General features: G+C 39.2%; 3 protein-coding genes across 9 annotated transcripts in view; all 3 read right to left on the reverse strand.

Moving 5' to 3' along the window:
- Positions 1 to 27,679: 27,679 nt before the first annotated feature.
- Positions 27,680 to 55,090, reverse strand: stk33 (serine/threonine kinase 33). Of its 2 annotated transcripts, none has more exons than XM_057329649.1 (13): positions 54,977 to 55,090; positions 44,581 to 44,697; positions 36,302 to 36,415; positions 36,087 to 36,191; positions 35,857 to 35,995; positions 34,083 to 34,168; positions 31,057 to 31,144; positions 30,704 to 30,779; positions 30,430 to 30,542; positions 30,259 to 30,344; positions 29,883 to 30,119; positions 29,445 to 29,528; positions 27,680 to 29,179 (listed from the first exon to the last, which is right to left on the reverse strand). In XM_057329649.1, the coding sequence occupies exons 2-13, from the start codon at positions 44,695 to 44,697 to the stop codon at positions 29,084 to 29,086; spliced, it is 1,341 nt and encodes a 446-aa protein (XP_057185632.1). In that variant the 5' UTR covers positions 54,977 to 55,090; the 3' UTR covers positions 27,680 to 29,083. The 2 variants fall into 2 exon arrangements, with proteins under 2 accessions (XP_057185632.1, XP_057185623.1); XM_057329640.1 differs by having other exon boundaries at positions 27,680 to 29,189.
- A 1,963-nt stretch (positions 55,091 to 57,053) lies between these two features.
- Positions 57,054 to 62,162, reverse strand: rerglb (RERG/RAS-like b). The gene is made up of 5 exons (XM_057329675.1): positions 61,993 to 62,162; positions 60,933 to 60,989; positions 60,217 to 60,290; positions 59,519 to 59,667; positions 57,054 to 58,680 (listed from the first exon to the last, which is right to left on the reverse strand). The coding sequence occupies exons 1-5, from the start codon at positions 62,042 to 62,044 to the stop codon at positions 58,401 to 58,403; spliced, it is 612 nt and encodes a 203-aa protein (XP_057185658.1). The 5' UTR covers positions 62,045 to 62,162; the 3' UTR covers positions 57,054 to 58,400.
- Positions 62,163 to 66,456: 4,294 nt separating this feature from the next.
- Positions 66,457 to 72,089, reverse strand: part of trim66 (tripartite motif containing 66) — a 20,141-nt gene continuing 14,508 nt past the window's right edge. For 2 of the 6 annotated variants that reach the window (XM_057329511.1, XM_057329502.1), the window contains 6 exons: positions 72,063 to 72,089; positions 70,589 to 71,292; positions 70,383 to 70,503; positions 70,111 to 70,185; positions 69,148 to 69,300; positions 66,466 to 68,598 (listed from right to left, as the gene is read on the reverse strand). The exon at positions 72,063 to 72,089 is cut by the window's right edge and continues 148 nt beyond it. In XM_057329511.1, the coding sequence (XP_057185494.1) occupies positions 68,359 to 68,598; positions 69,148 to 69,300; positions 70,111 to 70,185; positions 70,383 to 70,503; positions 70,589 to 71,292; positions 72,063 to 72,089 (1,320 nt within the window). In that variant the 3' untranslated portion in view covers positions 66,466 to 68,358. Of the gene's footprint in view, positions 68,599 to 69,147; positions 69,301 to 70,110; positions 70,186 to 70,382; positions 70,504 to 70,588; positions 71,293 to 72,062 lie in introns of all 6 variants that reach the window. The other 4 variants (XM_057329530.1, XM_057329521.1, XM_057329548.1 and 1 more) reach the window with 4 other exon arrangements.

Raw genomic sequence — 72,089 nt, forward strand, 5'->3', positions numbered from 1 at the left:
GGTCCAGAATCACTTCGAGTTTCAGTTAATCTTACATAATTGAATCTTAAAAGAAACATTTTAAATCAGTTAAAACATTTAAAACATTTCTGTTGGTTATATTTGTTGAAACGTTTGTGTGTTGGAACAGGAAGTTCTTCTGGACCAGTGTTAAACCAGCATTGTTTACATCATCCGAAGTGGTCACCATTTAAGTATATATGGCAGGAACTATTTCTTCTAAGAAAAAACTAATTCAATAAATAATGATCCATTTGCTTATTAAAGACATTTTTTGCATTTAGCAGAGATTTTCAATATATATGTGTGTGTTCCCTATAAATCGAACCCACAACATTTGCGCTGTTAACGCAGTGCACATTACATTTTAATAATAACTTTTAAGCACTTTAGACCACATTCTAAACAATCATTGCTGAATCCATCAGCATTCAAACAAAAAATGGTTCCATTATTATTTTAATGAGGTCATCATTGAAAACAATGCAATACAGACCCCTTGTCGCCTTTACGATACTAAGGGCGTTTAAAATATTACAGCAAAACAGAGCAGAAATGAGAGCGAATCTAGACACCGTTCATCTGACCCCAAGACAGAACTTGAAAATGACTGCAGTTTGCCAGCTGGCATTAACAGTCAGACCTGCCTGCATAGGGACATGACATCATTAGAGAAGAGGTCAGTGAGAGAAGAGAAGCAGTCCAACATAAAAAGTGAGGGAATTACTCTCACAAAAGACTCCTCTCGGGAAAATGAATAGAAACCTGACAATGAGAGGAGAGATCTGCTAGTCAAACAGCCTCGTTTGTGCTTCGACTGACATTAAGCCCACAGGCAAGACCAGTCCTCTCCCGTACCAGCCCACCGGTTCTGCTTAGAAACACGCTGGCACCCCTCTATTTTCCATTAGCCTTTTATTTCACGGAGAATTTACCTGCTGCATGCCGTAATTGGTATGTGGGGCCTTCCTAAAGCGACGGGTGCGTATTGGAAGGTGATCTTTTACACAGGTGAAGGATGCATAAATTACCCTTTAAGCTACACGTTATTAGTCTGTAATTCTCCTCGCCACAAACATTGTGTGAAACGCTTGGTTTCGCTCCAGTTAAAAAATGCAACTAATAACGTTAGTTGCGAAGCGCCTCTGTCTTACCCCAGTCCGTTATTAAGGAAAGACGGAACGATATTAAAGAGTTGCTGTTGGTGTGTGTCAAACGTCTTCCCTTTCCCAGGCAGTTAAATGGAAAACGTTTTACGGGTTTTGTAGTAGTCCTAATTTGTGGTTTTCCTTAACCTTATTACACTACACGTTGAACGTATTTACAGGACGAGAGAGAGCGCGCACATGTTATTAACCCACAATGCTGCAATTCTCTGTAGTAACAGTCACAGTCTGTGTAGCTTTGATGTTTCATTAGCCATGTTTTATAAGGAGTCGTTTACATAGAAACTAGTCATTTGTTTTCCAGTGTTTGCTGTATCTAGGAAACCACATACAGTATATCTATTTAGTTTCATAACATAAGATATTTGCACTCACGTAGGCATAAAAAATATAATTTTATATTACAATAATGAGGGCAGCTTAATTATCTCTCTCTCTCCGCTTACTCTTTCATAACTTTGTGGGGCCCAGTTACTGCAAATTAGTCATCCATTGTGTGTTTGGAATTCCACACACATACAGCAAGTATTGAATGACAAATTGCAATAAGTCTTTGTCTCCGATGGAGAGCAGACTGGGGACTGTAATGATATTCATTTTCAAACAGGAGAACATTCTAATGGGCAATTAAGACGATCAAGCCTGCCAAGCTACATGTTAAGAATGGAGACCCGGTGCCAGCCATTACATGTCCACCCCCTTTCCACTCCTTCCCGACTGGATCTTTGTCTACCAACATGTGTGTGCACAAGAAGCCAGGAGTAGAGGGGGTGTCAGGGGGGAGATCCGAAAGCACAATATAATTGAACTTTCCACATTACTTCTCACTAATATGTGCTGCCACTTGGTCTCATTAGTGGAATGATGTGCTCTCCAGTTCAGGAATGAACTCTTTGCCCGAGTAATTAAAGCTCCTAAAGTTTCCAGTCCTTTGTTTAAAGAATTTGTCCTTGTGCACTCCATGCCCCATCAGCTGCCTAATTAGCAGGGCCTTTGTGTGATTAAAAATTCTCACAGAGATTCCATTGGATATTTTCCTCTGTTAATGAGTGTTTGTGGACAGCTGGGAACAGGCGCAGGCTCCCTCCTCGACGGACCTCCTGTGCACCGGGCCAGACCTCTGTCAGTACCCAGGAGTGAAAGCTGTCATTTCCGTAATGGGGATGGAAATTGGTCAAAACCAGCGCTGGCCTCCCGTAGGATTGGAAATGCCTTGAAATATAAATGAAGATGAATATTCATATTTCTCCGGCTCTCTTCTTTTCTCCCTGATTCAATGAAAAAGTGCTGAGTATTAATATACATGTCAGTCAGAGGAGGAAGCCCCTCGGAACTTGGCGCCGATGCCTGCCCTCTAATGCGTCCCTGGCTTCATTTGCTATTATTCTCAGGTTCTTTCTTTCCCCAAAGTTGGGGTCACCTTCTCCGCTGAGAATCGCTCACTGGACGCCTTCCCTTTTGTAACATTTCTCCCCACTAAGTGAGAGAGAGTAATGAGAAAGAAGCTGGGAGAGAGGCATTTAATGAAGCCCACTCGGAAGTATGGTAAGTAGGGGTCAAACTTGACAGAAAGGAGAGAAAGGCGTTGCGCGCGCATTCAAGAACTCGAACCCGCGTCGAGAAAAAAGAGGTTGGAGAAGAGGCCCTGAGAAGAGACGGTTGGCTCGGATCACTAGACAGTTCACAAAGCCGCAATTGTGTAGGCCTTAACAACTTTCAATAGTAAATGTCTCTTTCACAGCCAAATCCCATTTACGATGAACTAAAATTCATAATAAGCCACGTGTTGTGTTTTTTTTACATGTTCAGAACCCTATCAAGGTATAATAAAGGATGCTCTTCCAGGTACGGGTTATGTGAGCTCACAGCTTGCGCGGGGCTTGAGGCAACGCAAAACGAATCAATGATGTGATAAGTGCTTGACATGGATTTGGAGAAAGTGTTGAAGCAGGTGATTCCGCGGAAGTTTAATTACAGTTCAGGGGCAATAGATAGATTTCTGGAAACATCATTATAAACAGAGAGCTTGTAGAGCGGGCCACCCACCTGATTATCCCTCTATTTAAAGCGCCGCATTTCCAGAGAGCATAAGATGACAGAACATCTCACAGACCCATCTACACCTGAAAGGATATGTTTTGCTTTGAAATTTAATTGAACACAGGCACAGGAAATGATGCCTTGCCTTGACTTTTGATTTTCAAAAGAAATGCGATGTGTCTTCTGTCTTGTGATAGCAGCCCTGTAGTGAAGGTTAAAGCGATTAGAGTTGATTATCAAATAATGAATGAGACACCGATGTAGTCTTAATTGCATGCTCCAATGACTGCCTTGTTTGACACACATCATATGTTCGTTTGGAAATATAATTTGGCTCTTTATTCTTCTGCCTTCTGCCATTTTGTCTCAGTGATTTTGTGTCCATACACTGAAATTCAATGGGGGCCAATGTTTGTTCTTCAAAATATGTTCTGTTTTGTTCTTCAGAAGAAAGAAAGTTATGCATTTTTGGAATGACATGACTTTAATTTTTGGGTGAGCAATCCCTTCACTCCTAAAAATAAAGGTTCTTCAGATGTCATAGAAGAACCATCTTTGGTTCTACAAAGAACCATTCAGTCATTCAGTCACCATCTCTTTCTTAGAAAGAAAATCTCTTTCTTACTCTTTTATATTCTGAAGAACCTTTTTTCGCCACGAAGAATCTTTTGTGAAACAGAAAGGATGTTAAAGGTTCTTTATGGAACCATTTAGACGAAAAAAGGTTCCTCTATGGCATTGTGAAGCACCTTTATTTTTAAGAGTGTTTAAGCCAAAAGGCATAACTTTGGGATAACTTTGACTGATATAGTTGGACTATTTTGGGTGGTGTTTTCATGCCAAGTGTTATTATGGCCCCATTTACACTGCAAAGGTTTGGGAGTGACAACCTTAGAAGCACAAAAATTCATGTTGGAGACTATGGGAGTCAACAGAAAAACATGTATTATCATTGAAAGTGAAAACCATAGCAACTATTTATTCTTACAGCTGCAAGCATTATACTCAACAGTTTAAGCAAATTGGAGTTAGATTTTTGTTATTTCAAGTAGTATTGACTAATCTCTGGCAGTTTTTACTAACCTATAGTTTACAGAGAAACAATATTTGGTTTATTTGCTGCTGCTTTGAAACAGACTCACTTTCTAGGTCCATAATGTATGGAACAATCCACAGCAATGGAAGGAACTTCGGTGGGGGGACAAATGTGATCTCAAACCGTATCTAGCTGCAGTGTGCATGTGGCCTGTATGTAATAAGTAGCAGTGCTAAATGTTGTTTCATTAGGTGTGAAAAAGCCCGATAACTCAATAGCCACCAGCCAAACCTCATCTTGGCACTGGCTGCCTGCTAATCTGTTTCTCATTTCATCTGCTGGGTGGTTTCACCAATGGAGAGCCTCAATAAACTGAAAAGACATTCATCGCTAGCAGCCCTGCAAGCCTAGCTAAGAATGTCTAAGAAGCTCTTAAACACGAATGTTGATGTGCTATTAGGTGTATAAAGACCTTACATAATGAAACGTTATGTTTTTATTACCTTAGAATAAGCTATTTCTATCTACATACACTGCGGGTCCCCTGGCATGGAATTTGCCATTTTGTTTCTACAGAGCCCTAAATGGACAAACTGCTCTACAGAGCGCATTTCATAAATACGAAGAAGCGAAAACGTGACGACATCTTAGTTCTGTGTCAGCCACCATAGTGCTTCAAAATGGAGGGGTGGAGTGAGCTGTTGGTTGCATTTCGCAACCTCACCACTAGATACCGTACACTAAATTCCATACACTGGACCTTTAATAAAAACATATCTGCATGGCACTGACCGGTTTCTGAGCAATAAAATACTGCCCAGTCAAACACAATGCGCCAGACATTTGTTCCACTAAAACACTAATGATCACTCATTAAATTCATTATAACAGTCAACACATTCTTCTTATAGCACATGCGTTATTTAATGTGTAAAACAAATCATGCTGTGAATGTGGCAGGACACCAAAGATAGTGAAGGCCCTTGAGGTAAGAAACAAGTCATGTCGAGGAGACACTACCTCTTTTTTTCCCCCGATAGACTTAACAGTGAGTGTCTCCTTGTCTTTTTTCATTCTGAATAGATTATCGCAGGGCCTAATTTGCTTGGTGAGAGCCATGGAAGAGTGAACCAAGCCCTCCCCTCTCATTTCTTCAGGGATGACTTCTGAAGCTCTTAATAAGGCGACAAGTACGCCTTCCCGTATTGAAATACATCAAAACCACTAATCCTTGTAGATTGGATCCACCCACTGATTCAGATTGTCATTATGTATTTCATAAACGTTCCAGTCTGAGGTTTTTATGCTCCCAGATAAAAAGAAAGTCGAGAAACCTCAAGAAGTGGCGGGTGGAGGAGGAAGGTGTAAATGTTCTTTTCATTAGCATCTCGCACTTTCTCCCGAGTTAAACCCGGAATGGCTGACTACCGAAACATTTTCGATGGCTGTTTTCTGATTAAAGATGAAAGGCCCATTTGCAGCGGCGATAATGGGGTGTAGAGCCATGTCATTTGACGTGGCTTGTATTTCTCTGTTCTCCATCATTTAATTGGGCTTAAGGAGCGTGAGAACACTGCAGACTTTGTGACCATTACAACTAATTGACCAGAAGAACATTACTTGTAGTGGCGCACCACTGTGAAAACAAGAGAGGTGGAGAGAGCCTTCGCTTTCTGCTATTTGTGGCCATTGACCAGTTTTATGCTTCTGCTTTACATTTAATGCCACGGCATGAGAAACCAATTATTCCTCTTCCTACAAACATGTAGCAGTGCAGTCTAAGCGGAACCGACTGGAGTCCTTTGCACTGGGCTCATTTCTCTTTACTTAATTCATGCACAGCCGATAAGTTGATTACTGATATGAGTATGATTAATTTCAATAAGCGAACTAATTAAAATGAAATTTTATCTAAATGCCTTTGCTTTGATAGCTATAGAGTTGAAACTAAAAGTTGGCAGTTTGGATTTTTTATTTAATTTTCTTCCACTCTTAACACGATTTCCTCATTGTCCTCCATTAAACAGAATGGGCTTTTCCTATTCATTTAGCCTTTAAGCAACCAAGAGAAGTTCACGAAGCAATATCACTCCAGCATTTCTTTACCGAAATTAAATGTATAATTAAATGTAATTGAAGACATAATTGTTTCTGGCAGCGAATAATAGAACTAAATTGTGCCTTTAAGGAGAATCAATATAAATGCTGACATCCCTCTTGCGTTCGAAAAGAAGTTTGTCAATTCGGGAGAATAACGCAGGTAAAAGCGTTCGGCACTCTGAAAGAAAAAAGAAGGCAGCTGTTGAAATGGACTCCTCAATTTTTCATGAACAAGGTCACTTATCAATGACCGGAAAGTCACCTAGTTCTCTTCATCAATTTAATAAGGATTCAAAGTAGAAAAATAGTATGGTCATTTCTTTGTAATACACCCCTGGGCTTTTTATTATGACTTCATTTCCCAATGTAATATTGGAATGTCTCTATAATTGTAAAAGTGTAATAGACTTTAATAGAATTTCATTTTGAACCCTGAATGGTCTATGCCATCTCTGCTCAATTTGAGAAGAATAATGATTTTTAATGTCCACACATGGCTTCCTGTGACCTTATTCAATCTCAGGCCTGATCAGGAAATATATCGATTCAATTACAGCCTGATGACAAGCCAACTGAGGAGAGGAGGGGAAAAAGGTCAGCATATATTTGAAAATGTAAATCTTAACAATGTCTTTTGGGTTTGCTGAAAAAAAGCCATTATCAAATGCCATTTGGGTCCAACAGCATCAAGTCTAGCTCTACCTCTTGCTCTCTTTCTCTCTGAGCAATGGGAATCATTACAACATGTACAACACTGAGGTCTGAGTTCTCCATTGTCTGGAGCGGTTATATGCAAAGTCATTTTGCAGGAAGGGCCTGTTTATTGGGTTATGTCTGTACCGCTACTTGTCATGCACTGAAAACATGTTTTCCTGTTTGATGGCCTTGTTGCAGCGTTTTCTCTTCACAAGTCCAATGCTGCGGCTCTGCGTGTAGTTATTGGCGGAATTTTATAATGCGACGAAGTGCTCCAATTCCACTCAGAGCAAATTACATGCACATCACAACGGCTGCTAATTCTTAGTTTGGTCATTAAAAACTCATTAAAATTAAAGTGTTCATTTGCATAACTCTGTGTGTTGCTTCATAAATTATTAATTGAAAATAAATAAATGAATGCAGTTTGAAAGAATAAGTGGTGGAACACATGCACCTGCAGAGCTGTTTTGATTTTGTTTTTGTTGACATTGAGGGAACGCACAACAATTCAAGGCAAGGCAAGTTTATTTGTATAGCACATTTCATATACAAGGGTACGGAGCCCTTTTAGGGACATGGTGGTGGAGAAATGAGAGGGAAGAGAAAAATATTTTTTAAAGCTTTTGCGTTATCTCGCAAAATTTTTGCGTTCTTTTGAGAAACATTGCGTCCCCTCGCAAAACGTTTGCGTTCTCCCGCAAACATATTTGCGTTATCTTGCAAAACTTTTGCGTTCCCCCTAGAAACATTGCGTTCCCTCGCAAAACTTTTGCGTTCTCTCGCATACATATTTGCGTTATCTTGCAAAACATTTTGCGAGTTCGGTCAAACACTCCATGTTTAATGTCCCGCTGGCAGAATTTAAGACTAGCTCCGTACATAAACATTGGTCTAGTCGCAGATTCCCGGACCAATAACTCGTGAGCTAAACATTTTTATAACACAAATGACACCTCATTCTAAGTAACATAAACAATGAACTTTAACTTAATTTCCCACAAATCGAGCCTTGATCTCAGATGGGAGCCAGCTGAGACAAGACCGAAGGGATCGTCTTTAAAGTGCAAAACCCGAAGATCATTAGGCTACTAAAAATAGTCATTAACTTCAGTGCTACATACTGTAGTATAACTAAAACCAGTTTAAATTCAGTAGGAGAGCATTAATGTGTAAACTGAATTTGGTGAGACTACTGTGTGTAACATTTAAGTTATTAATGACTATTTTTGTAGTAACGTTTTTCGGATTTACAGCCACTTTGCAGACGTCCCTTCGGACTTGTCCGTGTCGCCTGCTCATATACAGAGATCAATTTATATTCTCATTTTGAGGAAGACTAGGTTGTAGATCCTTTTCTAAGGAATTAGGTGTTAGTTGTGTTATAATAAAGTTTAGCTCACGAGTTATTGGTCCGGGATTCTACTATGAACCGCTCCATTGTTAATGTACAGAGCAGGACAACAGGACGTTTGAATGTTTTGTGAGAGAACGCAAAAGTTTTGCGAGGGAACGCAAAACTTGCGAGATAACGCAAAAGCTTTAAAAAATATTTTTCTCTTCCCTTTCATATTTTTTCCACCCCATGTCTCTAAAAGGGTTCCGTACAAGGGCAATTCAAAGTGCTTTACATAAAATGATTGACAAAGAGAAATAAGACGTCAAATGATTTAAGATCACAAATACAACTTTAGATTATAAGAAACAATAAAACAGCAATAAAATTGATTAAAAATGTGAGTGTATATATAAAATGAATAAGAACAAAAAAAAGCATATCTGGAATGTATTTAGGTCCTAGACCATTGAGTGACTTATAGACAATTAATAATACTTTGAAGTTGATTCTAACAGTAACTGGTAACCAGTGTAAGGACCTGAGGATTGGAGTGATATGCTCAGATTTTTTGGTTCTGGACAGAATCCTGGCAGCAGCGTTCCGTATGAGCTGCAGCTGTCTGATGGTCTTTTTGGGAAGACCTGTAAGGAGTCCATTACAGTAATCCACCCTGCTGGTGATGAAAGCATGAACTAGTTTCTCTAAATCTTTCTCTAAAAAGTTTCTGAGATGGTAGTACGCTGATTTGCTTATTGCTTTGACATGACTGCTGAAATTAAGGTCAGACTCTAAAATGACACCAAGGTTATTTACCTTACTTAGTGTCTTTAGACCTCTTAAGTCAAGGTATGTGTTTACCTTGTTAGTTTCATCCTTGTTACCAAATACAATGACTTCAGTTTTGTTTTTATTTAACCGAAGGAAGTTTTGACACATCCAGCTGTTAATTTCATCAATGCACTGGCAAAGAGAGTCAATAGGCCTGTAGTCATTGGGTGAGAGGGCTAGGTAGATCTGAGTGTCATCTGCATAGCTGTGGTAGGCAATTTGGTACTTTTGGTAACAGAATCAGAATCAGAATCAGAAGAGCTTTATTGCCAAGTGTGCTTTCACACACAAGGAATTTTCTTTGGTGTTGGAAGCTTCTAGTACAGACATTCAACACAATGACAATACAATATAATACGATTTACAGTCTAAAAGATTCTAAATTGTGCATATATAAAATAAAGACTTTTACAGAAAATGGGGGATAATAACATATAAGAGACATTGTACAGGGTAGTATATAGTAGAATAAACATATTAACAGATTGTATGTACACTTGTGCAAATGGATAATTTAGTAAGTAGTGGTAGTGTTATACATGTATACATAAGATGTATGAAGGGGGAAGTTGGTGAGAATCTAATGTTGTTCAAGGTTGCTTTTATCATAATTGTCTACCAGATCTTAGTAACTGATATCAACACACAAAGCAAACTGTAAATGTAATTTTTTAAAGCAATTTATTACTTTCCCACCAGAAAGAAACATCACAGATGAGATCTCTTTAATCTCAATTATCAGTGAGATTACATGGAGGGCAAATGGAAACTTTGGCTCAAGTCTCCTGAGAAAAAGACCCATGTCGTTTTCAAACAGTCAATATAATTGATCATTTCAATATGAACTCAAAACATTTCTCTGGAAATAAAGATTATTTTACCTCTACAATCTAATATATTTTAACAATCTTTTTATTTCTCCAAAGTAATTTAGGAGAAACATCTGACACTGAAGTTGATACTTAAATAAACTCCATCAAATCTCCTGACCTATGAAAGAGCAACATCTGCGCAGTAAAATGTTCCTCTAGGTTTTTATATGCAAGATCACAAAACAAAGTTTTGACCTGCTCATAAAATGAACTTTTTTTAAAAATGATGCTCATTACGGTACAACAAAATAGCATTATCACAATAGTTCAACCCCTGAGGATCTGCTAACCTAAAAGACCTGAAGAGTTATGATTACAGCTTGTCCTCTTGTACTCCCAAAATTGGATTACTGTACTTTAGAAACTAGGATAGGGCAATCAGCAATGCGTTCAATAGTTGATTAAAGTATGTACATTCATGCGGCACGCGCCGTGCCTTTATGGCTGTCTGATATTTTTAGCTGCTATATTCTCTCTTTTTTCATTTGCAAGCATTGCTAATTGCAGCCCTTTTTCAAATCACTTCATTAATTAAATGAGATTGGAAAAGGTTTTGTGCTAATGGATTATGCAGGGGCCTGATGGCTCAGCCCTGTTTACCCGAGGTCACATTTCATTTGCTGCCTATGTCAAGCGACTGGCGACGGGACCCTTTGAGGCAGGCCAATCAATGTCTCCGTGCCCAAGCCCTCAAATGAATTCATTAAAGTTATGCGGATGCATCCAGCCTGGGAAGAGGGAGGGAGAAAAAAAGGTCTCCTGATACCTCTGATAGAAATTAGCCATGAATTAGGAGCAAGACTGTCTCGGTCTGGAAGCAGGCCAAAGCGGAATTAATAGGCCATCAGCGCCTCTTGTGTGTTAAATCCCATTTGTTCATAGTGTTTTATGAAAGTGTTTTTTCTTCCGCTGTCCCTTGCCTTGACTTGGACCCCTAACCGCCACGACCTTTCAAACATACAGTAGATGCAGGCAGGCAACGGAGGTCTGGAGATGTTTAGAACTCTACCACGTGACCACACATTGCGTCCAGCCCAAGAGGAGATGGCTCAGGCTGTGTTTTCATGATCCTAATCTCCTGTACTTATCTTAACTGAAGATGTCTCTTCTCCGATCGCAGATGCGGCCCCATACTGCGACATCATTATTTCCGCCGTGCGTGGAGAGGCACGATAGATGTGACATGAAATAATTAGTAGACATATACTTTATATATAAAGTAATGGCTTTTGGCATCTGTGATTCAGAGGAGCTGTCTGGCTTCTTTTCTGGTGCCCACTCATTTTTAAGCTCCACATAATTGATTGGAAAGTTGCCCTTAATAAAGCGCCCAAGTCGTACTGTGAGGCTGTGTAACGTTCTATCTCTCTGTTCGCCTTGGCTGAGGGTAGTTTTGTTCCTTAAAGACCAATTAGCAGCCTTTGTTTAGTGCAGCGTAATCGTTTAAACTAATGGATCAAGCTGTTTTCTCTACACTCAAGTTCAGCGCTGATGAAAGTCTATAGGAGTGAAAAGAACGAGCTCAAATGTTCTAATCTCCTCCCCATCTGAGTTTGCCTGATTGTGTATGCAGTCATGTCACTGACCAAAAGCAAAGATAACCTCTAAATGAAGAGTGCCCACCAAAATCAAGCTGCCAAGCAAACAAACAATGTGAACTGGCAAGATGGAAGCCATATTTGAGAAAGGTCAGTCCGTCCTGGAGTGTTGATAACTCACTAGTGTGCCTTTATAACCCAAGTTCCCTCAGTAAACAACAACTCCAAATGTTCTGTGGACGGTGAACCTGATTTAGTTGAGATTCACATGTTCCTGGGTCCTGGAACATCATTCCTGACAGCTAATCAGATTTTATGGTTGCTGCGCACTGTAAAAAAAACTTGTTTTTGAAGTATTTTTGAAATTCTGTAAAAATGTCAAATTACATAAATAGACTGCAAATATACAGTACATGTTATGTGTAAAGTAACATGAAAACATGTGAATTTCTCTATATGAATGTTATAAAATTAATGTTATTTTACATTTTCTCTATGACCCCAGCTGCTGGAATATAACTGTGTTTTTACACTAGTGCTAGGCTTTAGTGTTTGGCTAATGAGTGGCTTGGGGTTTTATAAACGTATACATTTCCTTCTAGTTTAAAGCTGCAATCCGTAACTTTTATTTGGGTTAAAATTAAATAAAAGCTTTTGAGCAAGTACATGTACATAAACAAATAAATTGTGATTCATAATGCTAAGTTTATAATGATGTATAATTTGAGCTCTCGTGTCCAATTTCACGAATAATGTATAGATTTACTTTTATAGAGTATATATATATTTATATAGACCATTTCACCGGACGTGTATAGAAACAGGAACATGCTTTACTCAACAATATCAGGACATGGCATTTCTTCACTTTTCTCAGGCCCAAATTTGGGATTGGTCAATCCAGACAAGCAAGCACATATGTCTCTGGTCGCACACATAATAACAAGCACAAACGCAAACACGTCCTCATACACCCTCTCACAGTAACACGTAAACCCGATCTTAAACAGCTCTGCGCTTTGCCCTCTCTCTCTCCACTGCTAGAGTCACGCATCATAGTCCGCAGCCAGCAAAACAAGATGAAATAAAATTCTAAGCCGTCCTGGCAGTCAAGGACACCATTCCCTCACCGTAATAGCCTGTATCGTCTGGACACTCCATGTGTAGCTTTTCTTCATTGCTCTGGGCTTTTCTTCCAACAATAAGCTCTTTATCACTCCTCAGCACAATTCATTTAAAGCCACCGTCAAGGAGCAATCAAACGGTTAGTAAGAGGATTCAAAGTCAATGTGTTATTGTTAAGCAAAGTACCATTGCTTAATTTCCATAATGCACACAAGGAAGATGCCAGAAAAGTCACACTTTAGTGATAGGACACAAGAAAAGAAACCATTTATTGCGTTCTATTTACTGCCGTATTATTTGCGCTCTTTTGTGCGCATGGTGAGATTTAATCGCTCCTATTGTTTTCTCATTTCAGCATTGTAAAGTCTCTTTTTTTACTCATTCCTCTCTTGTTTTCCTCCTCTTTCTCCACTATGACATTGTGTTTGGCTTTCTTGTCTCTGAACAGCAATGATTTAGCAACACTTGACATATCCATTACACAGTACAGATTGGCTATTCTCTTCTCTTCATGTCTCACCACCTATAGAAATGACATGCACCTTTCTACTTTTTCCTCTAATGCCTTCAATTCATGGGCTTGTGCTTTTAGCTCGAAATGAATTTAAATTTCAGGAGTCCTTCCATACTATTAACTAGAGACTTCAATCTTGTCTTATTTTGAAGCGATGATGGAAAATGCCAATTGGTTCTTTCTAAAGCATTTTTTCGGTCACACTTTATTTTAAGGTCCAATTCTCGGTATTAATAAACCATTAACTATGACTTTTGCCTCAGTAAACTACTAATTTGTTTCTTATTAATAGTTAGTAAGGTAGTTGTTAGGTTTAGGTATTAGGTAGGATTAGGGAAGTAGAATATGGTCATGTTGAATATGTGCTTTATAAGTACTAATAAACAGCCAATATGCTAAAAATAGGCATCTAATAAGCAACTAGTTAATAGTGAGAATTGATCCCTATACTAAAGTGTTACCTTTTTTTCTTTGATTCTCCTTATTATTCTTGAACCTGTGTCCTTTCTATGTACTTGATGTGTCAATGTGTGCAGGATGTCATCATCATTTTATTGTCATCATTCTTGTTTATAGATGATGTACAGTATGCCATGCTCCGAATGTTATGTAAAAATCACATCTTTACTTCACGAGTTTATTTTAGGTTTATGCAAAACCTTCATTAATTAAAACTGTACATTTCACTTTCTTTGTTGCTTAAATAGCCGTGGCATAAAGAATGTCACAACAGCACTATGCTAATTCATAAAAATGCTCTGCAGCACTCAATTTCACCTTGCCTCGTGCTATAAGATGCTGTTTGTGACCTTAGCATCCATCTGGCCCTGTCTGAAGACCAGTGTCTCCTGTAGCTGTCTGCTGTTTAAATCAACCTCACCGCTAATATAGCGCAAGGCATATTGTGGTTAATGGTCTGACAAACATGGCTCAGGCTTTTTCAATAAGTCTTGTCCACTTGCTTTATCTTCACACGACTGTCCTTCTTCACCAACTCCCTTCTCCATCACGAGGGGATTAGAGTTAATGCTTTAAATGAGCACGGCCCAGAACCAACGAGAATTAAGAGCAATTAGCATGCTAACAAATGGCTAATAACATGTCGTTTCCACTGTTTGCAAGGCTTTACCTGTACACGTTTGACAAGAGCTCTCATTCTTCCCCGTAATGAATGTAGTCGGGTGGTCTATCAATTATTTAATACGACTTTGTAAAACTCTTTTAATATAAATAATTCTGCTTTGTTAAAAGCCTGGCTAACATAAAAGGATCACAGGATTAATATTTGCTCAATTTTATCGCTGCTCTGCCATAATGTCACAGGGGAGTTGAGTTCTGTTCAAAGATTCCGCAGTAAATTAAAAAACAACTTAGCATGTTTGTGAAAGAGTGCAGCGTGCATCAATGACACTACACAACAGTCTCGCTAATTAAACTCATATAATTACAACTAGTGTTCTACCATCATGTGTTGATATTATGATAGATTTCCTGGCAGCCACAAATAATTTTTATATAATATAGAATATGGCATGAGTGTAGCAAGTTGAATGCCTTTTGTTGAACAGCATTTTGAGTCTTTGCAAATTCTTACTGTTTTATGCGGCAATAGAAGTGATATTGGCAACTATTTTGATGGTACATTATTGATTGTTACTTCGTTTATTATGGCTTCTCTTAATCTAGCCTAATGCTGTCCTTCAAACAACCTATAAACCTAGACGTTTATATAATGCATGCTATCCATACACTACCGGTAAAGTTTTGAAACAATTATCTTTATGTATATATTTTTTTAAATAATAGTAAACTCGTAAACTCTACGGAATTGTATAACTATACAAATTATGTTATGACTAAAAGCATCCAAAAGAAATTAAACCCATGTTATATTTTATTTATCATTTGTCCAAAGTTCATAAGACGCAAATTAAAATGTCATCACAGAGATGTCGCACCGGTGAAACTCAACAGTTACTATAATTTTTATACAAGTCTTTCTTTATGTACGATGTTATCTCACATTGTCAAAGCAGATGCAACGTGGTGCTGAGCCACTAAAGGGACATACAGGTGGTGGAAACAATAGGAAAGGGAGCGAAAATATTTTAAATCTTTTGCTTTCCCCAAGAACATTGCGTTCCTTTGCAAAACTTTTGCGTTTCCCCACAAATATTTTTCTTTCCCTTAGAAAACTTTCACATTCCTCAGAGATTATTTTGCACTCCCTTCTGCAAACATGAGCTCTGACTTTGACGAGAAGGCCACCCTTCTGCTTTCGCCCAAAGGAATGACATTAGTTTTTCTTATTCTGCATTGGTTCATATGGATTATCTACATTACCTGGAGATGAATCACGTTTAAAACACTCATACATTTCTACATACAGTGACTGGCTGGTTTGGAAACTCCCTCACTCGCTCCAAGGAATTTTTTATTAATATTCCAAAAGAATGGGAACAGCACTGCATTATACTGTATATATGTACAGTATATATACAGTATATATATATATATATAAAGAACAAGAATCAAAGGACAAAAAAAGTAAAGGAAAATAAAAGGAAAACGAAAATCTCAATTAGTAAGAAAAATGTTATCATAAATTTAGAATAAAATGTATTCTTATTATTATCAATAATTTTAAGAGATTTTATCATAAGTGAAATTTTACAAAAGAAAGACATCAAACCTATAGCCACAATCTTAAGAAATTTGTTTTTGTGAATAAAAAATGTACACTGCAAAATTAAAAAAAATTACAGAAAGATCGATAGCATGGTCACTGCAAAAAATAAAAAAATATGTCTTTCAGTCTCTCCCTCATTTGGATTTCTTTAAATAGATTATCACAATTTTAAGGACATGTATGCGGTAATGTGGTCAAATCACTGTGATCAAAACTATCATGTGACTGATGCTTAATGGAAGCTCCGTCAATTTTTATTTTATTTATTTTTTTAGGACTGGTTAGGGGACCCCCCAAGAGCTTTAACACAATTCGAACACTGACTACACTTTAAAAAATGGGTTGTTTCAACCCATCTTTGGGTCAAAAATGGGAAAACCCAAATGTTGCGTTATGAATTACCCTATGCTGGGTTGCTAACACATTGATGGGTCAAATATAAACATTGTCTGGGTTAATTTAACCTAACAGTTGGGTTTGTCCATATTTGACACAATGATGGGTAATAATAACCCAACATTTTTTATGTATATTTTATTTCAGTAGGACACCATTAAAAATATAGCAATAATACTGTAAAAATGACACAAATCATATACTGTGTTGATTTCTCATTAAGGCTGTATATAAAAACATGCATGTACTCTGAAAGTGATTTATCTCAGCAGACAGCGGCTGTAATAACTCTCTGCCATCACTACTAGCCTCATCTCTTTGCTCACCTAATAAGCAAGCACTACTAATTACAATCATAATGATGATAATTATAATATAGCATCACTTCAATCTCACTTTCAATAATTGCATTGTTCCACGCGTTTCCGTTTCGACTTAAATTATATTTCACTTCATCTATCCTTAGCTCTGCAAACAGGATTACTGCTACTTATCTGAAATGAAAGTGCATCTTTGACGCATTGTAATAACAGGGAGAGGAAAATCCAGTCCATCGCAATAAAGCTGATACTAATTCATTAAAATGGCTATCTGCGAGGAGCGTTCTTCCATTCCGCCATGCTACACGTGGCTCGGGCCTGCAACGCTGATGCTGTCCTGTCTCAGCCCCCCGCAGCCCCTGAAGCAAATCTGATGAAGAGTATTTGTGTGATGTGTCATGACCTGAGATAGGAACTGTTGAGAGCTACTCTACATCAACAACCAGGCCTCTTCTAAAAGGCCAAAGACGACCATCGAACTCTACAACTGAGTTTCTCGAGAAAGAAGGAGAAGATTGGGGAGGGAGAGGTCACACGGTCAGCGGTTTGAGCCGTGTCGTCCGTGCCTGCTGTTCCATAATGGAATAGAAACACAGGGGCCCTGTTTGGTCGCCAAACACAATTAACAGGGTTTCTTCGTCCACATCAATACTGCTATTTGCATAGCGTATTGATCCGGGGTCCTTACAATCGCAAAATGTTAAATGCACCAATTAATTCTCAATCTGTTGGCGCCCTTGTCTTCTCGCCAGGAGCTCTGAAGGTCAGCGCGAAAATGAACTGCTCCTTGATTCCTGTCCAAGAGAAAAAACATCCCTTTTTTATTTAGACAATGCCATACTCTCCGAGGCAGCCAAACTGGCCCATACTGTTTTCATTATTATCATTCCCGGTGAGTAGCTAGTTTGAAATCCTGTGATCCGATTTGTCCTTTTAAACAAGGTGTTTCTTTGCGCTTTCATTAACAAGCCGGCTTTTCTGCTCTGTCGGTTGGACCTTGGCTTTTTATAGTCTGAAAGCCTCAATATCTACCTCATATTGTCTAATAAGTCTATGACAGCACACAGAGGAGCGTGGCGCTCTTGATTCATTCCCTTAACAGCATGAGTCTGATGCAGCAAAACGCTCTGTCTGGCCTTGTTAGAACACTATGGAAGATGACCTTGTGCTCTCCCCTCTATTTGACTTGATCATGGCAATAAGTTAGAGGCTGCGCCCATTCTGCTTTTTGTGACATGTCAATCCGTTGGGAAAATGAAGGTTGTGTCAGCATACGAGGATTATGTATATGAATGTACCTTTCCCTTCTTGTACAGCATCTCTTTTTATCCTTTTATCTTTTAATGAAATTCTATCTAATGAAAGCTTGAGGTTAGAGGTGATGTGGGAATACAGTAACAGCAAAGACAATTAAACATCCTAGTCTGTAGGTGTAAAGAACTTTTTCCACTCTCTCCATGACTGAGAACTCGCTCTTTTTGATCAATTTCCTCTAAATGCTTTAGTAGCTAATTATTTAGATATACTGCAAAAAATACATAAAACATCCTTGGTACACGTCTCTAGCGTGTGCGATTTGTTTGTGTTGCAGATGTGAGGAAAGGTGCCAGTTGAATTCTCAGCTCAATGGCTCTCACTCGCATCACACCTTTGTGTATGAGATTGACAGTGCATAGCCTACAGATACACCCTACAAACCTTAGGTGAATGTTGAGCGTTCACCATGTCTCAATCCGGTCACGTGCCCTCTTATGTCAGGTATGGCTAGGTCTATTCTCTCTATCTCCATCAACGCGACAGTCTGTGGTTACGGCCAAGTGACAAATGAGCTCGCCTTCAGCGAAAGATGAATTTCAATCCACTACACCTGTGCCACCTCACCAAATGAAAGGCCTGATTGCTGGCTACTGCGTATTTGAAATGCTTAATTCCTCCATCAGAAAACCTATTTACATGAATTAGGGACAATTAGCGTTTTCAGACCCATTTCGGCTTTGTTCGCCCCTTCCATTAACATTTGAAAGTGTCGGCTGCCAGACGCAAGAAAAGCCCCATGATCTGATTTGAGCTGACCCCCCACGTTGTGTGCCTGGATGGACCCTTTTCATCTTGCCTACGCTGATGAGAAGAAGCTGGCCTTAGCTCTCAGATTTGCCTCAATTACGTGTAATCAACAAAAGCAATTCAGACAGGGATGGAAAAGAAAAAATGCCCTGAAAGAATGACTTGTAAGCAGAGGTCTGTCAGAGATGGACAGGGCAAAGCTGCCCTCATAAAACGCCTGACCATAAATGTGCAGATGATAACATTTAGATCAAGTGCTGAATAAGTGAGCAGTTCGATGGTAAAGGAGGTGCTATTGTGCAGATTTACGCATACACACATCGTAATTGCTTTGCTACTGTAAAGTGAAGGCAACTTAATTGAAGTTTGAAGTTGTTTATACCAAGCCCCAGGTCTTCATCTGCTGCCCTTTTTGACCATGCACAAATTACACCGGCTGACCTCAGTTGCTCGTACTGTCTGTCCACAGTCAGATTTATTCTAGCAAGCGGCCACCTTTTTGTATGGATTTGTAATACGGCTTGATTCAAAATACAATGCTTTGGATGAGAGTGCTACAGAGCTGAAAATTATTTTCCTTTTTAAAGTTGCATGAAATTAAAAAATGGTTAGCAATAGTATATGTTTTCTGCTCTTTTTAGCACTGGCCTTCTGGGGTACAGCTTTCAAACACAGATGCCATGTGAAGCTTTTATATAACAACATTTGCACATTTTTGAGGTTGAAGCTTCAGAACCAAAGCAGCAAAATGCAATACTGCTTTGATAAAAGAGCAGCCTGAAAAAAGCTATAGAGTCAAAGCTAAATATCCCTAAAAGAAGATTAGTTGATCATGTTTTCCCCCTGTTTGTCACAGTATACATTAGGTGTACACAAAAGTGTATAATAGGACAGGAGCAGCTCCTCCAAAAACACATTTCAAAGATGAGTTGAGCAGATGCCAACCAGATTTCAATATTCTTTAAGGTGTCCAAAATACTTTTAAATGTCCCAAAATACTATGGTCACAATGAAAAAGATTATGACGAAAGCATATTATAAAACTATAATGAATGCAGAAGTCTTCAAATATTTAACATTCCCCTTGGTTCAGATCTCTATTTTAAGGCATATCATTTCAACATACTTTAGTCCCAGTATTACATCACTGTATTATAGTTGTAGAATGAACAATGAAAACTGACATATGAGCCCAATAATTAACAAAAAAACATTCTTTATCATAATTACATTTGATGTGGTGACACTTGGCTATGGAATGAAGGCTGAAATGTGTCCTAGAGTTTTCAATTCTGAACTAAAACCTTCAGCAATCCTGCCAATATCATAGGGTTCAACAAAGGACAGTCAAATGCCATTGTCTCTACAGCTTTGGTAGAAATATTGTTTTCTCCACCAGACAATCTTTTTCCAATATTGTTCAACTCAAAGAACGTATGAAGCGTATGTTCCAACACGCATGCACAAACATATGCTGTTACTTGAGGACTTGATTTACAGGATCCTACCCAGCTGCTTTTAATACCAAATACAACCTCCTTGCCTTGTGTAATTCCTTGTGCATTAAGGTGCAAATTCAACTTGAAATGACCACGAAAAACTTTTATCAGTGTAATAAAGTTTTGTTCACCCAAAAATGAATATTCTGTCATCATTTACTCCATCTCTTGTAATTCTAAACCTGAATGACTTTCTTTCTTCTGCAGAACACAAAGGAAGACATTTTAAAGAAAGTTGGTAACTGTATAGCGCCAGCACCCATTCACTTTGATTTTGTGAACACAAAACCAATGCAAGTCAATGTGTGCCGGTTTTCAACATTCTTTAAAATATCTTCTTTTGCGTTCTGCGGAAAAAAACCCATACAGTTTTGAAATGACAGAAGGATGAGTAAACGACAACAGAATTTCCATTTTTGCGTGAACTATCACTTAAAGGTTAATTTCGATTATTCAGTTATATTAAAGACTTGAATAAAGACAATTAATTTAGACATCACCATAAAGCATTTAAAAACATTTTTACAAATTATTGTTTGTAGCAAATACAAAATAATGTGTTTTATAGGCCCAATGCGCTATAATGTATTACATTAATGTCTATCATGGACCAGCATGCGCTTCTTCCCACTTTATAAAGTGGTTTTCAAAAACTGAAAATATAATTCATTCGTGTTCATTTAGCCCCGGCTTTTCAAGGGGTCTATTAGCATAATTGTGATATTGATTAGAAATAACTCACTTTTCCTCATTATGATTACATTCGGTTGTTGACTTTACAATGAATTCATTTTTATGTCAGTCTTGTTGGCTGGTATGATCTATGATTTGTCGATGTCATTGATTCCTACAAAGTTCATCCATCCATAGGTGAGTGGCATAAAAGTGTTTTACATAAAAAGATTGAAGAGGGACAATGTGCGCGTAAGCAAAATGTCACTGTTATTGAGACAAGCCGCAATGGCGTCGTCCCTTGAGGAATTTCCCACTGGCATGCAAAAAGACGTAGGCTAAATTGCGATAGAAGGTTCAAAATGCTAATTAGAAAAGCTTTCATAACAGATTGCGGAACAGGACTATGGATGGAGGATAAATGTGTGTCTGTTTGTCTTTATGTATCAGTTGAGAGAGAATGCTCAATGTAGCACACAAACACTGTTCACTCACTACTTTTAATTCCACAGTGGTCTGAGTCGCACACTAAAAGCCAACTAATGCATTCTCTGAACACTTTGCTTTTTGTGTGGTGGTGGATGATAGGCCGATGCTGGAAAAGCAGCTGTTGTGACAATGGGCTGCCCTCAGAGAACCTGTGGATATCCAGTCTAAATCCAGCCCAGGTAGCTGTGAAAAAGCTAATAATGCGTTATTGCTGCTCAGGTCTTTTCTGTCATCTCTCTATCAGTCACCCTATACAGGCCTGGCCTAGTGATAATGGGTAATAATGCAAGGGGGAGAGAGTCCAATCTCATCGGGTCCAGTGGTGTGAGAGGGGCCCGGGTGTTAGGCTCCATATCCCATGTGTGATCCCTATTCCGCGTGAGCCAGCAGGAAATGAGGAATGTTAGAGAGTGAATCTCTATTTATCTGAATACAAAATTTAAGTGTGGATTGAGAATAAAAGCGAATGGATTTACAATTAACAAGATGGAGCTGAGTCATTCTGGATTTTACAAAAATCAATACTGCTTGGGAAGTCTTTAAACGTCAGATATATGACATCCTGAAAATCCCTGACTGAAAATCTTTGGCTGGAGTATTTTTTATAATTATTAATTTAGACCCGTTTTCTGTGCCTTTACGTTCCATTTTGTTCTAAGAGTGTTTTTTATTTGACTGAAATGAATTAACAGCATGAGCTCACAGATGCCTGTTTATTCACATGGGTAATGAGAATAAGGCATCAGCCTTAAATCTAACCCAATTACATCTGTCTTGACATTACATCCATATTTAATGCATTTTTAATGTTATAATACCCCCACCCCAAATTAAAGAAAAAGCGAGAGATCACACATTAGTTTGGATTTAATGCAAACTGGTGCATTTGTTGTGAGGGTATTTAAATCGTTCAAAGAGAATGAGAAATGAGGAAGAGTATGGTCTCACTATTACTTCAGGCATACTGCAGCCTTTTAACTGTCAACTACTTTTGTTCCTTTTATACTGCAAAGTTTTAAAACAGCCAGAAGAATATGATCTGTTTTTAAACCTAAACAGTTTAAATATTCCCCGCTTTGATCACAACAAATGTTTTTCTTTTCACTGTGGTTTTCTATAATACATTTCTCTCTGGAGTATTTGACAAATTGAAAACAACAAAGAACTCACAATTCTGCAGCTGAGTGCAAACAGCATCGGTTGATCTGAGGAACTGTTTACTGTACCTCTCTGAACCCCGCTGGTACAATAACAAATGCTGATCATCTACGCAGACATGATCATGTTGGTATTATTGGGACACAGTTACATAATCTTGATAGGGTTGTTGACAAATAAACATGTAAATGTGACCTATGGTCTGACAGCAAAAATGTATGGTATATTACTACCCAAACTTGAAATGCTTATTTGGGGGTTCCCTCGATGAGACCCATACATATCCGCATTAAAGGGATAGTTTACCCCAAAATGAAAATTCTATCATCATTTACTCACTCTCAGGTTGCTCCAAACCAGTATACATTTTTTTTGTTCTACTGAATACAAAACTTTCTGGCAGCTGGGGCACCAGAAATAAACTGTAAAATAACATGTTTTCCCGAAAATTTGCTGTCTTTTTCTGTAATTTTTCGTTTTTTGGTCAGTGTAGAGCAGTGGTCACCAACCCTGTTCCTGGAGATCGACCGTCCTGCAGACTGCAGCTCCAACCCTGCTTCAGCACACCTGTCTGTAATTATCAAGCAAACCTGAACACCTTGATTAGATAGTTCAGGTGTGTTTGATTAGGGTTAGAGCTGAAATCTTCAGGACGGTCGATCTCCAGGAGCAGGGTTGGTGACCACTGGTATAGAGAATGTGAAGCTGACGTCACGTCGTGTGTTGCATGCAGTGTTGGGTGTAACTAGTTACTAAGTAATTAGTTACTGTAATTTAATTACTTTCCCCTTGAAAAATTAAAGTAAGGGATTACTCTTATTTTTTCTGTAATTTAATTACAGTTACTTCTGATGTAATTAAACTAAATACTTGTGTGTGTGTGCAGAAGAGGAATTTACATCAAAATTCAAAGTCTAACTTAAAAATCTGTGCTTTAATGTATAATTCTCACGTTTGTAATTAATAATAATACTTTATGTAGTTTTATATTATTTATTTGAATGAATTGAAAGAGCTGTTTCATGTCTATCCTTGAATCACTTAACTCATCAAGGTTGATGTAGGATATAGAAAGTAATTAGTAATAAGTAATTAAATACTTTTTGAAGAGAGTAACTTGTACAGTAATCTAATTACATTATCGAATGTGTAATTAGTAACTAGTAATTAATTACTTTTTCAGAGTAACTTACCCAACACTGGTTGCATGTTAGCGGCCCACCGGGAAGAGTTCTGGTATTCCAGATGGCTAGTCCGCCCTTGGTCACGGCCGTAGGGACGGCCATAGGCCGTCGGTAGGATGGCCATTCTGGACTTTGACAGAATGTCCTACCGGTCAGTCCGCCCCTGGTTCAGCCTAAGGCCTTATGTGTGCATGTATGTATATCCATGTGAAATGCAGTCTTCCAGTATTCCAGATTTATAATTGCTTTGTCTCATAATATTTCAGTGTCTCATGCTCAAATACAGCTTGATTATCTGCAAGGATGGCCTCTCAGGACACTTCTTCACCAGGCTTTTCTGGTCTATATAATAGAGCTGTATTTATCACAGGCCTCCATTAAACACCCCAATTACTGTAAGGGCAATAGTAGTGATTTTCCTATGATAGAAGGTCTGATCTGATCTCACCCACTCCGTTTCATTAGAGCGGTACTCTCCGTCCTCTTCAGTAACCCTGCGGGTGCCCTCGGCTATTGTGTTGAAACTGACCCTCGCTCTGGTCAGCGCACCCTCTCCACACAACGGCCGCACAACAAGAATTAAGTGCTTGAAAATAAATTGATTCATAGCAACAGAAATGCGTCACACGACCTTTACGGCACTCATTACACATTGCGCGCATCGCGCCGCCTGAACGTTCCTGTTGTTCGGACCTTTGTCTCGCTCTCCTTTCCTCTCACCGTTGTACCTTCTCCAGGGAAATGGTAATTAATTGAAATCATTTCCATGTGTAAGGTTGCCCAAGTCCCTTCTCGCACTGTGTCAATGGGTCGATAGGTATTTGGAGCATACAGTGCACACAGGTGATAAGAACTCAAGTCACACTGTGTTAAATGATTGCCAAAGCAGCAAGTGCGAAAAAAAGAATCAGATTCAAGGGCATAGGAGTTTGTGGTGAGGGAATGAGGGAGGGAGAGAGAGAGAGAGAGAGAGAGAGAGAGAGAGAGAGAAAGGGAAGAGAGGAGCAGCAGACAAGCAGTCCTCTGCGGATGACATTCTGGCAACAGGGGCTGATGGTCAGCACCCGCAAAATTGAAATATTTCAGGTGATTCAAGGCCGACCACATTTCTCACTTCTTTTTTTTCCTCCCTCTCTCTCACTCACTCTCTTTCAATTATCAAAAGGTTGTCTGTGGGAATCAAACAGTCTCATTGGGGGAGTTCACGCGCACTGTCCTCGGCGTTCGGAATGGGTTTTGAGGGCCGCTGTCTTTACGCAGCGTGCCAAACAGCGCTGTATCTTTAAGAGGCCTGTTACATGCTGTTGATTAGTTTTGCTGAGTGGGTATGCAGAGACCAATAAATTAAATATGAATAAATTAAGAATGTACTGTAGCAGAAAATTGCTTGGAAAACAACCACCTCCCCATTAAAATATGTATAGTAATGCCTTTTATGTCTGGCGACGTGGGATTAGATATCACTGTAAATTAACACGCCATCCGACCGTAGTTGAGAACTTTTCACTATTAACAAGGACTTATAAAAAAAGCATTTACTCTAGTGTGTTCGCTAATTAATTTGATATTCAAATGAGCTTATGCATTATAATTGCAAATATCCCAAATAAAAGTACTCCGGGAAAAAAAACGGGGATACTGTCAACAAAGATTGATGAAGCTTGCCTTGAAAATGCCATCTGTTTCGAATGAGGCGGAGTTTTTTGCCTGCGTTTACCTCCACAATTACGTCTGTGGTTGCGTGTCAGCACCTTGCCCCACAACAGCGGCTCTCTTCGCATTGAAGGGGATCGGGGACATCAGCATGTGAGATGAGCTCCCACAGATAACGTCCCCGCAACGTTGGTGTGACATTGTACCTCATTACTACAATGTCACAGACGGCATGGTGAGGAATCTGAGGATGCTGCGCGGTATGAGGAGGGGGGACTCGACCGCAGGTATCGGGTCTCGGCAGATGAGCTGATTAATTAAGAGGAGCTCCATTAAGGTTATTGAGATGCAGCTCTCTAAGCCGCGCATGGGTGGGAGACCGGAGGGGGGGAACTTGCGATCCCTCTTTCTCTATTCCTCAACTTGGAGTGACATTAGCACACCTGCAAACTCCTGGAGTCACACAGCGGGCTGCATCTCCGCATCCTTCCGTGCCTCTGACTCGGGGATCTAAAAGAAGCGACCGATTTTTAATTCCACCTCTCCTCTATCTCCTCCCCTGTGCCCATCTGTCAGGCTACACTACTGCAGAGGAGGAAGGCAAACACCTTGTTCCGACTGGCCGCCTTTCTAATTTCCTGTGCTTCTACGGCTTGTCCCAAACAAACGCCCCTTTCTCAGCCACCGTGCTAGCCTGCTTGTCGTGCGCGCACTCCCTTTTCGGAAGAAAAGTTTGCCAGATAGAGATCTTACAAAAAATCTATTTTATGACAAACTAAAGTGTGGATGCGCTGGCAAAGAGGAATGTAAAGATATGGGGCCCATCCGCTCATTTTTCCCAGCAAGTTTTTCTCCCCTTTTTTAATCTACTAAATTTCTGCTCTCTTTCACTCTCTCCCTGAGGCCTACAGATGCACTCCTGTAATTTACTGCAGGTCACATTCCACCAGCACAATTCAATTTGAAGATTTCGCTCTGTCTCCCTCACTCTCTCTCTCTCTCTCTCTCTCTCTCTTTCTCCCTCACTGATATAATGAATTAAAACTCTGGCACAGAAAATGAGGGCCATATGTTGAAATCCCACCCGTGCTACTGACACGGCATTAGCTGTACAGGAGGTTCTGTAAACAGACCTTATGCAAATTCACTCTCCAGTTTTGAGGGGGTCGACATTTTTTCAACGCAAATAAATCATTATCTCCCAAGTCCTTCGTCGACAATGGTTCAGTTGGACCTGCGGTAGTTGAAAGTCCATCTTGTAGTACAATCTCTCAGATCAGGTTGGGGATGTGATTCATTGTGTATGGGCAATAAACACTGTCATACACTATAATTATTTAATGGCTCAATCCATCAAAAGTGACCATGGCCAGACATACAGGAAACTGAATATGGGGCTATCGTGAGCTGACTTCACTCTTCTGTTCCGAACATGAAACTGTTGTTCTCTACAGCTCCATCCAGTGGTATCTTTTAGCTCAGAACCTTTAGGAGCACTAACAATCAAAATACTTTTTAATGCAAAGCTTCCGTCTGCTAATTTGATTTATAAAACATTATAAAAGTGCTTTGTATTTGTTTGCTATACTGTGTACAGATTTTAAACTATTTCCATTGCAAAATAAACAGTCTGAAAAGTCTGAAATGTTAGACGTACTCATATTGTTCTTAATAGAACTGTTGTACAAAAGCCACACGTGCCATGTTTGTAATTACCACAGCTGTCCTACTATTTATTACATTACTTTTGCTTCTGTAATATTGTAATATAACAATAACAACAACTATTATTATTATTAAATAATAGATAATAATTATTTTACTTAATTTGTTGTCATGGTAATATGAACCCTGATTGTTATACACCTTAAAAATTTAAATAAACATCCTAAACCACACAAAATCGAAATTCCCACAAACACTTCCTCATGCAAATAGCAGGATTGCAATACATTCTCTGTGAGTTCTGCTTGACTATTTTAATATTGTATCCATCTTGGGGATTATTCTCTCTTCACTAGAGAGACCAGTGCTTGAGTGGTGCAGTCCTCACAGTATCCCCTGCTGCTCTCAACAAGATTAGAGAGCCCGCACTTTGACTCCCAATCCTGCTCTCTTCATGGTGTCCAAGCACTCAGCGCCCCACCGCTCACAGTCATAGCATACAGCTAACATTAAAGTCCCCTTGTCCCCCTTGCTTTTATGTATTTGTGTTGCAAGCGTACCGCACGTTTAACACCTGTAGGAACGTTTCTAGGGAAATAATGGGTCACATATATGTTGTGAATATCAGCCACTCGAAGTGAAATAAAACAATATTGATTGTTGGATGATTTATTTGCAATAGGCGACAAAAACTTAACAATACACAACAGCTACCTTTCATATTTGGCAAAAGATGACTGACATGATTAATACATTTTAAACAGGAGAACAGATTAACATTCTTTAAATGAACAGACAGATTCAGTGGGAAATCTGAGGTCTGTATAGCTGTGGCATGTAATTTAAAGTGGCGAATACAATGTTCTGTTTGGAGATCAAATTGAATGACTCCGTTGCAAAAAGCTATTAAACCCTGTTATGACCAATACATTCTTCACAAAGAAACATTTCAATAGATTTCAATAGATTACTTGTGAGCATTTTCTTACATGTCACTGATATTATGCCATGCAGGGCTCTTACAGTAATAAGTTCATCTGTTCCACTTTCAAAAAACTAAAGCAGCATGTTGGTTTTCTTTCACCTCATCTATTCAACTAAAATCTCTGTGAGCCTGAGGGCAGACAAAAAACTAATACCTTATCCTCACAAAAAGAGGAGGCCTGAGTCCAAAAAAAGGACTAAAGGAGTACTTCACCCCAAAATGAACATTCTGTCATCATTTAATTTAGTTCCAAACCCCTATGAGCATTCTTTTTTTATTTAAAATTTAAGGTTGTTACTATGCTTAAATGAATATCACGAATGTGTATGGAGTTAAAGGGACGGTTCACCTAAAAATAAAATTTCGGTCATCATCAGCTACTACCATGGTAGGAAAAATGACAATGGTTGTCAAAAGTGCCTCAGAACTGTTTGCTTCATACATTCTTCAAAATATCTTCTTTTGTTTTCAACAGAACAAAGAAATTCATAAATACATTTTTCCTACTATGGTAGTCAATGGTGGCCAAGAACTGTTTGGTTACACGCCTTCTTCCAAATATCTGTGTTCATTGGAACAAAGAAATGTATACAGATTTTGAACTTGAGGGTGAGTAAATGAAGACAGAATTTTCCATTTTGGGTGAACGGTTCCTTTAAAAGCTCCTTTCCAGTACGGGTATAGAGATAATTTAGTGGGAACTACTGCTATTACAGCCAGGGAGTCTAAATTACAGTACTCTCAATCTCACAATCTGTCAAAAATATAATTCACCGTTTTATAAAAGTAAAGCAAGTAGAGTTCTGATTTTAACTTTTGATTTGTTGTAAAATGGTTCTGGTTTAAAAGTCACTCCGGCAGGCCCAACGCAGCCCAGTGGATCCCTGGAACAGCATTCCTCACCTTTGGCACTCAATATGGCCACTCAACCAGTCTCCCTGCTGAGGTCTAGCTGTGTTTTTTAGCCTGGAAGCCAAAGCCTGTATTGGTGGAACGGCGGATGGAAGAGGTGGAGGGGCGTGGGGACAGGCTTTCGCGCCTGCTTGAGTTGGATGCTACAGCGGCTGCATCTGCTGGTGATTTGACGCAGGATCCCGAGATGGAGGCCTTGCTGTAGCTCTTTGCGCTTGGCTGAACAGGGGGTTTGTTACCTGTGTAGGACTGCGAAGATAAGACACTCTCATTCATCTCACAAAAGCGCAACACACCGCACTGCTGGACGGCACAGCACGGTGTGTCACAGCTGTTATAGCAGGGTTATCTTGGCACCATCTAGTGGCAGTTTGAATGAGGAGCAGACCAAATATGGATTTTAGTCATAATGGGACTTCTTTTAAATATCTTGCTTTAACAGGGAACAAATATTTCACAAAAATGCAAAACAGTCCATTTCAAAGCAGAAGCTGTGTGGCATACCTGTGTAGAGGATGAATTGACAGAGCTGCAGGCCTTTGCGCTTTTCTTAACACCATTAGAGGCTGACACTTTCTTCTTCAGAGGCTATGAGAATGAAATGCATACAAACAGAAAGACATGAGATATAGAAAAACATCCTTATTTAGTTGTCCAATCCTGTTCATTGAGCCAATCCTATTCCTTTTGAATTGGACACATCGTTCTAGGATAAGGACTGAAGTAAAACTGATGTGTTGTCGTTTTTTAATAAGGAAATTGGCTACTGTAATTTAAAGGTGGGCCTTCCTTTTACACAGTCGCTGTGTGGAAAACGTTGATAATCTAGGCTGCCCGCTCTATTATTTCTCTATTATTCAGTATTTCATAAACTGTGTGTGTTCATCAGTTTTTACTGCACATTTATTAAGTAGAAATGTTCTTTATGTGAAGAAAATCTACCGTCTTGTTCAGACTGGAAGGCTTGTTGCTGTCTGTGAAGTCCTCCACAGGAGGTACTGGGGTTCCTGATTGTTCTTGAGATGTTCCAGACCCTGATTCTCCATCCTGATTGGAAACGAGAGACAGGTTGCATAGTCCCTCACTCATCTCTACACTCTCTTCAACCTCTGGTGCGCTCCGGAACTGCTGCATCAATTCTAAAACGTTTGTGCGTGTGGTGGTGGTGGACGTATCCCCCTATACAAGAGAGATAGTATGACTTTCTTCTGTCTGGTTACACTTTTTGTCATTCACCAAACTGAAGAGAGCCAATTATCTTTTTTATAAATGTATAATATTCATGACCTCATTTTTACAGAAGGTTGATTCTTCTTACCGAAATCCAAGGGTTATCTAGCAACTCCCTGGCTGTCATGCGGTGCGCCGGGTCAGCTTTCAACAGACATCGCAGTACATTTTTAGCTAGGAGACAAAACACAAAATGGTTACCACACTAAAGGATCTGCATGTGTAATGGAACTGTGTAAATATGAGAGACGGATCTAACCTGCTTCACTAACAGTGCTCCACACAGGGCCAGAGAAAGTGAGCTCTCCCTTCATTATCACCTCGAAAAGTTTCTCCTCAGAGTTGGCTATAAAAGGAGGCTCTCCACACAGCCTGCCAAAGACCAACACTACTGTAGTTAACCAGCGGACAACCAATCACTTGTGTGAACAATGCAAAGTGTGAGTCAGTGGAAACAGAACAGCCATGAGCATCTTATTGCATGTGAGTCCATGTGTGTGCAGGAGAAGGAAAAAGAGATGAGATCTTCTTACAGCATGTACATGATGACGCCGATGCTCCACACATCACACTGTTGGCTATACTGGTGACCATTTTTCACCTCAGGTGCTGAAAGAGCAAGTTAAGGTGTCAATAATGAAAGATGTTCGAGGCTTGTGTGTTGGCTGATACTGTATGTGATGCCTGATGCCGTTGACAGCTTTCAGCCTCCATTCCTTCTCAAATGTTATCCGCCTCACTGATACCACTTAAATCAGGTCATCTCCTCTCTACTGCTCATTTTAATTAGCTCTTCGTTCACTTTAACACCCCCACCACACACACACAAAAGTAATTTGAATAGTTCAAATGTATGTGACTGTGTGAGTGTGTATATGTGGATTACCCATGTAAATGGGTGTCCCGCAGGTGTCCTGCAGCATGTTCTCACTGCCCACGCCACCCTTCTGAACGGAAAGCCCGAAATCTGTGACCTGAGATGGAAAAGGAGAAGCTCCGGTAAAATTACTGAGAAAACATCTTAAGTCAACCAAAAAACAAACAATATTTAACCTATTACACACACTTAAAGAGTGTCTCTCTCGAATCTGATTTTGTCATCAGATTCTGATCTTGTGGAAACTTTTAAGTAATAAACTGTAATAAAAAATATTTAAAGTAATAAAATGACACACCATGTCATTTTTTATTCAAATAATTTGTTCCTTTATTCATTCATTATTTTTATTGAATTCTTTGTGGCCCCCCAAGTAAAGATTTATAATCTTACAACTGGAATTGTAATTAAACCAAAAACATATTCATTTATACAATGCTGGAACATCAATTATTTTGGTTGGTGGTCTTATTTATCTGATATTTGATTGCACAGAATCTATGATAAATTTATATGTTTCATAAAATGATCCCCCTGGATCCATCTTGGGGCTCCCCAGTTTGAGAACCACTGATTTAGAGACTTAAAGGAGTCATGAATTAAGACATCAATTTTAACCCGAGCTTTTGTTATATAAGAGGGAATCGTATTCAAGCAAACATCCTGTAAGTGTTAGAACTTAAAACGTCCTTGTTACTGAAATTACAACTGTTATTGACACAAGGCCTAGCGAACGGCAGGTCCTGAAATGCACCTATAGGTTGAACACCGCCTCCACAGAAGAATATCAACGACTACTTCTCTAGCCCCGCCCACTGGTTCGCGCATGACAGTACTGAAGTAACACAAGTTGCGCGGAACCAGATAGAGCGAGCAAGCAATAAACATGCCGTTAAATATCGCAAAATATTGTGCAGTCAGTGCCTGGTTGTGGAAGAACACAGTCGCTGCATAACCTTCCTTCGGATTCCGACATTAAATATAAACTTCAACCACGCAATACTAAAGACGTTCCAGCTCACGTGGGTAAAACATTGAGCGTTTGTTAGCTTCATTTCACCACAGATTCCTTTGTGAACAAGGCACAGGTCGACGCTGGATTTGCGGAGAGACTAAAATTAAAAAGCAGTGCTGTGCCGTCAATATTGGATCCGATAGGAATGGCGCAGCAATCTTATGTGAGTAAAACATATTTGTACTATGCATCACTTTTGCTTTGTTAGAGATCGTTTGATATGTATGCCCTGACAGCCCTATTCGCACGGGATTAGTATTACATGGGGACCTCTAGTCATTTGTAATAATTGCAGAGATTGTCTGTGATCTTAAACCCGTGCAAATCTGCCATGTCTGTAATTTGTAAAGTAAAAATTCCCCCACAAATTACCTACCATACGAACACCGAGGTCCTGTGATAATATTAGTCCCGTGCAAATCGGCATCTCTGCGATTTGGCTGGCTCATATATTATTTTTTAAGGTTTTATCCACTGTTTGCGAATAATGGAGGCTGTTTTGAAGTGTTTTGATAATATTTCGGGTGCTGGGTCATATCCATAAGTTACCTGCCAACACTGTCGTTTTGGCCGGGAGTCTCCCTTTTGTTTATTTATCATGGAAACTCTCGTAACATTTGAGACCTGCGATCACAGTGATCTTCTGTCCGGTTCGCGATCGCGGGTCTCAAATGCTGACATGTATGGTCATATATCATTAAACACCATACAACTATAGGCTATACAAACTATACTCAAAGCCTTGCCATCACATCCGGGAAATAAGTCAGTAAATTTGAGTAAAATTACAGGTTTCACTTATCCCGTGCAAATGCGCCACATGTAATACAGATGTGGGGAGGTAATTTCGAAAATCACACGAGGTCCCCCAGATAATACTAATCCCATGCGAATAGGGCTAATGTGTAACCTAGCGTTAAGTGTCTAACCAAATTCACAAAATGCTCCAACTAAGTTTACTACGCAAACTGCTATCCAATCATAGCAGTGGGCTTTTACTTCCAAGTCTTCAATGCGGCACGCCCATTAAAACCGAGTGTTTGTCGAGCTGGCCTCAAAACCCCGGTAGAAAATAGCCTATTACTTATTGATTTTGATTTTTTTGAATGTAAAAACCACGCGAACGTCATAAGTAGACCGCATACAACAGTATAAAACAATAAACAAGGCCAATTCATGACACCTTTAAACAACACATATCTGCAGGTCTGAAGGAATTATTTTTTCCCTAAATACTGCAACATGATATTGAATAAAAGGAATGTTTAAGTTCCATTTTTTGTTGATTGATGAACCTTGTACCAACGACAAGCACTGCATTGGGCTTGATATCATTTCTACACTTTTTCAAGTCATATATATTTTTGCTCTTTCAATCTTAATGAGCTTTCCCACATCCTGCGCCGAACACACTGAGGATCCCCGACTGCACTTGACTTGATCACTGTATCTCTCTCATATATTTTGCCATTGATTTACAGCTGTAAACCCTAACAAAGATGCATCCAGTACACGCACAATCGCACAAAGACTACTTGCCCCTGGGCCATATGAATAATATATACAAGTAGCGTATACAGTTTCACTGGTGCAGGTAGGATTAATATCCAGAAGAGATGACCACCTTCTGCCAGATAAAAGCTTTTAATACAGTGCCAGGACAGCGCTGTCTTTGGGCCCCGCTCTACCCTGATTTATAACACAGCGCTGCCCTGATTCAACCCTCCCCTCCAGGTAGCGGCTTCAGTCGGCTCCCGTCAATGCTCGATTCCGCTCCATGCTGTGGCCCGGCTGGTAATTTGTCTCAGAAAAGCCACTTGCGATTCATTTTCTTTGAGACTGTGATATGAAAGGGGTTAGGCAGGAGGTCTGGTGTAATGAGACAGTATTTAAAAAGCAGTTAAAAGGTTTGGTAAAGGAGGACGATGAGAGAACTAAACAACAGAGAGTGTCCAGAGGTCCTGTCGCGTTTGAATGCCTTACCACATGCCTGCTCGCAAGTTTTTGCCTTCTCTCTCACCTTGATATTGACCATTTCGTTATCGTTGCCTTGGTGACAACTTTTCACAAGAATGTTTTCCAGTTTGAGGTCACGATGAACAATGTCTGAGAGAGAGAGGAAAAGCAAGAGAGAGATGGTTGAGTATTATTTATAGAGAACATTCTAAGTATGCAGCGTGGTGAAAAGGTAACAGTTTTAAAAATGTTTTCATGACCGATGCTTTGCACTAATAATAAGAAGTCAAAATCCAATTTTAATTAAAAGCATAATAACCCGTCATACAGGGCCGACATTTCCTTACCACTTTTACTTTTTTCTTCATTACTGCATCACACGTTTATTGTACGTACTTAACTAGAAATGTGAAAATAATCTAATTATAATCATTGTGTGGGGCTAACATACTGCACCCTCATAAAACACTCTAGTCCAGTATACACATTGCAAGTGGCATCATTAGCTCCTCTGAATGTGAGACACACCAGCACTCTGGGACTGTTGAAAAACACACCTATTAATCAGTATTCCTCCCCTGCTCGTTGTTAATGACTCATTAGCCCCATGTAATGGTGTCTCATTGCCAAGCAACGTCCTAAATTACCTCTAACTGCAGATTTCACAAGAAGGAGAGTAAAAGAGGAAAAAAGCTGAGCGTCTTAAAATAAGCCCCTCAGACTCAATTAAAATGGGATGATATTTTGTCTGACAGTTGTTCATTATTATCGCATTATTAAAATAAACCAGATTCTCCATTATGGCAGAAGAACTTAATGTGGATGTTATCATTACAGCGATTATTGGATATTGGTGGGAACAAAGCAATTCAAGCCAATGCGTATGACTTGTCTACAAGGGGATGACAAAATGTTACATGATTGTAGGCATAAGTAATAAAAACAGAACTACAGTATATGTCTGCAGCAGGGTTAGGATGTGACAGAACTGCCTCAAATATTCACAATAATGTTTAGCACCTACTTTTAATGTTTTATATATGTTACAATAGCATTTAGACCTATCATTTACTGTATGTGTGTTCACTATATCAGAGCTGAGTTTTAGAATAATAAACTTGTTCGTCTTGAAAATTAGCAAGTAGCTATGTTTCCATTACCCTGTTTTATGAGCGTTTTGGTGTCTCGCATCAGAAACGAGCGATTGCAAACAAATTTCTTAAAAATTTGCTAAACAGTTTGTACTGTTTGTACTGTGTGGAAAAAATGTTAATGCTACTTGTGGCAGATGGAACCACATTGGCCTAATAAAGTCTAATGTAGCGAAAATTGACTAGTCTGCTGTTTCCGAGAATGATGTCTTTTCGGTTTCCGGGTCTTGTTTTACTTACTGTTAGTTACTAGGTTACCAATACCACCACCATCTGCTCAAACTACTTGATGGAAACGTACAGATTAATGCGAACATTAAAAAGATTTGCTTCACGTTAAAATGGAAACCAGGCTAATGACTCAGAAAAATAGTACGGTATATAGTACACAATAGTACATAAATATCAATTGTGACGTTACTCTAAATTTTCGAATGTGACTTTCTAGTTAAAAGCCAAAATTGGTCTGAAATTCTTAAATTGATTCAACTGAACTGGATGAGATGTTTTCAGATGGGAAAAAGTTTTCATAAAAAAAAGAAATTTTTGACACTGGTCTTCGGAGTAAAAAAACATTAACAAGTTTTATAATTAGATCAACTTTTCTACTTCAAATCAGTTGAAGGCTTATGAGAAATATCTACAAATGAATATCAGGTGGAGTGTGCTGGGTTTTGTGGGCTTCACCTTTTTTGTGCAGATAAACAATAGCTTCCGATAAGCTTTTGATGATGTGTCTGGTCTCCTCCTCAGTGAAGCTCCTTCGCTTCTGCAGGAGATGCTTTAGATCGCCTCCTTCACAAAGCTCAGTCACAAGATACATCCTCTGAAGACCAACACACACGAATCACATGACCCACACATGAAACACCTTTCTGAGACCCCCCACCAGCAGTGGTTCATGTTATTATTCTTACCTTTGGTGTCTCAAAGACTTCCTGCAGATGTATAATATGTTCATGTTTCACTTGTTTCAATATGCTAACTTCCCTTTCCAGATGTTTCACACCAGAAGTGCCTGCCTGCAGGGACAGAAAGCATTGCGTAAGACCACTTAACCCATCCTTGGTAACCCTTGGCTCTCCATCCATCAACATTGTCAACAGGTGAAACATGATGACCGTACACTTACCTTCTCTTTGTTCACCTTCTTAATTGCCCACTTCCTCCGCGTCTCAATGTGAGTGGCTTCGCAGACAAAGCCAAAGTTGCCTTGACCTAATTTCTCCCCAAAGGAATAGACTTTCTGGGGATCCAAATAAAGAGGGCAGCATTAGCGGCGAAGTATTACATACCCCTCCTTCTCATACAGTGACAGTAAACAACGCTTCTACTCTGACTAATGGGGACAGAATGAGGGTGGGTTTGTTTTTCAGCTTCTCTATACTCCATTAAGTTGAGACCTGAATCTTTAAAGTGGAACTTAATTTTCAAGTTTGCCAGTCTCTGGAGTTTGGGAGAATATAGTATTTCTAATCAAGTTACAAATGATTAAGTTGCTGCCGCAGTTCATTCAATCTCAGGTCTAATTAACTTGATCATTATCTCTGCGCATGCAAGGCTGAGCACTGCCTGCTGCGGATTTGGCAAAGACAGCAGTCAGAAACCTCCAGAGAGGGAGAGGGCAATCAACAGCATAAAGAGGTGGAATTTCCCTCCAGACCCGATGAGGGCGCTAGCATAATAGTGTGAGGTCAGACAGCAAAGCACAAGGCCATGGCTCTAATGTAAACTCAAATTTGTCTTTTGCCTCGATCTGAACACAAATTGGTCATATAATGTAATGGTGTGGTTACATTTGGGAGAAGGGTCTTAAATTAACTTTTTAGCCTACCTGCCAAGTTGGTGTGTAGATGAACAAATACACCGTCTTACTAACTCACCATCACTGATTTTAGTATAATAACATAATATTTAGAATAATAATAGAAATTAACAATAATTGTGATTTACATTTACGTATTTGGCAGACGCTTTAATCCAAAGCGATTTACATTGCATTGTATTATACATTTTTTTGTTTCTGACTATGTGCAATCCCCTGGGATCAAACCCATGTCCTTGGCACTGCTAGTGCCATGCTCTAACCACTGAGCCACAGGAAAGCTGGTTTGAGCCACAGGAAAGCTTGAGCCAGTTTGAGCCAGAGCAGGTAACAAAGCTGATAAATTAACTTAATTATAATTTATATATATATATATATATATATACGTATATAATAGTACTAAAACAAAAAAATACTAAAGCAATATATTTCTGTCATAATTATTTTAATTTCACGTTATCCTGTTGAACCAAGCTTTTTTGGTTTGTTATTATTATTATTAAGATTTTTATTATTAAGTTGGAGTTTCTGTAAATCTCACTAGTTTTAACGAGCTCTCTATTTCAATACAAAGTCGAATTTTCAGCTCATCTCTGGAGATGGAGTGTGTCTGAACTATACGTTAAAGGTCCAGTGTATGAAATTTAGCGGCATCTAGACTTGAGGTTGCGAACTGCAATCAACAGCTCACTCCACCGCTCATCCCTCCCTTTCGAAGGACTAGCAGACACAGGACTACGATGTCGTCACGTTTTTGCTTCTTTGCCGAAGGAGATAACGTATTTACAAAACATGCCCTGTAGAAGAGTTTGTCCGTTTAGTGCTACTGTAGAAACAACATGGCGAATTCTATGCAAGGGGACCCGTAGATAGAAATAACTCATTCTAAGGTAATAAAAACATAACACTTCATAATATAAAAAAAGCAGAAAAGTGAGCGAACCAGGACCACTTTCTACAAAGATCCTTACAAGTTCGTCAGTAGCATCTTTAGCAAGGAGAAAACTGGGACCCTTAAAGTACCTATAACAGATCTTGAGGAGCACGTATTCCGACAATCATAGGCATGAGCCAATCTCTATTCCAGAGGACTCCTCAACTATGACCAGTTTCGCCAAATTAGCCTCTTGAATGTCGAAGGTAAGATTTTCTTCAGCGTTGTGGCCAATAGACTCTCAGCATTTCTGAAGAGTAACAACTTCATTGACACTTCAGTGCAGAAGGCAGGCACAGGGGGTTTCTCTGGATGTTTGGAACATGCTAACATCATCTGGCAACAGTTGCAAATGGAAAAAAGGAGAAGAAAGACCTGCATGTGGTTTTTCTAGATCTTGCCAATGCCTTTGGATCAGTGCCACATAAGCTGCTGTGGACAGCCTTTGACTTCTTTCACATTACAGAGCATGTAACAAAGCTGATTAAGGCACATTTCAGGATCTCCAATACTGTTTTACCAAGTCAAGTCAACTTTATTTATTTAGCGCTTTTTACAATTTTCATTGTTTCAAAGCAGTTGTACGTGTTGTTGGAAGTGTTCCTGGTTCCGGTTGATCTAATTAATGCAGCCTAAACCCTCAGAGGATTTATATTATGGAAGTGTCATGTATGCTAGATTAAAAAGATGCGTCTTTAGTCTAGATTTAAACTGACAGAGTGTGTCTGCTTCCTGGACAGTGCAGGGAAGACTATTCCAAAATTCAGGCGCTAGATAGGAAAAGGATCTACCACCTGCACTTGATTTTGAAATTCTAGGTATTACCAACTGACAGGACGCCTGAGAGCGTAATGCACGTGAAGGACTGTAATTCAAGAGAAGTTCACTCAAGTACTGAGGAGCTAAAGCATGTAGGGCTTTATAGGTAATAAGCAAGATTTTAAAGTTAATGCGATACTTTATAGATAACCAGTGCAAGGTTGACAGAACCGGGCTAATATGCTCATACTTTTTTGTACGTGTAAGAACTCGAGCTGCCGCGTTTTGGACCAGTTGGATTTTTTGTAATAAGGCTGCAGGGCAACCACCTAACAGTGCATTACAGTAATCTAGTCTTGATGTCATGAATGCATGAATTAACTTATCTGCATCTGATAGTGACAGCATATGACGTAGTTTAGATATATTCTTAAGATGGAAAAATGCAATTTTACAGGTGTTGGCGACATGGCTCTAAAATCAGATTATTATCGAATAGAACGCCAAGATTCTTTGCTGACGACGAGGGTTTTATGGAACATCCGTCAATAGTTAAGCAGTATTCTTGGTTGTTACGTATGGTGGTTTTCTGTCCAATAAGTAACACTTCTGTTTTGTCCGAGTTCAGTAATAAAAAGTTGTTACTCATCCAGTTTTTTGATAGTCATTGACTATGCATTCCATTATTCGATGGAACTGCTGTGTTTCATGAGGCTTCGAGGAAATATAAAGTTGAGTATCATCAGCATAACAGTGAAAGCTAACTTTGTGTCACTTTATTATATCTCCTAGAGGTATCATGTATAATGCGAAGAGCAGAGGCCCTAAGACTGAGCCCTGTGGTACACCTTACTGGACTTGCGATTTGCGTGACACTTCATTGTTTATTGCTACAAATTGAAAACGGTCGGATAAATAAGATTTAAATCATTTCAAAGCTATTCCCTTAATGCCGACTTAATTTTCGAGTCTATGTAGGAGTGTGCTGTGGTCAATGGTTTCGAATGCAGCACTAAGGTCTAGCAGCACCAATAACGAGATACAACCTCGGTCAGACGCCAATAGCAGATCATTGTAACTCTGATCAAAGCAGTCTCTGTACTGTGACATGCTCTAAATCCAGACTGGAATTCTTCATTGATGTCATTCCTTTGGAGGAAGGATCATAATTGAGTTGAAACTACTTTTTCCAGAACTTTAGATATGAAAGGTAGATTCGATATAGGCCTGTAGTTAACTAGTTCTCTAGGGTCGAGTTGGGTTTTTTTGACAAGGGGCCTTATAACAGCCACTTTATATGCTTTAGGCACATGTCCTAATGTCAGAGATGAGTTAATAATACCAGGAAGAGGATCTATAATTTCTGGGAGCATCTCTTTCAGTAGATTTGTAGGTATAGGGTCTAGCATGCATGTTGTTGATTTAGATGATCTAATGATTTTAGACAGCTCATCATGATCTACGGTAGAAAATAATTGCAATTTCTCCTTAGGGGCGCTGTAGTTAGTTTGTTCAGCGGGTTTCACTTCTGGTTGCATTGTTATAATTTTTTCTCTAATATCTTGGATTTTATTTGTGAAGTAGTTCATAAATTCATCACTTTTCATTCATCTTTTGTTACCACACAGGATAGTACCACCACGTGGCAACAGCTGGAGGTTGGCATAATGGCAGGTTGCACAATTTCACCACTGGCTTTCACAATGGCAATGTAAATAATAACCCGGGCATCGCGTTGGGTGGTTGGAGGAGAGCGTTTGAAAAATGGGTTGCACCTACCTCCAATCAGGGCATACATGGATGACATGACAACCATCACAACAACCAAAGCATGTACAAAGCGGCTGCTGGATAAGCTCCAGGAGAACATTAGTTGGGCACAAATGGAGGTCAAACCCAGCAAATCCCGCAGCATTTCTATTGTCAAGGGCCGGCTTACCAACAATAGTTTCTGTATAAAGGGCTAGCCCATACCAACTGTCACGGAAAAGTCCATCAAAATCCTTGGATGGTGGTACACCACAGACCTTAAAGATGCCGAACAGGTGGAACAACTCAGGCAAGAGACAACCAGTGGACTCAAGAAAATCAATAATACAGCTCTTCCTGGGAAACTGAAACTCTGGTGCTTCAAATTTGGCTTGTTGCCACACCTGATGTGGCCAATTTCAATGTATGAGCTCATGGTGTCTCACACCAGGAGCCTGGAGAGATTGGTGAGTACACAAGTGAGGAAATGGCTTGGGCTACTATGATGCCTTAGCAACATAGGGCTGAATGGGAATGGAGCTCTCTCTCTTCCCATTTCAAGCCTTGTGGAGGAATATAAATGCACCAAAACATGGCTGGAGATGACACTCAAAGAATCCTGTGATCCCTTTGTAAGAGATGCTGCTCCAACAGTAGCGACAGGGAATAAATGGAACCCAACAACAGCGGTAGCAGATGCGAAGGCAGCCCTCAGACATAGGGACAAGTTCAACATGGCAGAGGGGGACTTGGTTTGGCATCAACCACACCCACATGGCGAAAAGCTACACCAAAGGAACAGCGTCACCAGGTAGTGGAGGAGGTTCGGCGTCAAGAGGAAGCAAGTAGATGCGCCAGAGCGGTCTCTCAAGTCCCGCTGGATAAGGTGGGAAGGCATTGAATGGCGCAAAATCACTTGGAGTGAGCTGTGGAGTATGGAGTCGGACAAACAGGCTAAGTTTTATCATAAGAGCTACATATGATGTGCTGCCCTCACCAACATATCTGCATGTTTGGTGTGGACAGGATACAGTCTGCCACCTATGTGCAGCTCCAGCAAACTCTAAACATATTCTTGTGGGTTGTAAGAGCTTGACACAGGGGAGATACACATGGCGCCACAATCAAGTACTAAAGTGCTTGGCTGTAACAATAGAGACCAAGAGAGTGGCAGCAAATGCCATCCCCCTAAACGCCCAGGCTAACTAGCTAAAAAGGCAACCCTTTATTCGGGAGGGGCAGAAATTGCGAGCCAAACCCTTATCCCCAGATTCAGGTCTGCTGAGTATAGCAAGGGATTGGGAAATGCGAGTTGATTTAAACCACAGACTTACTTTCCCCTTGGAAATCGCAGCGACCAACCTGCAGCCAGACATGTTTCTGTGGTCCAGCTCCAGTAGGACAGTCATAATAGTTGAGTTGACTCTACCTTGGGAAGAGGCCATTAACGAAGCATTTGAAAGAAAGAATCTCCGGTATGCCAATTTAGCAGCGGAGGCTGAAGATCGGGGATGATAACGAAAATGTTCCCGATGGAAGTGGGCTGCAGCGGCTTTGTTTCCAATTCCACTACAAGGTTGCTTAAGGAAGTGGGGATCAGAGGACAGGCCCAACAGACGATAGTCAAAGAACTTGCCACTGTTGCTGAGAGAAGTAGCCACTGGCTGTGGTTGAAACGGAAGGACACAATATGGGCCACGTAATAAAATGGTGTTTTGTTTTGTGTTGTAATGTTATGCCATACGCTGAACTGAACATGCATTAATGGTGTCAGTGGGGCTAGAACAGCCTTAGCCAACTGGGTGGCGCGTATGGTTGCGTCAATTTTGGTAATGTGTTGTAATGTTATGTCATACGGGACCGGGGGCATTGAGCATGCAATAAAGGTGCCAGTGGGGCTAGAACAGCCTTAGACAACGGGTTGGCGCGTATGGTTGTGTCGATTCTGGTAATGTGTTGTAATGTTATGCCATACGGAACCGGGGGGCACTGAGCATGCATTAACGGTGCCAGTGGGGCTAGAACAGCCTTAGCCAACAGGTTGGTGCGTATGGTTGCTTTGATTTTGGTAATGTGTTGTAATGTTATGCCATATGTAGTCTCGCGGAATTTATCGCCGCTTTCTTTGGAAAGGCCCGCCCAAGAGGCCATATGACAGGTAAAGCAACCAATCACGTTTCGTTTTGTGCCGTGTCATGTTTAGAGGCGTGGAAATGTCCCCGTAGTAACAGACCGATGTACATTCACGAACATGTCAAAAGTTAACAGAAACAACAATGATTATAAGTTTATGCCATGAACCTCGCATACTTTTAAGAATTGAGTGTTTAGTCGATCGTGATGAATTCGTATAGCAACCGTTGTAAACACGACAGCTTACTTCTTAGATCAGAAGGCTTTGTTGTTTCCAGGTCGGACCGTTAAAGAACGCGACACGCATGTCTCCTGGAAATCCTGTGAAATTCAACCAATCAGATGACGACTTTGAACGTGCTGAAGTGTTTCCAGAAAAGTGTGCCTTATGCATCAGACGTTTAGCCAACGGTCTGTGGGCGTGACATCTGAGGCTGAGACTATGCCATACGGAACCGGGGGCACTGAGCATGCCTTAACGGCGAAGCGCAAAGTAAACAACACTTAGTTTTACTGTATGTTCGCTTACAGAGCTTTCTGCTGCTTGCAAACAGACTATTTATCAGGGCTATTTTTAAATCTGGAAACATCGTATTACCATTCATTTGCCACTCTGATTCCACTCGCAACGCGCAAAACAATGCAGGCTCACTCTTGCTCAAATCCAAGGTAAATTACCAACGCTACCATTTCTTCTTACATGTGTTTTAATGAATACATTGTAATCGGCTAAAGCGCATGCACAGGGTTTGGTACCCTGGTGCGCACCTGAGTTCGCGTGACAGCTTTTACATTAGCGGCTTTTCATGCAAACCGTGCTCTGTTCCAAACTAAACTGCAAGCGTGAAAGGCACCTGAAAGCCACCTAAGGGGGGCCTCACACAAAGAGCAGCCTAGGGGCCCTGACCACCTTAATCCGCCCCTGGAGACACAAGACTGCGTTCACGAGAACGAGACGAGACAAGATTTTTAGACTTATTTAAGAAAAGCACAAAATTTATGCTTTGTTTTCTTAACATGTGTAGCTTTTAGTAAAGAGCTGTGGTTATTTTCTCTATATGGTTTTGCATAGTGCTCGTGTTAGCAGAGATGTCATATCACACTGTCAATCCTCCTTCCTCCAACCCTCATAGCCTTCAGAGAAACAGTTAAAACTACATAAACACATCATGTTTAATGCTTACATTGCACATATGTAAGAGACAGATGATCTGTTTCTGAAGAGGTTTGCCTGGTACAGCCAGCCCAGCTACTGTTCAGCTGCGCGCTGCGCGCTGTGCGCTCCCAAAGCGTAAACACTAGTGCGAGGCGCTGCAAATGCGGGAGACATGCGCAAACGTTGAAACCCGTCTGTCTAGCACGTGTTTACATAGAAAGATGGTGGGAAAGTAGCACCACGGGATGGAATATCACGTTGTATGAGTGGCCGGGCCGGTCACTGTAGCTCACAGCATGCACATACTTTGTGCAGTTATTAGCGTGTTCTGTACAGTAATGAAAACAGGTCGCACCACAACAAAATGTGCACTCACACAAATGCTCCCAAATATATTTTGAGGTCGCACAGGTTAAATTTAGGGAGCATATGTGACTAAAATGATCGCAATTTCGAGCCCAGCACTCCATCATGCCAATTGCGTAAGGAAATTGTGTTCTCACGAGACCAGTCTGATATCACGAGATCTCGTGCAATGAGATCTCGTCACACCCCTATTATATTATGTTGCATTTCTGTCAACAGATACTCCTTAATCTTCCACATTGCACCTTTAATAAGCGTCTTTTCATAAAAGTTTTATAAAAATTATTTGTAAAGAATGCTAGTATGTACACTACATAAGTCTCGTCAATGGAGCAGCAGGACTCTGGGGTCCGAGAGCCTGTTCAATAAAAAAAGGGTTTTGCTAAGCAAGAACAAAAATTATAGGAAGCATTGGTCGAGACGCTCATGTTTGTGTGTATCAGTCTACTCTGTACACCGCTGTATGTAATAGGCTACTGTTGGTTCTACCTGTATGCTGGATTCATCCTCAATCCGAGTATGGGGCACCTTCTTTTCTGCACTGTTTGCACGAGTCCACTGGGAAGCCATTATCTTCTCTGCTCCAGGAATATTTGTATGTGTCATCTAAAAGTGGGAAATCAATTTTAAGCAATGTTCACATACAGAAGATCAACAACACAAAACACTCTCAGTTACAAACATGATATCTCATACAATAAAATATTCAGACAAGACTAAGACAGAGTCTCTTGTCACAAACAGTACATGCAACCCTGAGGCTGAAGTCTCAGTAGTAACCTCGTATTAGCAAGGGCTCACCTGTCACTCTTCCATTCACTTCTCACTTTAAATGAAACCAAGTGTCTAATGTCTCCACACTAGCATTAAGCACAATTTACTCAGCTTAAAACATTCTCCAGAGCCAAATTAAATGTAAAGCAATTACGGTGTGATGAGTGGAAGTGGCGAAGTGGATCCGCCACACAGACAGTGATTAAATATTAATGAGTAAGCAGTGTCTTTAACCTCTCTTCTCTCTGTGGAATTATCAAGTCCCACTGACAGATCCTCTCATGACAGCACTGCAGGTCCTATTACTGACCATCTATCCACCAAACAAAACGATTGTGACATTCTAAAAACCCCTAATAGCTCAATCAGAGTTATGTGATAAGAATTGAATAGATCAGAGTATGGCCTAAGGAACAGGCCTAAGGAAATGGGACAGGGAGGGGCTGATGTTATGAGGTCATAAAACATACAATCAGAATATGTTACTTTAACTACTTAAAACAATAGGATAAAATTACGAGTAAGCCAAAACCAAGAGAAAACCAAAAAACAACCATCTGAAATACAATTTTAAGAAATCGTAATTCAGTGGTCAGAATCATACAGATAGTTCACCCAAAAAAGAAAATTCTGTCATCATTTACTTACCCTCAGATTGTTCCAAACCTTAATAAATGTATTTGTTCTACTAAACACAAATGAAGATATTTGGAAGAATGTCAGTAACCGAGCAGATCTCATCCCCCATTTACTGCCATATAGGGATGCACCGAAACGAAAATTCTTGGCCGAAGCCGAACATGATGTGAAACACTTGGCCGAAGGCCGAATAATACCGAACATGTTTTTTGCATTTCTTCTATTTATTAAGCCATTTTTTTCACTATTGCACAAACTGAATAGTCAAAGTGTGCTTTTTATAATTTGTCTTTCTTTTCAATAAAATACAATACAACTTAATATAAAATTGAGCAAAACAAAGTAAATTCAAACAAAAAATTGAGCCCTCTCCCTATATTAATTAGGCCTATAACTGACTGCTAAACGAATGTAATGTAAGTTACTCTGTACCCCTACAACAAAACAATTCATTAAAAACTGTCATTCCACATTAGGCCTATAAACTAAAAATATGAATAAAAGAAAACTGTTGGATTATTATAGGCTACATTGCAAAATGATTTGAGAAAAAAAAAAACATCCAATGCAAGCAATTCTGACTGATGCTGACAACCATTTCAGTTCACGTCTCTCCTCCAAACTCCGCCCACAAAAGCTGACTGTTCTCTCAGAAGGTGCACTCGTGGCCGGGATGCACAGAACATACGTTGACAAGTTGTTTAGTACAGGGAACTGTGCACGCGACCACTATATGATGTCAAAGGATGTCGCGAGCGGCGGGGCTACTGTCAGACAGCCCGCTTCTGCCTGAAGTAAAGTTACCGACCGGTAAAGACACTTTCATTCGGAAATTTACTTCCGTGCGGCAAGTCCCGTGCTGTGTCTTTCTCTGACACTTTAAAATGCTCCACACACGCACACACACTGCCAAAATGTTTGCGGCAGTAATAAAGCGCACGCGTCTCTCTCACTCTCTCACTCTCTCTCTCTCTCTCTCTCTCTCTCTCTCTCTCTCTCTCTCTCTCTCTCTCTCTCTCTCTCTCTCTCTCTCTGCGCTGGTTGCTGCTTGATCGTATCACGAGTCATGTTCGGTAAAATTTATTCGACCATTTCACATTCGGTGGCCAAACATTCGGTGCATCCCTACTGCCATAGTAGGGAAAATAAACTATGGGAGTCAATGGGGGTCTTCTCGGTTACTGACATTCTTTCAAATATCTTCCTTTGTGTTTAGCAGAACAAAGAAATTTATACAGATTTGAAACAATCTGAGGGTGACTAAATGATGACAGAATTTTCATTTTTGGGTGAACTATCCCTTTAATGATGAATATGGTTCAACACACGGCACACACTGTTCCTGTTTTAAATTATCATTCATTTTTCGGCTTGAAAATCTCCCCAGGTCCCCTTATATCAGTGCCACCATGCAATGCCACACAATTTCTATGCCCTACCTTCCAGACCACAGGAACAAGACACAAAACAAGCACAAATTGCCAATGCCATTATACAGAGAAGAAATCTCACAATTACATTAGAAGAAATACAAGCACAAAGTACCCAAGCAAACATAAACAGACAAGAGTGTAATAAGCCAGTGTAATACACTCTAAGAAAGACACATTTCATCTGCCTCACAAAATACACCACCAGCTAAGAACCAATCCACAGATTACTGGAAGCACTCACTGTAAAGTAATTATGGCAGACAGAATGTCAGCAATCGATCCCCTTGCACTTTTCATTTCTATCACTGTGAAAACTCCATTAGGGCTTGTTTACTGGTTGTTTATGGACAAAATGTGCATTGTTCTTCCGGAGCACAGATGATGCTGCATCTCTGGCTTGAGCCCCAATTAAATGTGACATTGCTATGATGCCTGAACACACAAAGATAATACAGGGCTTGGATAGAGTTCCTTCCTCCCCCCTCTGTCTCACTACACATTTTTACTCCTCTGACTCTTTTTCCATTGTCTCCATCAAACAGACAATGTTTTGAAATTGAGTTATGTATGAATAAAGTCCTATATGTGCAGAAACTGTATGTTAAAAGACATAATAATTAAATATTATAAAACAGTAAGGCTATGCAGATATTCTATAGTGTAGTTTCCCTGCAAGTGTGCTGGTGTATGAAGTGTATTGACTGTTTGTATATTTACTGTAAATAGACAAATCAATGACACACAAAAGCTAACTGAAATCTCAGAGGAAACAGCTGGCCCTCTTAACAAAGATTTGATTCTTTTATCTGCAGCTCAATTATTCATTGACAGCTACCTTTGATGAAAAATGATAAACGTCTAAGTCTTAATGAAGCTTGGAATTACATTACCAAGTGATAGAGTGCCTAGCGTGTCTGGACGGCTTACGCTATTGAAGTCATTTAACCTCATAATCATAATTTACCCGAGTGCTTCACCTCACCATACAACATAATGTTTTCCTGTTCAACATGAAGTGTAGGTCTGTAATGGACTGCCACTTGATATAATCTAACCATTATGAAAGTGCTACGAAAAGTAAGATTACGGTATCTGTAAACCTATAAATGATTCATTACAGTAGATATGGCTTGTCTTGAAAATCTAATCTAAAATATCATAACCATTATCTGTACGACGTCCCCACTATAAACCCAGATATTTATTTGTTGTGCATACTGTACAGCAGTGGTCACCAACCCTGCTCCTGGAGATCGACCGTCCTGAAAATTTCAGCTCTAACCCTAATCAAACACACCTGAACTATCTAATCAAGGTGTTCAGGTTTGCTTGATAATTACACACAGGTGTGCTGAAGCAGGGTTGGATCTGCAGTCTGCAGGACGGTCGATCTCCAGGAACAGGGTTGATGACCACTGCTGTACAGTATGTACAGTGAGTGAGAAGGTGACTTCTTAGGACTGAAGTCATGTTTGTTTTGAGTCCAGGGTGTAATTTATTTGTTTTAAGGAAAAATATTAAGTTGTTAAGATCAGAGGCCATAGACAGGTTGCTAAGATACCCCTCTGTGTTAGAATGTCTAAAATATTTAACTACAGTGTAGCATTGGAACTGTGATGTATATACATTTCAGACAGGCAACAGTTAGTGAGAATGGGGAAACTCAAATCCAGCACTGGCGCCCCCCAAGGGTGCATTCTCTCCCCACTGCTCTTCTCCCTGTACACCAATGACTGCACTGCCCAGGACCCTTCTGTCAGACTTCTGAAATTTGCAGACGACACCACACTCATTGGCCTCATCCAGGATGGTGATGAGTCTGCGTACAGACAGGAGGTTGAGCAGCTGGCTGTCTGGTACAGTCATAACAACTTGGAGCTGAACACGCTTAAAACAGTGGAGATGATTGTGGACTTCAGGAGAAACCCCCCTGCACTCCCCCCTCTCACCATCATGAACAGCACTGTGGCAGCAGTGGAGTCATTCAGGTTCCTGGGCACCACCATCTCTCAGAACCTGAAGTGGGACAATCACATTGGCTCCATTTCTAAAAAAGCCCAGCAGAGGTTGTACTTCTTACATCAGCTGAAGAAGTTCAACCTACCACAAACTCTTTTAAAACAGTTTTACTCAGCTGTCATATAGTCTGTCCTCTGCACATCCATCACTGTCTGGTTTGGATCAGCCACAAAGTCAGACATCAGAAGACTACAGAGGACGGTTCGGACTGCTGAGAAGATCATTGGTGCTCCCCTGCCCACCCTCCAAGAACTGTATACATCCAGAGTGAGGAAAAGGGCTCAGAAAATCTCCCTGGACCTCTCACATTCAAGCCATCATCTCTTCACAATGCTGCCGTCTGGTCGGCGCTACAGAGCACTGAGCACCACAACAACCAGACACAAAAACAGCTTCTTCCCTCAGGCCATCTACTTCTTGAACAGTTAAATGTTTTTTTTACCCACCGTGCAATTAATAACTTAATTAATAATTAAGTGCAATATTAATTATATCCTCCAGATCTACAGTATTTTTTATACTTTTTCTGTAAATTATATTTCATTCTGCTGTTTATAGCACATAGTACTACAATAGTCTATTCTTATTTTTTACTTGTACATATTTACATACACACATAGCTTTACTCTCTATATCTTTATCTTGTGTTTATTGTATTGTATTTCTTAAATTTTTATACCCATAGGCCTCATCTGTGTACTGTATTCTATTGTGTTATGGTCTCTGTGTACTGTTGTTGTTGTTTCTGTGTACTGGATGCTCCTGTCACCAAAACAAATTCCTTGTATGTGCAAACATACTTGGCAATAAAGCTCTTTCTGATTCTGATTCTGATTCTGATTCTGATCTGATCTATAGTGGGACCTATAATTATGCTCTAACAGCTCCTGATTGCCAAATTTTATTAAAATAAACAAACATTTTAAAATAAACATCTTTTTTTAAAGTATGGACTTGAGGCCCATTCACACAAAAGATAATAACAATAACTTTAAATTTTTAAAAATCGTTTCAAATCTAAAGGAGAAATGTTCATATTTTAGCGACATCTAGCGGTGAGATTGCGAATTGCAAATTTCACCCTTTCAAAACCTGTTTTTCGCTTCTTTGCCGAAGGAGATAACGTATTTCCGAAACGTGCTCTGTAGAGCAGTTTGTCCGTTTAAGGGGCCGATCACATAGAAAGCGTTTATTGCTGTTAAACGCACCTCTTTTGAATTGTTTTCAGTTGGCAGGGCGCGTTTTGCACGACGGGCGCCTTGCGTTTTTGCCGCCTCCTGCGCCTCGCATTTTTGGAGTTGAAAAAAACAACTCTGAGCAGAAAAGCGCTTGACGTCATGCACCTTTTTTTCCCATGTCCAATCGAATGAAAGGAGAGGCGGGCTTTCCGATGTGGTGACGGGACTTTACCATTGCTTGAACGTACGGAGACTGCAATGATGAAGGAGAAACTTGTGTTGGCTGACGCGAGTTAACCTCAGAGCAAGCGCCCTCTGCTTGTACCTTTTTAAAGTTTCTGAAAATATGATGGTTAACATTAACAGCAACTAGAGCGCTCGCGCTATAATCCTTGACTGACAGGACAGCTGTTTCGGTTGTTACCTAGCAACATAAAAAAACTGCAGGGCGCTGGTCTTTTCAAAGAGTCAACCAAAAGAGCACGGCGAGCACGTCGCGCCTCGCGTTTTCGAACATGAAAAGCACGTTCAATGTGATCGCCACCGAAGGCTACTATAGTTTCAACTTGGAGAATTCCATGTAAGTGGACCAGCGGTGTATATAGATAGAAATAGCTCCTTTAAATGTAATAAAAACATAACGCTTCATTATGCAAAGTCTTTATACACCCTTGAAGATATATATGTATATTATATTGCATTTCTGTCAGTAGATCCTCCTAAATATTACACACAGCATTTTTAAGATAATTGAATTTACACCAAAATGATAACGTATTTTCCAGCTGCATGAATGAGAAAACAATTAAATTAATATCTATTCTAATGGAAAAAACTTTTTAGTGATGGTCGCTAATCTACTTCGTTGTAGTTATCTTTAAAGTTTTTTTGTAGTTAATGGATCATTTTAGGATACTTTTAAATATATGTACAATTTTAGGTTCTGGACTTCCTCACAGGCGGAACCCAGGTGGTCAAGCTGGGAAACATCACCTCATCCATAAAAAATAATTAACAGCAGAGCACGACAGGGCTTTCGCCTTAGCCCTAATTATACTCGTTACTCAACCATTCACTGCATCCCCCTACACAGTGGAGTAGCATCATCAAATTTCCCCACGACAACACCATTATTGGGTTAATCGAGGATATTGATGAATTCACATACAGAGAGTCGCTTCTGCAGGAGAGGATTTGTGGAAAATGGTGTTTTAAGACCAATCAAGCCTTGAATGCCACCTAAATACAGCAACCTATTGTGTGAACTTTAGAAAACAAAGGAAAACCCACAACCCGAAGCGGCATAAATGACTCACCTGTTGCAATCATTAACAATGAATCTGCAAATGTCTGAGGAGCTCACCTGGACAACAAACGCTCCTGAGAAAGAGCATATCAACAGCTAGCTTTTCTGCAGAGCCTGAGGGAGTGAAATGTGCAAACACACCCCGGTGAAGTGTTACAAGTGGCATTGTGGAAAGTGTGCTGATGGTTTGCTTGTGTCACTGTCTTGTGTAAGAAAACAAATGTATAGTAGCAGGAGAAATGCTGTGAGAACATGTCTGTCAGTTAAAATAGGCAATCGCCGTTTTGATGGTTTGTTTACTGCGGAATGTGTATGTTAATAAACTAGACCAGCCTGAAAAATACAGTTTTTTCCATTGCCTGAAAAACAGTCAATTTGGACATCCAATGGGCGCTGCCCCCCTTTGTTGTTTTCACAAACGATAGCGGTGTACGTGACGCTATGGCTAAAGTTCGTGCAATGTAGTCGCTGCACAGAGTCCTAACCTCGGAAGGGACAGGAGTGGATTTATTTTATTTTATAGTTTAGTGGAAATCCCTCAGAAACCATAAGTAAAAACCTGCTTGTTTGCGCGAATCACTTTAAGCCGGAGTGCTTTATAAACCTGGGACAGTACGAGCAGGATTAGCTTCAAAGTTGTTCGTCAAGAGGGATCGAGACCAACTGAACGAGACAAAGCTGCCGATGTAAGGCATATTTATCAACGGTCTGAATTGACGCACATGTACCGTTTATATAGGAGGATAACGTTAGCATATGATAGCGAAGGGAGCTAAATCAGTCTCGGGCTAAATAGAACATTCAAAGCCAGTGTTAAACTTACTCTATATGTATATGTTATTTGGCAAATGGTCACTTGGGAGTTTAGCTGTATTTATGTTAATACATTATGTGCGTTAATATGTGCTGTTTGTTTTGCTAATGAACAGGGGTGAACACTGCGGTTATAGTTTCGTTTTAAACGTCTCAAATCATTCGTCTTTAGGCTGAAAAATCTGTCACAGCATACTAGTTATGCTCTCATGTTGTGTGTGTGTAACGTTATAACTTGTCAACGACAATCGCTAAAATCCACGTAATTCCGCTGAGATCTGCAGGTGCGCATTCCGTGGATTGCAAACATGCACAACGTGAGCGCTGTGACGTATGTTTTAGTCTCCGGACGAATGATTTGAGAAGTTTAAAACGAAACTAACCGCAGAGGATATCAGGAAACATAATTTAGCTAAACCATTGCCATGGCAGTCCTACACGTGTGTTGTGTTGACATGCCGGACGGAAGGGGGGTGCACTGTAGTAACTCATTATCATTTAAAGAGATATGCACCAAAACGGATTGCTGTGAGCATAACTGTTTTTGACGAGGCAAAAGGGGTTTTGTTTACACAGCCATTGAGTGTTTTTAAGCAAAATATGTTCCAGACATTTCATGAAGACCCTAATAAATCATACCAACTTCTTGAAAGTGCTCATTTTATGAGTACTTTAAAGGTCCAGTGTGTAATTTTTTGGATGATTATTGAAAGAAATTCTATATAATATACATGTCTTCAGAGGTGTATAAAGAGCTTACATAATGAAGCGTTATGTTTTCATTACCTTAGAATGAGCTATTTCTATCAACATACATCCTTGCAGGGAATTCGCCATGTTGTGTCAGCCGTTGTAGTTCTTCGAAAGGGAGGGTGGAGGGGTGGAGTGAGCCTTTGGTTGCAATTCGCAACCACTAGATCGCGCGGACTGGTCCTTTAACTAACGTATGAACTAACAATGAGCAATATAGTTCTTTATTTCTTATATTTATCAAACTTAGTTAATGTTAGTTAAAGGGATAGTTCATCCAGAAATAAATCGTTAACACTTTATCATGTAGCTGTATTTGTTAACAACAGTAAATGCATGTTGCAATGCAAATGCAATGCAACTAACATAAACGAACAATGAGCAATATAGTTTTTCAGAATTTGATTATTTTTAATGTGAATAAAACCATTGATGTTAGTTAATGGTGCATTAATTAGTATTAGTACTAAGTAAATGCTGAAATGAACATGAACTAAGTTTATTAAATGCTGTAAAATTATTGATCACTGTTCATCTTAGTTAATGCATTAACTAATTTCAAAAATACTACCTGATTTTAAAATGTTACTAAAAACTCTTTCATCATTTATTCACTCTCATGTCATCCAAACCTGCACAAAAAAATGAGTAAAGGTGGATAGACGAGAAAGATAAATGTCACAGTCTGATTGGAGATCATGAACATGAGACCTGACCAAACCAAAAATATGATGCCACAGATGTACAGTAACAGAAATCCCTAGTGGGTTTTACTGTTAGCAGCTTTATGTGACAATCATGAGACACTGGCATCTTTAAGACCTAGTTTCATTGCTGGGTACTGTAGGAAAATCAGCAACTAAAACCGTCTGAGAAAGACGTGTCTCCCCTTACACGACAGACTCAAGCAGTGTCTACCACTGAGCGCTCAGGTTACGCCTCCCATTGCGAGTAAAAATGCTAGAGAAGTACGAAAATAGACTTGAGGGAAATGCGTTAAGCTATGTAATACTTTAACATAAAACAAAAAAAGTGCTTGGCATGAATCTCCACAAAGCAGCACAGTTTATAACAGTAATCTACATAAATTACATAAACAGTCAAATAAGCAGTAAGGTTGTAAGCCTATTCACAAATATGTCTGACTCTGACCTATGCTGTTTGTAAACCTCTGTCAAGAAAATAGTTACAAATATTTTTTGCTATAATGTAACATTTTGCCACAGTGCATTTCTGATCAAAATGATACAATCACACTGTATTGAATACACCTTCCTGGTGTCTGTCTAAAATACATATACACTTTCAGCACTAAACCTTTCGTAGGACAACATAACCTGGCACAGCAATTGCAACCAGTTTTCATTAGCTTAAAGCCAATAATTATTTAAATCTCGTGCAAGTAGCAATTAACTCCCTATGACCTGCTCCAGCTAAATATAATTATCTGGCATAGAACCTGCATAATAATAGATGTTTTATTGCAACCTTATGTTTCAAAACACCCACTATTGCTTGGGTATGAAGTGGCTAGGTAACTATCCTAAATGTGTGCTAATTTATTCTGTGTAGTGAATAAATTACAGATAACATAAATTGCGTTTTTTTATTCAGCATTGATGTATTTGTCAAAATAAAATACGTATTTCTGTTGTTTCTGTTGAAATGTTTCTCAGCTCTCATGAGCAGCTGTTAGCAGAGTAAAATTCCTCGAAACTTTTGGCACTGTTAAAGTAACAAATCTAAAACTTTCAAACATGACCGTTTACTTACATTATGCGACGTTGGACATTAGAGCGTAAGCGTCATGTTATTTTCAGCTGGAAACGGTCTTTAGATGTTCATTAGTGATATGTGAAGAACACTGCAGCACCAGACCACGTTTCCATGGCAACAGCCAGCGCTTGGACAACTCGCTTCCTCAAAACGCACGAGACGTTAAAAGAACACGCAGTTTGTTGTCGTACACTCACCTTATGGTGGAGTTGCTGTGTTTGCGAGAGCGTTTTCTTCTGTTATACCACTTACAGGACATCGAAATTTCCAGTGCAAGAGAATTTCCGATATAACATTTACAAACTTTCCTCCCTAGAGAGGAGTGAGGGAGGGGCTGGACACTACGGTATGGTGTGAGGGACATTACTGGAACGAGACACGTGCAGGCTGCAGTAACGCACAACGCTCTATTAGAAACGCACCACATACTGTACCCTACAGTTCCTACATTTCCCAAACAGGACATTATACCTGAAATGTCACCATATCCACAATTCTACTAATAGGTAGCCTATTGTAGTTTTTAAGTGACATGCTTTAAGAAGTTTTGCCCTTTTTTTCCAGATTCCACACTGGTACCATAAGTCTATTTAATTATTTTCACCATACTTTCATACATTTGTTTTTGAGTAATAATTGCTTGATAATAATGCCACATAATTGATAGTCCTCCTGATTAAAAAATGCGTCTCTCTCTCTCTCTCTCTCTCTCTCTCTCTCTCTCTCTCTCTCTCTCTCTCGATGTTACGTTTTTGATTTAATAATCGTAATAATGGTAAGGTTAGCAAATATTTAAATGGGTGTTTGTCTCCATCTAGTGGAGTGTGTGATGCTGTAAGAATCACCAGAGTTTTCAGTATGTGGTCCCACTCCTAGTGTGTCTTTTTATTATTATGTCGTGAATACAAGGCAATGTATAATCAATTATACTACATCGTTTCTAGTTTTATTGTAGATAAACACATTTTATTGTAGATTATTCAATTAAGAAACCAGCATGTAAGTTTTTACATGTAAATGAACTGAAAATAATACATATTCTGCATACAGAACAACCAAAGTCTCGATCTTTAATCAAAATGGCAGGCTTTCATTTCCATGATCACTCCCACAAACTCAGCATTTACCACAAATTACCCTTGGATTTAGCCTTTAGATTGTGTGATAAACAGCAAACATTTTACTCCCTGCAAAGCTCTTTTTTAAAATATCAACTTAAGTATTTTATCTAAGCATTTGCGATTAGTTAGCCTACCGTCTGGACTCTGGCAACCAACTTTCATTGTTGATGGAAGGTAATATGACATTTTACAGCTTTAACATGAAAAATGCTTAATGGCTGGGATGGTGTTGTGTTCAGGACATCCATTCTAAAGGAGATTAGCAACAGTACTATGGATGTAACTGTGGATTTATGAACTCCTGCACACTAGAGGTTGTAACATTTTCCATCATCCAGTGTTAGGAAAAGCTACTTTAAAAGTAATGCGTAAAAATGTTGTATTATTAACTAACCGTGGAATTTGCTACTTTTTCCTCACCTGACAGTTGTTCAATCTCTTCTGGCCTTGCATGTGTTTTCTTTTTTCATTCAACAACCTACATAACATACTGTACACATTTAGACTATTATTATACTCTGACCACTTTATTTCCTGACCCCTATAGGTATGCATGTCATGTAAAATCTCAGAAAATTCAGTTTGTATCATGTACAACCCTTCTGATTAAAAATGATGTGTTTACAGATTAAAATTTAGAGGTTTATTTTCAAATAAAATCACATTAAGTAAATTCACTGCCATTGAGATAAAGAGTACAATATAGGCCTTCTAAAGTCATGGTGAAATTAGATAATTGTCAAAATAAACTGAATCCTTGTAGTTTATTATAACAGATACGCCTACGTTTAATATTTTGTGGATAATCATCAGCACATAACACACTTGACAACATAAAGTGTTAGTCAAAATATGGCCACACAGGGATTTTGAAATAATGGGAATATTTCCATTGCAGAAGAGTACAGTAAAGCTCTGGCCTGTGTATGACTAGTGTCTGTACACACGCATGAGTGCACATGTCTAAGTAACTACAGTCATTTTAATTCAGCTATTTGAAAAAAATTAATTTCAAATTAATCTAAGTAACCTTACTTTTAAAAAAAAGGTAATTTAAACATTAACGTATACATTTATGTATATGCTCTTGAAGTCAGAAAGTAATCTGTTTACGTAATAAATGTGACAGATGACATTGTTTTCAGGACATGGCTCTTTCTCGAGTTAATCTTCGTAACTAAAGATGTCTAATTCTTTCTAAGGTAACCCACCTCAAACCACCAATCTCATCTCATTGATTTGAAAACCTGACTTCAATTAGCCTTTGGAGAACTCATTTATTTGGAGAACTCATTAACTTAGAGGTTCACACTCGGCCCAACATAGACTGTGCTTTTATATCTTGAAACACTTTAATAAGCCAAATAAAAACTGTATGTATGTTTAACACTCAGTATACTATTGACAATATGTGGCGCAATCATTTGTGTTATTAACAGACTGTGTGTTGCCTGTTATTGATAGTTAAGTGATAGTTCACCCAAAAATGAAAAATTCTGTCATCATTTATCCTCAGGTTGTTCCAAACCTGTATATTTTTTTTCGTTGTGCTGAACACAAAGAAAGATATTTGGAAGAATGTCAGTAACCAAACAGATCTCACCCCCCATTTACTGCCATAGTTTCGGGATGAGATCTGTTTGGTTACTGACCTTCTTCCCTGCATCTTATGAGTAATTAATCCAGGCAAATTTAAAAGAATCTTGAGTTCACTTTAAGAAATGCTGCAGTACATTCGTTTCCCCTCGCAAATGCAATTAGCATAAGATTGCAATGGAAGAAATGCAAGAGGTATTTTGGCATAGCGTTTTAGAATGGTAATTTACCTTCGATTTACACTTCATCTAGACAGATGAAATTCACTTGCACTTTGTTGTACATTCCTTAATGCAAACTTAGTCTCGTGCCAATAAAACAATTTCAAAAAGGGGAGGAAGGAATGTGTGTTACCCTTTGAAGAGAAAATTGAAAGTTTCAAGCATTTGAAAACATTCATCAGTTTTATGTAAAATATCACCAAGACATTTACATGTGTCAAAAACAAACATTTTGAATATTTAGGCTAAAATTGCTTTGGTTTTTCACCAGTCGAACTCTTCCATTACAGGAAAACAAGTCATTATAATATGAGAATAAAGAAACCCAAGGGTGATTCACTCTACTTAAGAAAAGCCAATTTAAGAATATTTATACTCAAATAACGATCATGCAAAATATGTTGTGAAGCATAGCTAATGAGCTAATACGATAAACCCAGTGGGGTTGTATAAACATGCATGTATTTGTCCTAGCACTACAGTATTTATAGCTCATGCATACAACTTTCAAACAATACTCGATGATATGATGTTCTCAGCTACATGGGATCTCTCATAGTGGTTCCTATTTGATAGTATGTATCCAAGAGCATTTAAAGAACATCAGTGTAGGTTTACCAAGGACATAACTCTATTCCTGATTCAATGGAGATTCATTTCTGAGCACTTTTTTTGCTCCATCCTCAAACAGATTTTCTCCTCTTGCCAAAGACATTGTTAATGAGCTTGGCCATGGACTTGGAGCCACTGTATCGCCTGCGGTCGCCTCTGTGTTTGAGCTGTTCCATCACGTGGCGGATGAGCTTTATGAAGAGGTTGGAGATCTCCAGGTAGTTCTCAGCTGCCGACACCTCCTGGAAGAGGCATTTGTTTTCTTGGGCCAGGGAACGGCCCTCCTCCTCACTCACTTGACGGCTGTGGCAGAGATCTTGCTTGTTACCCACCAGGCAGATGGGAACTTCCCTATTTACACGAAATGAAATCAGATTTGCCTTCACGTGAAAATTGCTACGTAATAGGAACATGGCTACAGTATATAAAGGAATGCATCAATTGAGTTGCATTAGAGCTGGATGCAAAACATTTATATAATTGATTCTAGTTTGAGACTAATAATGCCACAATAACAGTGTGACTGAACTTATTGAATTTCCCAGTAGCGTAATTGGAACGATGACTGTGTGATTATGAATCACATACATGAAATGTTTTCTGATGTGACACGCAAGTGGAACAAACAAAGGATCACTTTAGTTTAGAAACAGAGGGTTGGAAATTTACTTGAGTCTGTACACAAAGCTGATACTCGTTGCCATTTTGTCAAAGTGTCAAAGCCTGTAAGCCAATTTTTGAAGAACATGCTGGATTCTGACCACCCATGAATGATCTCATCGTCTTGTTTCCGAGATCTAATGGACTCCAGATGCCCAGTCTCACATTCTCACTTACTATTGTTTCAAAAGACTTTCAGATGACAAATAACCAGTGAAAGTCAAAAGCATCCAGACTTTTATATCCCTCTATAAACGAGCTGAAGTGAAACGAACACTCAGCTGAGACCTGTGATCATGTTGAGTTATTGACACTATTGGATTCAGCATAGACTTCCATGCATTTTGCGTGATCTCTTTGTGTGTACAAAATCTGATATTAGCCAGTTTGGCCTTTACAGATGTGCACTGTCTAAGCAGGAAACCTTCACTCCCTGATCTGTTAATGACCTACATTCTTTCATTATAGCTCAATTCTCTTGTTCCAGGCAGCATCAGGAAAGAAGGTTACTGGAGAGAATCTGACTCACCCTTTACAGGTCTCCCGACGGCTCTCTTTGATCTGCGCCAGAATGTTTTTGGCATTTAGGAAGGACGTACTGTCACTGATGGTGTACACCACCACAAAGCCATCAGCCCAGTCCAATGGTTCCTCCAAGATACATCTGCTTTCTTCACTCTGACAGTGGGTGGTGGGGAAAAAACACAGGGTTCCAGTCAAAAACAACATGCTCACTGAAAAGGCGGATATCAAAAAGGGCGCTTCTGGGGTTTTAGGGTAGTTATATTGCCCCACGCCAACCCAGGGTTAGTTTAGTATTGGAGAGAAAAGAGAATACAAAAGCGAAGTACATTCGGTTCTAAAAGCTGCTAATGTAATTTCCAAAAAAACAGGTTCTCTACCAAAAGACTTTGTTTTGAATGAGGTGACTGCCAATGTTTTTGCGTACATGAGCGCTTCAATACAGAATAGAAGGATGCCCGTCTCACGAGTTTTGGAAATCAAAGTGAAACAACAACGGCTGAAATAAAAGGTTCCCAGATGCAGCAGCTGTAAGCCGTGAGGCTCGGCTTTCAAAGACTGCGCACTGTATACTGAGCTTGAGGGAAAGTTCATAAATCCCATTGGAACACAACACGCATTTCCCATATGTAGCAGGTATATCTGAACGTGTTGCCCTGTGGCGGTGCTCATAAGAGTAGCCCTTATGAAAGAATAAACACATACTTGCGAGCACGGATCAAAGACTTCCAAGTTCAACTGCCTTCCATCAATGGAGAACCTTTTATGGTATAAGGAGTCTGCAACAAACAACGTTGGATGAAATACTTGGTAATACAACAAACGTGTGCACCATTGTAAAATCTGACCTTGGAATTGAGGGGGGATTGTTAGACATTTATATAAAACGCAAGGGGCATGAGGGATTGAGTGCGGGTGATGTGATACACATGTAGTTGTGTCGGTTGTGCAGTGATTACTGTGTGCTTCAGGAATCTGCATGACTGCATGGCCAGAGCATAGGTTAAACTTTTACAAATTAGACAATAGGAAAATAGACAACAGCCCTGCATCTGCATAGAAACAGATCTTTCACAATTAAAGTACAGAATGGAATGTTGCATGATGAATTGAATTAAACAAAGCTTTAAATTACGTGATTAAGCTTTATTTGATAAGTCTTTGAAACGTTTTATTTTTGAAGAGAATGTTTACATTTAGCTCTTTTTAAAATGTTAATAAATATGCATGCTGTTTCTTTTAATAGGAACGTATATAACAAAATCGTCATGTTTTCAAAGAACAATACAGTTTTGTTCTGTGATTTATCACAGTTGACATTATGCCGGCTGCTATGCTTAGACCAATAAAACCCACAGTCACATATAAAACATTCTGGCTGCACCACAACTTATTAAACGTGCATGTGAGATAATACTTACTGGCATTTGATGCATATTCTCCTATGAATCGCTTAGTCAAAAATCTGACTAAAACCGCTGACAAGAGAGAGAGAGAGATGATTTAGTGTTCTGTTATTTAAATTGAACCATGATGTACAGTAAATGACTGTTATAAACACTTGAAATAGGAAAAGAGGGCACAAGGTCAAAGTTTAGCCCTTATCAAAGGCTATTCTACAGTAAGTGCTGGTGCATATCTGGGTCAGGATAAAACGTTACATTTATGGGTTTTTTCTTCTTTTTCATGAGCACACTACCTGGTTTATATTAAATATTTGAGCCATGAAGCTGCATGCTGGCTCACTGAGCCATTGAAGTCAGGTTCATTGAGGTTCCGTACATAAATACACACTCTGTGGCAGCCTCCTGAAAGTTGCTTTCAATCTCTTCAAAATGAGAACCATCTAGCAGTACCAATTTAACCAGTTTTCCTCACAAACCTTCAAATCTGCAACAATAGACCCGGATGTTCTGCTCTGCTTTCGCTCTGGTTACTCAAGTCAGAACCCTGTGTGAGGACACACCTAAGCCCACCCAACAACCCCCCCCCCACAACCTCCACTGTCTCTGTCCTGGGGGACATACAGTACATAATCATTGTTTTCCAACTACTTAATAGTTATTACTACAGGTATCCAGCCCGAAGGTCTAAATGTCCTTATGCTGCAGAGTGGAACAAAAAATAATCTCCCAACAATTTCAGCGCTTATTTGCATCCCTCCATTTTAATTTCCCTCTCGGATGATTTGTGCGACAATGACCTCACTGCTGCAATCTGTTTCAGTATAAAAAGTACTTTCGGAGTTTTTAAGGGCAGACATAATGCCTCGGCGTGTCGTGAAGCGCTCACACACATGATACAGACACACTGCAACAGTAAACATGAATGACTTCCAGCTCAACTCAGCACATGATTTTAAAACATCACTGAGACGCAGTTGGAATCATGTCCCAAACTCTGAAAGTCTGTTCGTTTAAAACACACATTTACACATGTATGTAAAACGGAAAACAATACATGAATGGACTATGCACTCACCCGATTTGCCAGCTCCCTCACTGCCCAGGAGGGCCAGTTTGATGTCATTCATTGGTGTAGATTACGACCCTTGTCTGTGGTGCTTACTCTTAACTCTGTTCTGTGGTGGCACGCGTTCTCTTTTCCCTCTCTATCTCTCACTTTCTTTCTGTTACTCTCACAGACGCTACTCTCCTCTGTCTCCCCTCCCACTAGTAGAGCTGCCACAAGGTCATTGCTCCACCACAGACGGGATTCCCTTTGAAAGTTAAAGCTGTACAGATGAGTGAAGCTTTGCCATTGTGAATCAAACCAAACTGCTCTGTGATCTTGTGAGGTAAATTAGATGTGAAAATTATGAAATTGACTTTGTTTAGAATCATTAGAGTTTACTTTGCAAAAAATGTGCATTCCAGTAAAGCATTCTGAGTCGATTTCATGCTGCTGAGATTCCAGAACTTTCCACTTACAATGTTTTGGTTACTTATAATGTCTCAAAAACATAATTGCTTCAAGGATACAAAAAGTCTTGAAAGTGAGGTCTTGAAAGTGATAGTCTGAAAGTGATACTGAAAGTGAGGTTTTGGGTCAGGTATTTAGATTTGGATACCGAGTGCTTCTAACATCAAGTACACTTGATGCTGTGGATATCTCTCAATTATTAGGGCGAACATGTTAGCCCCAACAGCTAAATTCACATTGCCAACTCACAATCCGGCCAACAATGTCAGCCATATTTTGATTGCGGGGATCAATTCCTTATGAAGTGGAGAGCAGCAATCAATTTTCCCTCCTTTCCAGAACAGTTCCAAAAAATTGAAAGACGTTCAGCCATCCAAACTTCAATTTCATGGGCTGCTACACTGGTCAGGGAGGCTTTTTTCCACAGCCTTTTTTTCTGCCTCACTCTTTTCATTCTTCAGCTGAGTTCACCGCGGTGTCCTATTATTATTCTGTTATGTTTCATTTGATTTTCGTCAGCTGAAGACTCACAGACACTTTAACAATACAAAAGCTCAAAATGTGCCCGGCACCAAAAATATGTGGCACATATCAGGCTTAGTCTATCTCACCATTGAGTTTATTGCTTTGGACAGAGTGGAATCGCATTAAAGTATAGCTATAAACAAATCCTGGATTCAGTGAGGCTTAAACACATAGAGGATAGTTACTGGAGTTCAACATACACTTACAAAGACATTATCAACAGGCAATCACAGGCAAGAAAAACATACTTGTGAAACAGAAGAATGCTGGCGGGTGTTCATCTAAACACTGTACATCATTGCATACTACTGTATATCAAAAAGACTGAACTGGCTTAGCAGCGTGCAGATGTGAACGCAGAGGACCTGAAGGTTGATGAAGGGCAGAAAAGATTTGACGTTACAAAGCTCCATCACAGACCACACAATATTTTCTGTTATCTGCTTAAAATGAATTTGAGATGCATTTGTAAGAGCTACAGTATATAATCCCAAATATAATTAGACTTCAATATTGTATAAAACATGCAGTGCTTTACTACACATGGCACATTCCTTTAATGCAGTGTATTTTCATGTCCTCTTCCTATATGTTTGAATATTTCATAAAATATTAAACAAATGTTTGTTGGAGATGGAAATGATATTAATATTTTCACAATATCACAATTAATTTTTAATTAATTCACACTTTTGGATTAAAGGGATAGTTCACCCAAAAAATGAAAATTCTGTCTACTTTTACTCACCTTCAGATTATTCCAGATCTGTTTATTTGTTTTCTTCTGCTAAACACAAAGGAAGATATTTGGAAGAATGTCAGTGACCAAACAGATCACATTCCCCTTTGACTCTCATAGTATTTATTTTCCCTACTATGGCAGTAAATGGGGGATAAGATCTGTTTGGTTACTGACATTCTACCAAATATCTTCCTTTGTGTTTAGCAGAAGAAAAAATTACACCTGATTTGGAACAATCTGAAGTTGAGTAATTTATGACAGAATTTTCATTTTTGAACTATCCCTTTGATAGATCTGAGTAGAAACATATACATTTGTTTCTTATTTTATTTTATTATTCTATTTCATTTATCTTATTTATTACACTATTCAATTGATTATTATTTCCATTATATATTTACTATCCCTTACTGAGCCTTTTGCATTTATTACATTTCATTTATCATATATTCATTTATTATATATATTCATTCATTTATTTTATCATTTTTTTATTCACTTTTATTCTTGTTATTTGTTTCATGTTGTCCTTACTTTTAATACTGTTTAATCATCTGTTGGGTGCTGTATTGTCTTTTATGCTGATATGAGACTCCAATGGTCTCCATCTCAAGGTAAACTGGACTCTAATTTTGGATCTATCCAACTTTAACTGAATGTTGAAAATACGAAATACAGTAACAATATATTATGAAATACATTAATGGTGTGCATTTGTAGCACTGTAAACCTGATTAAGTTGAAAAAACGAAAAAATTGAGGCAATCAGTTATACTTTTTTTTTTTAATAATTGAAATTAGCTGGTTTAAGGTAACTCAAATATTATTACTTAAAACTAAATCTTTTTTCTTGGCTTTAAGTTAGCAAAACTTAGAAAAAAAGTATACAAAGATGCACTTTTATGTTAATTAAACGTAATATTTTTTTACTTTCACAATATTGTTTTTTCTTACTACACATAAATCAGACACTTTGATTTAAAATGAGCAAGAAGAGACTAATACGAGACTACCGTTAGCACAGTTCATAGAGTGATACAACATAAATCATGATTCTCATGTAACCGCCACAAACCCTTGTGAACAATGGTATTAAATCTTTCACATAAATAAACATTGGTTGTTGAGATAACCTTTGTTGAGTGCGTAATCTACAAATAGTTCAAGTTAATAAATATGAATTTAAATAACTTAAAAGCAAGAAAAAGTTACAGTAAATCCAAATATTTAATCTTTTATGAATTTTTAAATACTACTTTGTAATATTGATTTATTTATATTATTTAACTATTTAATTACTTTGAGCTTTTGTGTTTACAATGGGTTTTCACCTTTCATCTGTTTGGCTTTTTTTAATAGTTCCTGACTAACAATGCACGGTTCTTTAATGATATCATTCTTCTAAGTGACATACTTTTTGGTGCGAAAACAACAGCACAAACATCAGTGGGGGTAGTGGATTGAATACTGTGATGTTATTACTCTAAATGTTCCATCTATTTGGATCAAATTTTAAATATCTGTGTGACACTTTCAGATTTTTATAATTACCATTAAATGGACACCTGTAAACTCAATCCCTCATTGACTTAACTGAACTTCTTTCATCTTGTCATCCTATGTACCTGCCGCTGTGTAAACAACGAACTCATACATTTACGCATTTGGCAGATGCTTTTATCCAAAGCGACTTACATTGCATTATACTATACAATTGTTTCTAATTATGTGCAATTCCTGGGATTGAACCCATGACGTTGGCGTTGCTAGCGCCATGCTCTAACTACTGAGCTACAGGAAAGTTTAAAGTCATAATGAATAAACATCCCAAGGGTCTCAGCTAACCAAAGGATGAGTCTGGTATACCTTTTAATAGAAATCCTTTTTTAAGTACAACACAGGTATATTCATTTTAATGGTTCAGATATAATAAAGATCTATTTGGTATGGACTGGGGTAATTGTTTTTCAAATGTAGCTGCATGTCTAATCCCCTTTGACCAGTGCTTAAATTATTTACATGAGCATGCACAAAAGATTGGACATAATTGCCTATTAAAATGCAAAAATATATGACCCTTTTAAGAGTTAATATAAATGAGTACTAAAAGCGGAAGGGGGTAAAAATGAGGCCAGGTTTATCTCATGAGAAGAAGAGGAGAAATGGATTTAAAAGCTGGCAGCAGTGTTATTGCATCATGTCTGCATTTAGAGTGGCCTTGCGGGGGCTATGCTCTTATCCCCCATCTTTAAGAAGGCAATCAGGGGTGTAATCCTGAAAGTATTGTGGGAATTCTCTGAGACCCAGACCAGGCACTGATCTGATTTAAGTGTCATCAGGAAGCTGTCAGTTAAGATGAGCCAGGAATTGTCTGCTGTGGTTCAGATGTACAGTACCTTACCAGGGAAACTCAAAGAGATATCCCAGAAGAAAGATGATCACCCTTTTAGATGGCATCAAAGCTCACTTACTATCTTTCTAACTGAAGGAATGGTTGGAGGAAAAATATCCAATTTATGAGCCTGTGAGATTTCATTGAGGAACAAATGATTCTGCTGCGTTCGGTACTTTTGCCAAGCCTGGCACATTGTAAACTGACTCGCATGCTATTGTTTGAATTATTAGCTGCTTTTTAGATGAACATTTTTGGCGTTGAATTCAATTAAAATTCACATGTTTTTCACATTCACATTTTTGTGACATTTGAAAAACGATTTTGTATACGTGATGTTATGAGAAAATTTCACGGAACAAAATTATACGAAACTGGATTATTGCTGTTGGCTGGGAGGTCTGACAGAAAGCAATAAAAATGTCATAAATCAAACTGATGTTTAATGTCAAAATAAGTCTCGATTGTATACTGTGTACAAAAACAGTGTCCTGTTACCCTGGTACAGAAGACATTGGCAGAGTCAAGGGTTTTGTTTTTACATATTAAACACAAAGTGGAAAAAACTCATTGATTTTAGTGTAGACGGCCAAGATGTCCACAGAATGTTTTTCGCTTGTAATGAAATTATCCAGAGCCCTCTTCTTGGTTTATGGCCTCAGTGCTGGTGGATAGCCAGACTTTATTAATCTGTCAGAACTCCACACGCACAATACAGTTTTAGGAATCTCAAGGAGTTTCAGTGAGACTCAGCTCTACGAGGAATAAATCCTGTACAAGAAAACAAGTAAGTCTGTCATATCCAATCTGACCAATACCAACACTGCTATTCTGTAGCTCTCATGTGCTTAAAGCAATATTTCGACAAATAACGCTTTGAGTGTTGACATGATGGTTTAATCAGTTGCTTGCAAGCATAATTGAATTAGAAACATTCGTTGGAACCGGCCTGTAACAGATTCGTTGAAATGAGGCATAGTTTTAGCTTGCCAAGCTGAGCCATATACGAGCCAAGCATCAGACTTGTTCGAAACACCTCTAAATTGAAGATTACCTTTTAGGTTTAGTGCTTGGGTTAGAAAATATCATTAGGTCATTATAAAAATCATAAAACCCAAAAACACAATGGAAAGTCTTCGTAATAATAATAACAATGTAACGTGTGTGTGTTACATATAGCCTAAAGATATTACAGATGTTTTTCTGAAGTTAATTCCTTGCATGGTGATTTTGCAATAAAACAAGGTGAATAAAAACAACTTCTAATTACTACTCTCGGGCGATTGGTGATAAAGCAGAAAAATACTTTTAAAACAATAACAGATTTTTACATTCATATAAACCATATGCAAAACAGCTTTAAAAACAGAAAGAAAGATGTTTAGTGATTTTAAAGCCATCAGACAAAGAAAGCAAAATGTGATGCTGATTGTTATGTACAGCAAGGGGAAAAAACATTTTTCCATACCATATTTACACCATTATAACTGACTAAATCCTGACAATTCTGTAAAAGATAGGAAATAGCATTAGAGAAAGACTTAACATTATTCTGCACAGCTATTTAAGCAATTAACAGCAGTTTAACAAAAGTCAAAAGAGATACAATTAACCTGTTTGTGAGCCACACAGAAGAACATAAAAGGATATTAAAATGATTCTTGTGATAAGATTGGATATTTCTCTCAGTGAACATCAGATCAATCCAAAACATCACATACAGGAGCAACTGTGTAATATTACTCTCCTTGCCTTCTAGGACGGGTCCATGGGTATCACATTATGTACCTATACTCTACCAAAGTCCAATATGAACTAATGTGTTGCCCCTGGCTATATGAAGTGCTCCCTCTACAGGTCAATTAAAACATCAGTTGGCAATGGTACTATATCTCTGTAAAAGGGATTTTCAGATAAAAAGACAGAGGATATATTAACCAAATATACACTATTAATTATTAACATTGCCTCTCTATATTGACTAAGTAGCAGTTGCCAGCAACCAGTCAGCTATCAAACTGAATGTGCAATTTGATATAGGCATTAAAACACGCACTAGTGCAAGACCTTTGACAAAGTCTGGAGATACAGTATAGGCTTAATGTGAACACAGCTACAGCAAAAAACATGAATTAGAACTGGTTATAATGTGTTAAGAATTAGATAGTCTGCAGAAAGAGCACATAGTACTGTACAGAATTTTAACCCGAATCTTAAAAAAGTGATGTAACTGCTGTTAATGTCTCTTTACAAACTAGAGGCACGACTAGTAGTGATTTTTCCTCCAGTTGAGAGACGGTCTCCTCTTCCTCTTCCTGTGGCTCTGCTCCTTTCTCTCCGGCCAGGGGAATCCGCTCACAACAGCTCTCTCCAGCTCCTCGTAATCCTCGCTGTCTGAGTTCTCCTCCTCCTGCACAGGGCATCTCAGATGTGGGAAGACCTCCCTTAGTTTAGAGATGAAGAATGACTGCAGACTGCATCCTGCCTGAGCTACCTCTGAGTCCGGCTGGAGAGATATGAAACAAAGTCAACATCAATCTAAAGGCACTCATATGTATAAATGTATTTGAATGTACTAATATTAAGAGTATATTATTTCATATAATGTGTGTTTCACTTGCAAACCAATGTTCTAAGATCTAGGATGATACAAAATAGTTGACGTGTTGCATCAAAATGAAAGTAAATATAAATTAAATAGGCTAATAAATGCAAGAAAGGTTGAGCTGGGCTGGTGAAGAGATGCTGACCGAACTGTGACAAGAGTGATGTAAGCAGCCACTATATATTCTTGCGAGATGAACGAGTACCTTCCGAACTTTCGTTCTGAATTTCATCTCGTGCATTTGCATCGTATAATAAATGAACACAAATGCAGTGCTTTTTTTTTAGCTTAATCTATTAAAACGGAATTTTAGGTCAATTAAACAGGATATTAAAAAGCAATGCATAATCAGTGCATCACTATGTGGCGTGAATATAAATCAGCTGTGAAATTAAATGTTCGCCACTGATCACTAGAATGAGCTAGATTGACAAAATGCGTTTCACTCACGTAGTTGAACTTGCCACAATTTTTGAACATCAGTAGGACATCAGCCACAAACTCTTTAGGGGAATGATAGTGTATGTGGCTGCTACTGTTGAGCCTGTTCCGAATGACAGACAAGTCCATGGGCTTTTTGATGATCTGATAATAATGACGTGCCTAATACAAATAAAACAAATACACATAGATTAGATAAAGCCGAACACCGTGTCTACCCCGGATGCGACCGGCACGACGCGACACAACACAAGCATCCAGTGTGGACAAAATTGTAAATAATAATGGGTTATAATGCGTTCTATTGTCTTTTCGCATCCAGTGTAAACACGGTGTAAAAGAAAAATCACAAGAAATCAGAATCAGAATCAGAAGAGCTTTATTGCCAAGTGTGCTTGCACACACAAGGAATTTTCTTTGGTGTTGGAAGTTTCTAGTACAGACATTCAACACAATGACAATACAATATAATACGATTTACAGTCTAAAAGATTCTAAATGTGCATATATAAAATAAAGACTATTTTACAGAAAATGGGGGATAATATCTCTGAGGTGAGGTATGAAAATACCTCAGAAAATGAGGAATTAAAATATCTCTTTAATACCTCAACTGTTTCTCCAAGACACAATTGAGACTACGTTGAAAGCACATCAACAGTGTTTCTACAAGGCTTGGTTAAGTAAAATGGTTCACAGATGTTCTCTCCGGGGGGAAAACACTATTCTTAAATGTTACATGAGAGATCTCAAAAATAATTTTCTCTGATGTGCCAAAAGATGTGTTGCTTCTTGTGTCTATTTTTATTTTCAAAAAAGAAACATGTGAAGAAAGATCTGGACGTAAATTATAACTTCAATAATTCTACTGTGCCATAAATTAGCATGTTGTAAGCAATCCTATTTTAACCTAAAAATAAACAATATTTATTTCTCATTTCCGATTTTTTGTGATTCTTGTTTAGAACTTACCAGAGGGCTGACAGGTTCATGAAACGGTGCACTGAGAATGTTGCTGAGGATCATCAGCGTCAACTTCTCACATTTCTGTAAACAAATACACAAATGATCTTTTTATTATGTATTATCGTACATCAAGTGATCCTAGATATTTTACTTTACAGTTTGCCCTCAAATCTCCTGAGGGATGAATTGCTCAATTCTGGATTTTGACTCCCAGATCTCTGAGGTCGCAGGATTAATCAGAGCTGGGCCAGATGAGACTCAGCATCCCCTTCACTTACCCTCTGGTCACATGCCGACAGTCCATATGGCACCGTGCCTGTGGACATCTGCACATTCTCACAGTCATATTCCACCTCTGGCTGCTCCACATCCCAGCACAGGGAACAAATCCAGTCGCCTCTACAGAAGTCCGAGATGAAAGGTTAGTTTCAGCTGTGAGTGAAGACATGGCTTAATATGTAAAGCGAATGGAAGGACGGCTTACGTGGGGAAACTGTGCAGTGGGGGCACGTGGCACGACAGGTGAAAGACTTTGGGGCAGCGGTCGCAGCACAGAAGGTCTCCTCCAATGCGACAGACTGCACAGAAGTCCTCATTTTCGATCTCAGGTCTTTCCTCCGTAGGCTCGGGTTCAGCAGCAGCATTTGATACTGTCTCAGGGCTGGTGGCGGGCGGGAGGACGGCCTGCTCCGGCTCCCATTCAGACTCAAGGTTCAGAGTCACTTCAGCTGTGGACTCTGGATCTGATTCGAGCTCCTGTTCAGAAGTCGAGAGCACCGATTCGGGAGGCTGCTCGGACACCAGATCTGACTCCGATTCTGCTTGAAGTTCGGATTCAGCGCTTGGCTCTGATTCCGGATGGAGCTCTGATTCCTCATCTGCATCTAAGCCCAGTTCAGCCTCTGTTGTGGAATCAGTTTGAAAGTCAGAATCTGGCACTGATCTGGGTTCAGATGGAGGATCAGGATCAGAGTGAATCTCTTCTGTGTCAGGTTGTAGGGCAGGGTCGGCATCACTGGAGGTGGACAGAACCTCAGACTCTTGGTTTATGTTGTGTAATTCATGCACGGCAGGATGAGAAACCTCAGGGGTGTGAGATGATCCACAGCTATGCAAATGTTCAGATGAAGGCTGCTCTGCGGGCAGCACGCTGTCCCCTGTCTGACCTGACTCCTGGCTCAATATTTCCTTTAAGAACATCAGAATAATTATAAGGATGCGTTACATGAAAAAGTTTAAAGAACAGCATGTCATGAATAGATCATCAATACCGTATATAAGTAATGTAGAAGGGCAACTGATACTATGGAGGAATTTCATGATATGTCTTTATGTTTTTGATCATTATTCACTATGTATTGCTCTTCGTTTTAAACACATTTGTATGAGATTCTGAAAAGCACCCTGCACAGCTGTGTTTTTGATGTCTGGCAGTGTTTATGAAATCTGGGGACTTTTTCCAGCCCCAACCCTACAGTATGACCAAATCTGGGCATGTTCCGCCCCGTTACTATGACTATAATCTACATTGAGCAAGGCCACAGTTTTACCACAGATAAAGACAAGAGAAGGAGGTGAAGAAGGGGAAACAGGTCATGATGACCATGACATAATTGTGGTGGGCGAGGATATATAAAAATATATTTAAAAAAATAGGTAATAGCCAGCCTACCACGAATAAATACGCATCTTGTTGCTTGGGATATATTGGTGGCAGAAAATCAACAATTGGTTAATAAAAATAAGAGATAACGGGAATCTACCTGATTGGTTTTTAGAAAGGACCACCTTTCAGAAGTTTCACTATAACTGTAGACTGAAAACACTTGGTTTTTAGATGACTCGGAACATCTCACTTTGTTTGGCTCGAGCAAATAAAGTTAACTCCTTGACACCCGGACCTTCTTTGTCTGAGAGATTTTTTGAACTACAAGACTGATATTTTTCCACAACAATACCTGAGAAGGTGCTTCTCTCTCTAACAC

The sequence above is a fragment of the Triplophysa rosa genome, linkage group LG1 (assembly GCF_024868665.1).
Source record: "Triplophysa rosa linkage group LG1, Trosa_1v2, whole genome shotgun sequence".
NCBI lineage: Eukaryota > Metazoa > Chordata > Actinopteri > Cypriniformes > Nemacheilidae > Triplophysa > Triplophysa rosa.

What these genes read in the sequence shown, in the direction of transcription:
- stk33 (XM_057329640.1), bottom strand. Translation starts at nt 44,697, where the DNA reads ATGACACATACAAATATTCCTGGAGCAGAGAAGATAATGGCTTCCCAG. An exon ending in GAGCACTGTTAGTGAAGCAG is followed by an intron (nt 30,345 to 30,429) that starts GTTAGATCCGTC and finishes TTTGTCTCCTAG; the next exon opens with CTAAAAATGTACTGCGATGT. An exon ending in TCAATTCATCCTCTACACAG is followed by an intron (nt 29,190 to 29,444) that starts GTATGCCACACA and finishes TTATCTTCGCAG; the next exon opens with TCCTACACAGGTAACAAACC.
- rerglb (XM_057329675.1), bottom strand. Translation starts at nt 62,044, where the DNA reads ATGAATGACATCAAACTGGCCCTCCTGGGCAGTGAGGGAGCTGGCAAA. An exon ending in TCTTTGATCCGTGCTCGCAA is followed by an intron (nt 59,668 to 60,216) that starts GTATGTGTTTAT and finishes ACCCACTGTCAG; the next exon opens with AGTGAAGAAAGCAGATGTAT. An exon ending in CGTCGGGAGACCTGTAAAGG is followed by an intron (nt 58,681 to 59,518) that starts GTGAGTCAGATT and finishes TCGTGTAAATAG; the next exon opens with GGAAGTTCCCATCTGCCTGG.